Here is a 72,089-nt window from a genome sequence, read left to right on the forward strand (position 1 = left end):
ACAGGTAATTTAGGTCATAAAGTTAGGTATCCCCCTCCACTGTGTCTTTATGTATATATCCTGCTTTCTATAATATCAAGAGAAAGTGTTATTTAAATATTTTTTTGAAAATATTTGCACCTGAATATTTATACTTAATAATAAAAATATTTAATAAATATTTAAAAATAATTAATAAATAAAAATATTTAATAAATATTTAATAAATATTTAATAAATATTTAATTGAAAGCAAAATATCAGTTGCTAATGAAAATAATCGAGTCTATGAAACCTACTCAAGGTTCATTATTGTTTTCTGAAAATATATAAAGTGCATATTGATAATAAAAATACATATCTAAGTTCATTTATATATTTACATATTTTATGCTTTCTCTAATATCAAGAGAAAAAGCTATTTAAATATTTTTTGAAAATATTTGCACCTGAATATTTATACCTAATAATAAAAATATTTAAAAATAATTAATAAATACAAATATTTAATAAATATTTAATAAATATTTAATTGAAAGCAAAATATCAGTTGCATCCGTTGCTAATGAAAATAACCGAGTTTATGAAACCTACTCAAGGTTCATTATTGCTTTCTGAAAATATATAAAGTGCATATTGATATTAAAAATACATATCTAAGTTCATTTATATCCTGGATACTTAGCATAAAATAAGTGATTTTCAGATAAGATATGCCAGTTCTGACAGAAATAGACCTCAGAATTAGAAACATTTCAAGCCTGTTGAATAAGAACGTGCTCTCCCGGTGTCTGTAGCAAGGTGCCGTTACTTCAATAAACGACGAAGATGAAGAGGATGCTGAAAAAGTATTCAATTAATATACTATGGATGCATAGAAAAATAACGGTGCCGAAAAAGTGGACGTCGAGAGCAAAGCATCAGCCTAGATACATAGTATCTCCAGGCATCCCTACTCTACTCTTGCAACGTAAACAAAGGAAACTGGAGGCGCCGGGGCGACGGGGACGGACGCGTCCGTCGTCCGCGGGCCTTTACTAGCGAGTCGTGAAACGTCCGCTGGTCAGTACTGGTCAGATACAGTAGTCAGTAGCAGCGAATGATCGACTAAGGCACCAACGTTTTATCCCGAGCCGGAAGTGCCACGATAGTAACCTGGGGAACTAGTTTCGCCAACGTCGTCTAAAACAATGTTTGCAAGGTTGCGAAAAGCCGTACGAGCTTCGCAAAAGTCGGAATGCAACGCGAAAAGTGAGTGCTAACGTTGTCGATGCCCGATATAATTAGCGGCGGTTTAAAAGGCGCATCTCGTTGACGGATGCGGATGAATTGTCTGGAGCTGACGATGCTTCCTTAAAAAGTCCCAGCTAATGTCTCATCGAAGATGCCGAATACTACTTCGCTCTCGAATGTTTGAATCTGAATGTGCTTCGATAATCTAGATTTAAAGGTCCCTTATGTCGTCCTCAGACGGGATCAAACACACGTATTCTCCGTTTCGACTATTTTTGAGTTTTTTATTAAAAGGACTCCGAGGACGATTTCTGATTTTTTTCTTCATTGTTTAGTTTTTTTGTTTCTCATTTTCATCCACGATTTAATACCTTTTACAAATTGTTTAGTATTAACTACATACAAGATTGATATTAACAATATGAGCAATATTTCATTCTGTGTCAGAAAATCAAATGGGTCTAAATCAATTAAAATCAAAATTTTCTTGAAAAATTTATAAAATCAATTAAAATGTAGGATCTCCATCAAGTATATAGAAAACACGAAATAACTATATTATAATTTACATCATTTATTTATATCAAAAAATGTATTGAAAATCGTATAAATATCACGTGAAAAATTATTTTTTTTAATATAATATATGTTTTTAATACATAATTTTTTTATATATAATTTCTGACTTTTTTATTAATGGATTCAAATTTTTAAATATGCTAAATGCCAGGTAGTTTGATCATTAATAAAACTCTTTACGTAATATAATGTAACACACACAATTTTTTGCGCACTCGTGCAAAGTGCGATGTAAAAAAATAAATAATTCATTTTTTAATACAATAATTAGAGTCAATTTTTTTAAATTTATGTAATGGAAATATTTATCCGTAAATATATAATAATCGATAATATTAAATATGTTAGACACATAATATTTCACACTGAAAGAAGTTTCATTAATTTGAGTCATTTACAAGGTATATAAAAAGGCAATATTATTTTTAAAAAGAATAATCTCTCTCTCTTTCCTTCTTCCCTCTTTCTTTCTTTCTTCCTCTTTCCTCCTTCTTTTTCCTCGTTATAATTTACTTATCAATCGCCTTCCTATGAAACTTTAGTGTCTTCGTTCGTATTCACAGAATCGATTTTTACATAAAAATTTAACAAGTTTTTCATCGCACACACGCGATTTTTCTATTTCTAATATCAGATAACCCTTGACAATTCTTAAATTAATTTCCATTAAAATAAAGTCAATTAAAAATCAATTCAGCATAAGTTATCAATTTACGCTTATATTTCACTTTTCAAAAGCATTTCGTCGTCAATATTAAACATACTTCAATTCTTTACTTCGTTTTCATAAAAAAAAATAGATCTTGTAATTGCAATTGAACTATTAAATTGAACTATTAAAATAATAAAATATTTAAATATTAAAATAATAAAAGATTTATTAATTTTAATAAGAGAGAATAATGACGACGAAACGTTGCCTTAAAATTTTGACTCATACGTGACTATGCAGAGAGATTGTATTGTATTTTATATTGTGTGCATGTAAATAACTAACACAAAGTATATTAAAATATGAATAATACGAAAAGTGCTCCTGTACTCAAAGAGATCATTGACGTAAGTCGAATATAACGATATCAGTGTCATGTTATCATAAAAACTTTTTTCGAACCATCAATACTTTGAAGTAACTGTTTATTGATAAATTATATCAATAATTAATTACTTTATATTTATACTTCATATTGTTCTTTCTTTTCTAGTTTATAATTTATACATATTAAATATAACTAAATATATCATTAGAGATAGAGCCTAATTACATACAGTATTTCGCAAGATAGAGCCGAATTACATAACTGGTAACATAAATGGACGAATTAAAGAAAGTGCGCAGCAAAAGAGCGCAGTCAGAATCATTCAAGCCTTGTACGATAATTTATCAAAACGAAATCGCATCGGTCTGTTTACAAAATCGCAGTTTGCCAACTATCTTATTATCTATACGATAAATTTTCCGATATATTCAAATCATGATGCGCAAAAATTTTCATACATTATCGCGGAATTAATTGATCAAAAAATAAAATAATCGCAACTCTACTGACAATGAGTGGAATTTTTTTTTCAATACAATATATTATAATAGATACAATTAGATACAATACTAGAATTACGCACAATAATTAGTTTAAATTAGTCAATGTTATGTCATCGGTAACAAAAGTGTTCTTGTTTGTCGTTTTACTTTTTATATAAAATCTAGAAAGAGATTTATCTATAAAAAAGAAGAAAGAATGTTTTAAAATTGCCATCATTATTTCTACAATTTTTTAATATCGATTTTTAATGAAGATTTAAAATAAAGCAGTTCATAAATTTTTCATTAAACTTTTAATTTTTAAATATTCTTGGGATAAAATTTAATTTGCTAAAAATCTCTTAATTTTTTATTGCATATGTAACTTCTGATACTTTGAAGAGAGTAATATTAATTGACGAGTAAAAAAACCTCCACACTTTTGTATATCAATTTTAATTTATTATACGCAAATTATACCGAAAATATAACAGGCTCGAAATAACTTGATAATCTGGCTGATGAACAGGGCTCGAAAATTGAATCGCTTTTGCGTCGTTGTTAAACATCTGACAAGATATTAAACGGATTTTATGGCGAATATGAAGTTGCGATTGAAAATTTCCGGTTTTGCTTTACACCTGGCTGCCAAGTCGGGAATTTATCGGGCACACTGTCGATAGAATACTGATTTGTCTTGTGTAATGGAACGACCATTAAATGATCTTTTCGCAATACCGTCATTTTCAGTGCGTTACTACGAGTCTAATAAAATATTGTGATAAACGAGCGATCTGTGAGGAAGAAAATAATTTATTAAATTCGTAAGCAAATCTTTAAATTAAAAATTCCAAAAATTTATCTTTTCTGCGACATAAAAATCCAACTCGTTCGTTTAACTTAGTTTCATCCTTTTCTTTCCTTTTACATAAAATGTTTGGCAAAGATGTTGATATCATTGTGTATCATTTACGTTATACAGAATGGCCCCGAACGTTCCAGCTAGATTTTGAGATCTTATAGGAAATTTAATTCTGAACAAAGAATTTCCTATAAACATAAGTCGAAAAATGCTTCCTTAAGAAGTTATCGCTCAAAAACTTCTGATGAAGGAAGAACAAAAGATGAAAAGAAAATAAAATAAAAAGAAAATGAAACTAAATAAATTTCTTGAAAAAAACGATAAAAATAAAAAATAAAAATTTTCTTTTTCTCTTATGAAAATAAAATAATTTTTTTTTTAACTAACTTCCATTTTATTTTCATAAAAGAAAAAGATTTTTATTTTTTATTTTTATTGTTTTTTCAAGAAATTTATTTAGTTTCATTTTCTTTTTATTTCATTTTCTTTTCACCTTTTGTTCTTACTTCATCAAAGGTTTTTGAGCGATAACTTCTTAAGAAAGCATTTTTCGACCCATGTTTATAGGAAATTTTTTTGTTCAGAATTAAATTTCCTATAAGATCTCAAAGTCTGGTTGGAACGTTCGGGGCCACCCTGTATATGAGAGCAGTGATAAAAAAACGATAATAGCAAAACATATTTGCAGATAGATTACGGATAAATTTGCGTCAATTGATTTTGACATAACTTTTGTATTTTTTGTTATTTTTACATGTCTTATCGCTTTATAATAGCGTCAATGATAAAAATAATTATTTTAACTATGATTAATTCATTTTTTACAGCAACTTCCGCTATCGGCGATGCCTCGAAAAATCAAACCCCACCGACGCTTCTTTCGAGTTTGAGAAGCGTTCTCTTTGTTATCGGAACTGTAGTGGTCGGATTCGCTGCCTTTTGCAATTCTCTGACATGGTAATGTATAAATACAATTGTAAACTAGTAGAAATTGCATTGCCATCATGTTCGTTTTACTTTAGGAATTTTTTTAGGAATAAACAAAATTTGTTTCTATCAAACTTTCATTTTTTAATTTTTTAATTTTTTTAATTTAGTTAAATTTTTATATTTTTCCTTTTTTAACCCATTATTTTTTATTTTTAATTAATAAAATTCATTAAATTAGATTTCTTTCTTTTCTTGAACACTTGCTTGCTGCTCTTTCACTTCATGTGTCCATTTTTGATCGCTCATATGTAGAAAAAAAATGACAAATATGATAATGATATTGATAATGATATTGATAATGATATGGATAAATATGATATTTTATTACAATTTTGAAAATCATCGCACATTCGCGCAATCTGATTAAAGAGACTGCAAAATAATAAATTAACTTGTTGTGTTTATCGATAATCTAATAAAATATAATCCAATAAAACATATCGAAGAAAAAATAAAAAGTTTACTTTTTTTGGTTTGTCTGATAAAGTATTATTTATAATTTTATGATTCAAAAAAGAAATTCATCTAAAAAACTTATCTCTCTCACAGAATTAAATAAATTCTCGATTATACTATTTCCAATTCATAATTTATATTTAATTTCTTCAAATTTTGTTAACTGAAAAAAATTTTAGGCATTTGCAAAGATTCTGGGGTGCATCCGGCGACTTCTGGCAAGCCCAATGGGACAAAATTTTGGATAAATTTGGAGATGATCCTGTGACACTATGGGTTTACGGTAAGTTAAAAAAGCTATAAAAGGCTCTTCAGAAATTCAAAAGTAGTAATAAATCTATGTTACATTTTTTATACAATCATACAAAATATATAAATAAATAATTTACAACAGAATATATCGTTAATCTTAATAACAGGTTTCGATTAATTTTTGTCATTTTCTAAGAACTGAAAGCAATAGCGATTTTTGTCATTAATGTCACTATTAAATTTTTTAATAACATAATCCCATACATAATATATTTGCTACATCTTCTATCTTGATTGCATCATCTGTTTATCATAATTATAACATATGATTGATTAATTTATTTACAAACATTACGTGAACGTCAAATTAATTTTTTTATTACTTTTTTGTAGGATCCTTGTCTTTGATGATCGTGGTTTACTGGGTGATCGGAGGAATTTACACGATCCTAGATATCACTAATCGACCAGCAGCGCTGCGTAGATACAAAATACAGCCCGGCACGAATGAGCCAGTGGATAAGAGGGAGTTATGCAAAGTGATTGCTCAAGTACTGTTCAATCAGATCGTCGTCGGCTTTCCTATTATGTATCTCGGCTATTATTTCATGGAATGGCGCGGTTATCCCCCGGTGCGCGAGCTGCCGACTTTCCACTGGGTACTCACCGAGATCGCGATTCACATTTTATGCGAAGAGATTGGATTTTATTATTCGCACAGGTACTTTTTTTATCTAAAAATCAAAGAAATTATATAATATTGATTTCCATAAATAATATGATAATTTACTCTCGGAATGGCCGTCAATTTTGTCGACTATTGAAAGTAATGTCCGGCTGAAGCATGTAAAGAAAAATCAAAATAGGTAGTATCAAGTATAGAAATCAGAAACTTGAAAGGCAAACGTCATCCATGTCAATTAATGTCGACATTGACCTGAATTATCATATCTGAAAAAAGTTTATACATTTGCATAAAATTAAATAGAGGTGCAGACGTGCTAAGTAGATAAAAAACGTATACATTATGCCATTATCTACCAGTAAAAGATTATCTTTAGTTATAAAAAAGTGATGCGCATAATTATATAAGCACGTTAAATAAATAAATATTTCCACAAAATATACATATACATGTAGATGAAAATTAACAGGAAATTGTTATGTAATATTTTGATATAATAACATAGTTCAAAAAAACATAGTTTTTTTTAATAAAAAAATATGTAATTTGCAATTAACAATTACATATTTTTTCTTAAAAATAACTATGTGTTTTTTTTACACAAATTGGTTTCTCTCATTATTTTGTACATAAAAGTATTAAGGTAAGATAATCGAAAAATGAATATTTTACTAGATATTTTATGGTTTATGCAAAATTAAGAAATGATTTCAAGCTTCATAACTCGAAAAGCACTTCATGGAAAAATAATTTATTATAGTGTTTTGGAAAGCTCTCGAGGTAAGCTACACAAATATGTAATAAAAAATAGAGGATTTTATTTAAGAAATTGACGGTGATCTTCGGTGACTTTCAAATGACTCTCCCATGTCAAATCATTGCCACTATCTGATGGCCCCCTTCAAGCCATACAACTTTTGTCTGAAACATTTCTTTCTAAAGTGCATAGTTTATGAAATATTCGATCGGTCCGGAACTTTTGGGATACTGTATATTTTGGCTTTTGTACTTAAATTGTTCTAGACAGAAAAATGAATGATTGAAATAATATTTATCGATATAAGCAATACGTGTGGACTAAGTATGTAATAGGATCTTTTAGTATGACATAGACATTATTTATATCCTCAAGTATTTCCAGTTATTGAATTATATTTTGCAGATTTCTCCACAAGCGCTCTTTGTACAAATATATACATAAGCAGCATCACGAATGGACTGCGCCCATAGCCGTCACCGCTATGTATTGTCATCCTTTAGAAAATATTGGTTCGAATCTACTTCCGCCTTTCTTGGGAGTATTCATCATGGGCTCTCACGTGGCTACCGCCTGGATTTGGTTCTCTCTCGCGATCCTTTCGACTTTGAACGCGCACTCTGGTTATCACTTACCGTTCTTCCCCTCGCCGGAGGCGCACGATTTCCATCACTTAAAGTAATGTGGATTTCATCAAAATTCTTGTAACTTTAATTCACATTAAAACAATCTGGATTTTATTTACTATAATAGAAGTCCTTGATAAAATTGATTTATTTTGTAACATAAAAATATACACAAAATAATTTTGAACGATACTTTTATAAGATTTTACGATAAGATAATATAGAAAAATAATATTAAATAATATAGATAAATAATTTAAATAATATTAGCCTTTTTAATTTCGCAAAACCACTTCAAGATTCGATATCAACGTTTAACATACATTTGTTATATGTGTGTACGTGTATCTTTATAAGCAAACGCAGTAAGCCTAAAATTCTATCTCTCTTATAAATAAAATTACTTTTAATCTTTAATCTATTTCTATCAAAATTCTATATCGTATCGCATATCATAATGTTCTCACTTTTAAATGAAGAATCAAACTTTATAATTTCTGTGGAAATGAATGCTTTCAGGTTCAATCAATGCTATGGTGTACTCGGCGTTTTGGATCGCATTCATGGCACTGACACGCAATTTCGCAATTCACGAAATTACATGCGTCACATAATGATGCTTAGTCTCGTACCGCCTAGGGAAGCATTCCCGGATGAGGCAAAGTACAAATCAAAGTAGAAGAATTTTTCGGCGACTCTGAAAGTTATATAAATAATTTCCAAAAAGAGAAACTTTTCACGTTGGGTGAATATTTTCGCAACGGTAACTGGGTTCGGGAACGACAAATTGTGACTATAATCAATTCAGTTAATAGCACTAGTAAACGTCTACTATAAAATTAATTTCAACAAATGGACAATCTCGACTTTAATTGATATTCTTAATTTTTTATTGAAATTATTTATTATTGATATTAATTTTTTATTGATTATCCTTTTCTATGGAAAGAATTCATAATATTCGAATTTACATATTTAATCATAATTATATTTTGGTAAATTTTATTAAAAATAGAAAAGTGCCACATCTTTTAATATTAAATATCTAGAGGTCATTTCTTTTCAATTATTTCCTTTTATTATTTCTTTCTTCAATTTATTCATTTTTATGTTAAAATTCCTTTATCTTTTCAGATTTAGAATTTATTCAATGTTTTATACAGGGTGTCCCATCTAGAAGTGGCCACCCCCTTTTATCTTTTAAACTAAAAGAGATAGACCATAACAAATATATATGAAATTAAATGGCTTTAACTGAACTTTATTGTGAATATAGTGGTTGATTACAAAATTTATCTGTATTAAAGAACGGAGAGATATGTAAAATTTTTTAATGATAATGTAGATATTTTGATATAATAAAAGTTATAGCGCGGTTTGGAACGAATATAACGATGTATGATTTAATGTAAATATTTTACATATTATACGAGATTTTCCGGCTTGAAATATCGCGGGCGACATCCACCATTTCATTTTCGGCCCTGCGATATAGCCAACTTCTGACTGAGTATTATGATTAAATGACAACATGACATATGTCAACCTCTAATGCACGAGTAATACACTCTAATATACTCACAATAAAGTTCAGTTAAAGCCATTTAATTTCATATATATTTATTATGGTCTATCTCTTTTAGTTTAAAAGATAAAAGGGGGTGGCCACTTTTAGGTGGGACACCTTGTATAGTACTTCTTATTGAACTGTCGCAAGTAACTCGGCTATCCGCTGATTTGTATAGCGATAATGATTGTATATATAAATGTCAAGATTGAACTGAATAGAGAAAATAGTGACAAGATTCATAAAAATTTAAGGCAAGAAAAATGTACATCTTTAAAATATCGATAAAAAAATTGATAATTCAAAAGCGCTTCTAATTTACATTGGCAGCAACAACATGCAATTTCTATTATCTGAATATTTATTAGACTGAATTTTAATACATTACATTCTTTTTTTAGAAAATCTTTTAATTTTCGAAAAAGAGAGAATTTATATAATTTATTTATAAAAAATTTGTACCATGAATTTAATAATTATATTCTTAAAATTATATACGCGTGTGACATATATAATTCTTCAATAATTATTAGTCAAATTTTTCTTTCAGTTCAATCTAGGCGTACATTCGTACATCTTTTCTATAATATTTTTAGCATTAATGTTAAAAAAGATGTGTATTTAAGCTGTACATTCATGCACAAGTATATACATTCTTATATTATATCTAGTAGCGTGATATTTTAGTGAATGATATAATGAAGTGATAAATTAGGTGCACATATGTATACCTTTAAAACTTCTTCAATGATCCTAATCGGAGATAGAGAATTTACTTTTTTAATAATAAAAGAAATAAAAATATGAAAACAAAATATCTGTATCATTGTTTTATATGAAAGTATTACTTTTAAATTCCTATTTCAATTAATATTTGAAATCAATAATATTTCTAGTACAAAACATATTGGCATTGCAGTGCAAATTTCAGAATGAGTGATATTTCGAACATAATTGCTATTTTTATATTTAATTTCATAATGTAACCATTAGTCAGACTTTGATTTAAATTTTAAGATAAGCAATTGTACTTCTTTAGGATAAGTATAACTTATACAGTTAGAATAAAATGTGTAGCATTTTAGATTTTTCCTTATATGAAGTATAAATGAAATTACTCTAACAATTATATAGAAATATATATATACATATACATAACATATATTAACTGATAATTTTATCTAACAATGAGTGTTTGTTATAAAATATTTACAACATTCTGTATTTTTCTTGCGAAAAAGAACATTCTATTTATTAGAATTGAATGAAAAATGGAAATATAAATTTATTTTTAATAACTTTACTAGGGACAATTTTCAGTCTTATTTTACAATGTTTTATCGCATATTTCTAGTAAAATCTTAAAACTTCAAATAAGTGTAGAAAACAGAAAAAATAATAGTACTTTGAAATTATGTTAAATGGAGACTTTTTTAAGTAAGAAATCGATCAGAGATTAATGTCTGAATGTGCACATAAAAAGTGTGCACATATGTAAAGCTCTTTTTCTGCATTGTGATTCTTGTCAAGTACATATATATAAGGCTCGTAATTAATATGTATAATAATGTTACTGAATTTATGTATCTATAACAAGCTTATTAATAAAATCTTTACAAATATCATTTCCTCTCTCCTTCTCTCTATATTTTTGTATAAAGGTCTTATGATATATGATTTTGACGGGTTACAAAATAAGCAACATACAGCTTGCAAGTATGTATATTTTATAACAATATTAAATATGAATAAAATTTCTCTTACATAGTACAAAAATAATAATTATTATTGCTTTTCTTTATATATATATTCGACAAAATATATATTTCAAAGGCCTAAAATGCAATCTTACTTTTAAAAATCACAATTTCAAAAAGATTTACATACACATCGAGTAATTTCACAAGTCTTTGATCATCATATTTACATGGCAAGACGAAGAATATTTCATACTGTTTTCTTTGACATTTTATGTATGAAAATTACGGATATAAAGTGGCATCACTAGTGAGACTACACTAGTGAGCTTGAACCAATTAGAGACTTCTGAAACATCACGCAAAGAAAAATGCTTACAAATAGAATATGAAAAAAAAATACAGTAAATTTACGATAAATTACACAAATTGAATAACTCTTTGGCAAAAACTTGTGTACAGTATCCTATTTTATATATATATATATATATATATACGTCAAACAGTACATATCTTATAAATTATGACTCTTGGCATATGGAAAAAATCACGCCATTATTCATTGAGAGAGCACTTTCGAAGCATAATACAATCTTTATTTTATTTCTGTGAAATTCATGGCTCTGTAGAAATTCAGATTGTAAATATTATTGTCAGAATTGGACCCTTGATGAATTTTTTGCATTTTCAAATGCGACATGCACATATATGTATACATGTATATATAAAATTTTATATATAAAATTTTGATAACACATATAAAATTTATATTAAAATATTATATATATATGTAAAAGTATGTACTTATATCTTAAACAATTATATTAAATTTTCTTAAAAAATGCTATAAAATATTTTTAAAACCGTTGTTCCAACGTCTTCGACAAAAATGTCTTTGTTTTTCAATATATATAATCTCAAAAATAATCAACGTATCGTTGATTGTGTAATAAATTATAAAATTTTCATTATCTCACTATTAAGGCAATATGATAAAGAAACTCCATAGCAAATTTGGACCTTAGCAACAAGTTCAGACATTATTATAATATTATATAAATAGCACTTATGACATATCTTTTCATATTGATAGTGGCATAATAAAAGATGAAGCCCTTTAATATATTCGAATAATAGATAATATCGTTTGGACATTATTATATAAGGAATCAATGCCGTATAAATGTCATTAGTTGGTTGTCTCGAGAGAATATGTACAAATTTACATTTGTGGAAGAATTTGGAAATTAATGAATGGATTTCCTATTGCTTAACTACACATCCATTTAATCGTGCGAATGGGCGAATTTTCTCGCACGAGTCTTAATCATTGTACATTCCGTCAATCAGAAAATCCATTCTTCGATAGTGCCTCTTATCCCAGCAGTCTCGACCGCGTCTGTACAATACAAAAATAGCAGCACCCAGTATTGGCAAAGCAACGATCGTTATAATGACCGGAATAATATAGTCGATTTTTCTTGGCATGCCCAGTGGAGGGTTCTTCTTTCGCGAAGACAGTCTGGATTCACTCGGATCTGGCCCGTCAACTGTCGTCACAGTTGGTTTTGGTTTCGGTACATGTTTCTCAGTATGCGAAGCCTTAGACGTTGTTGTATAATTCGTAGTCTTCGTGTGAACTGTAGTTATATTTGATATGGAACTTGTGCTGGAATAACTGAAATTTGCACCGGCATCTAAGCTATTGTTGATATGCAAATTGGTAACATTTAATTTCGGAATAAATGTGGAAGCTTCAGATTGATTATTGACACGAGCAGTCTCTGCAATTTCCATCACAGGTCTTATATCCTCTAAAGTGGTCTGGTTAAGCAATATATTTGCCATCTGTGGATCCTGGTTCTGATCCACACCTTTCCTTGCCTTTATTTTCTTTGTCTCTGAAGAAAGAAGAGAAGAACTGTTGTTTTTCTCTTCTCTGGATTCAGCAGCGGTACTTTCAATGTTTGCATTTTGAATTGGAGATATCAATATAGGTCCTCCTTCGGCCAGGCCCGATGCGTGAATCTTGAAATATTGAATATTTTACTGTTTTATAAAATTGTTTATATAATTATTTATAAAGTTATTCAATAAAATATCAATGCTTAAATGTAAAAATATCATAAAGTGATAAATAACGATAATATTTAAATAATGAACAAAATAAACACACAAATGATACAAAAAGATATTATAATTTCATAATTTGAAAGAAAATTAAAAAAAAATAAAATAAAAACTGTAAAGCTATGTAAAAAATATTAATAGAAATTGAAGACATAAAAAAAATAAAATTCGTAGGATATAATACAAAGAATAAAAATAAAATAATACAAACAATACAACCGGACAAGAAAAAAAAATTAAAGTCGAAACAAGTCCGAATCATAAAAAAATATAAAAAAACTGCCATATAAAAAAAATATAACAAACTACAATACACAAAATACAAGAAAAAATTGCAATATAAAAATTACAAGAAATTATAAAATATATAAAAGCGTATAAAATAACGCGAGATAACAAAACTAGCAAAATAAAAAAAAATAATAAAAAAATAAAACTAAAAATAATAAAAAAGTAACAAAAAAAAATAAAACTAGCAAAATAAAAAAAATAAAACAAGATCGGCATGATTCTGACATATGCGAAGGAGGAATACACATTTACTTTCTTGTTGTCGATCACATCAGACGAGTGCTCGACGATCGGCGACGATAATTTTGGCGAGGGAAACGAAGTGGGAATCGGCGGCGCAGAGGCTGCACCATCTCGTCCAGCGTTGACAGATGAGGTTAATGCTGCGGCGAACAACGTAATTAGTACCGACAAGTGTCGAAAGTCGATCGTAGCCATGTCGCGTCGCGGACGCGGATCGATGCACTCGGAAATTCGATTCAAGGAGCTCGACGAGACGCTTCCGCGTGGACGAAATTAAAAATAAAAAAAAATAATAAATAAACAAGCTATCCGCAATGTGCGCCCACAGCTGCTGCGACAGCGTTGCAATTTTAACGCATGGCCGCCGTGAGCGGGGTTGCCAGATTGCGATGTTTTGACGTATCTTCTTCACGTGCTGCTCTGTCCGCATCGGACATTTGACATCTGACATTTTTTCTCGTATCATTTGTATGAGAATCTTTTCTTTTGCGGATGTATCTTCTAGATTCTCTCTCTCTCTCCCCCTCCCCTCTCACTCTCTCTTCCTATCTTCGTCTGCCAAGTTAACATAATTTTAAAAATTTAATTTATTTATATAAGAAATAACAGATAAGATAATTTAATTATAAGCAAATTAATTTAATTATAATCATAGGCAGAGAGATATCACGATCCATTTTTATTATAGGTGATTCCTTCCTGAAAGCGATGCATCCTCTATAAACGTGAAAACACGAATGTGAACTACGAAGCGAAAATCTACGAATATTTTCGGTGGGTAACATACAATTTCGGGTTTTGTTCCATGCTACGTGCACGAAATGTTGATAAGACAAGTGTTGTAACGCAAAACGTTTGCATATATTAAATAAATTTCTAATATAAATAAATTTTGTAGCCTCTCTCTATCTATTAAGTATAATTAGTCATTAAAATAAATTACTAGATATTATTTATGCTTATCAATTGTTTAATTAATTTTTAATTATTATTATTTAAGACAATTTTTTTATTTCAATTTCAATATTTATAGCATTTAATATTTAGAAATAAACGAGAATATTTTTTGTGTTATAACTTATTTTCAATGATGAATCGTTGTGATAAAAACTATATGCTATAACTATAACTATATTAAATTACGTATAGTAAATGGCGATAGTCGCGTGATGGATGATGAGCGATTAATATATGTATAATAGATAAATAGAAATACGAGAAAGAAAATTTGTACAAGTTAACTTGTACAAATTAATATAAAATAAAAAAGTAAAAAAAAATTTTAAGTAAAAAAACTTGGCACTACCAATAAAATTGGCACATATTCCAATTAAATATATATTTAAAAAATTGGATATTATATATATGGACTTATTTTAATTATTAATTTTAATTATTGTAGTTTAATATTTATTAATATTATTTATTAATATTTAATATAAATGTAATATAAATCTTTTCATACAAATAATGTTATGTGATTTTATAAGAAACAAAGTTCTTAAAATCTTTTATTCCAGATATTTTCGAACACCACTGAATATTTATCATCAAGATTGTATGGTATAGAGATTACAACAGCTTCAAACACTGTCGAATATGACTTTTTAATATATTCTAAATTGAGAATTTGATGTATTTTTGAAAAAATTGATGGATGATGAATGTATTGCCATTTTTATTATAACTCATATCTCTGGCTTTAAACCAATTTGAATTAAATTGCTCTGTACAAATCAATATAAATCTTTTATACACAAGTGTGTATTTTTTCATTAATGATTTAAAGCGAGTAACCATATTATAGAATCATAATTAAAAGTTATCTTATTATATATTCTCATATACATATAATTATGAAAACTATATTAATTTCTATTTACAGATATATAAATAAGATCACTAAGAATCCATATTTCATTGAACTCTAGTAGAAACGCTTATTTTTTGTTACTTTATCTTATATCTCATTTTTTGTTACTTTATCTTATATATCATTAATTATTAGCCAGTGGAAGTAAAATTTCACTACAAAATCAGTAATCGCTAGTTCGTTTGTTTACCACTACGATGCGCTATTTTTCTCGTATTTAAGTTTTAGTCTTGAGAATTATATAAAGCTTGCAGAAGACGACTTAAAAGACGATTTAATTTCTGATATAAACTCAATAGATGAATTTCAGATATTAAATCAAATTTATAAGTTGGACATGTCCGGCAAATAAACGAAAAATAAAATGAACATTTATGTTACATTTAAAATATAACATTTAAAATACATGTCCAGCGAATAAACGAAAAATAAACTGTACATTTATGTTACATTTAAAATACATTTTAAATATTAAATTAATGCATTTAAATATGATTAGTTAACACGTTTTAATGTATTAAACTAAAATATATCAAGTACATATAAGTTATGCAGCAGGAAACGTATAAAAAAAGCTTCAGCTAATTTACACATTTATACGTGTAAATATAACATATTAAGATTTGCAGTGTATACGCTGAATTATCTACTCGTTTGTATGAAAATTACATAATAACAACTTAATGGCGCATGTGAAATAATATTTCACGTAAAAATGAAAAACAGTTCAAATATAACATATAACAAAAATATAAATAAATAGGGAAAGAAAGAAATAATTGAAAATAAAATTTGTCGAAAAAGAAAAAAAAGAATAAATAAAATATATAAGTCCAACAATGTGTGTGAAAGAGAGAATGAGAGAGAGAGGGGGGTGAGGGGGAGAGAGGAGGAGAGGGGAAAGAGGGGGAGGGGGAGAGGGTGAAGAGGGGAGGGGGAGGGGAGAGAGGGGGGGGAATTAGAGAGAATTTAAATATTTTGTCTAAGAATATATTATGTATAATTACAATAAAATTTAATGAAGTACATATTATCATATAGCTTTAAATTAGAAGTTTCAATAAAGCACAGGAAACATTAATGGTTTAAATTTGTTTAATATGCAATGTAGTTTCAATGTAAAAATAATATTGAAGGATATATCGAATAATATTAAATTTGCGGAAAATATTAAATAAATAAGTTCATATATTCGATTTGTTTAATGTTACAAACGATGCGATTATATACGTGCAAGGAGAGATCTTATATATTTGAATGGAACAACCATATACACACATTTGGAAACAAATGAGGTAATCGTTTTAGGAACCGTCTGTCAAGTTCACTTACCTCAAATGCACCAAATTAAACTTTTGTTTGCTTGGCCTCATGGTGTCAGTGACTTCTAATAAATTTTCATGACACTATGCGTTTACAACCTCATAGACAATAACATGTTCATGAACGAACAATGCCACGCTGTCAAAAAATAAAATCTTCCCATTCTTTTAATGACAAAACTACGATTTTATGCTTACAAAGAAGTAATTTAGATTAGTAAACAAAAGAATACAAAAATATTAAGCTGTATGTACATTATGTACATTTTCAATATTACATATTCAATATTATGTATATTCAATATTACATATTTAATGTTATGTACATTTTGAAAAATAATTAACTTAGAAAATTATTATTTTGATATTTCTAAATATTTATGTATCATTTTCTGAGACAGATTTTTTATATTAATATACTATTTAATTTTTTGCAAATAACTTTTTTCACATATTTTTTTTGCTAATAACTTTTTAATAAACAATAAGCGCTGACTAATATCTTTACAGGAATACTTAGGAAAATAATTTTGATAAAAATAAATAAAGGTACATATAAGGTACAATAATATATTTTTAGTATATATAATATATATATATAATGTCATTAATAATATATATATATATATATATATATATATATACATAATGTCAAATATTAGATACTTTCTCATTTGTGCCATTAAAATTATTCATATAATATAACATTATTTAATTTCAATTATTTATAATTATGAATATAATTAACACTTTGTATTATTTCATGTTAATAAAGAAAAATACTGGTTAATTGCAGGCCACAAAGTATCGTTGTAAATGCATGTGTATTTAATTATATATTATTAACACACATAAGCATAAATAATAAATTGATAACTATAAACATTATAAAATGCTATTTGTAAGAAAGATATATAGATGTGTTTGCGTCATAATTGTTACTTTTAAACGGATATTATTGATATTTCATAAAATTCTGAAAGTAATCCTTCTGACATTTGATTTCGAAATTGCGCCTTCGTATCTTGCTTTGAATATTTAAAACATATTGGTATATATTGCTATATATTGGTAAAAACCATATTGCCATACGTTTGTAGCTTTCTGCTAATTTGTTTATCTAAAACAGATTATGTCGATATTAAGTATTAGTGTGAATAGCCAATAATCAATTATCAATAAATATTATATTAAACATGACCTCGTGTATGTGTATATATAAATATAATTATATTAATATATATATATATATATATACATATATATATATATATATAATACATACACAATAATCTTAAATATATAATAAGAATAAATAATAATTATACATTATAAAAATTACAATTTTTCTTCTCAGAGTCAAAATTTTAGTAATCCCAAAAAAAACTGGTTTATAAGTTTGTAAACATTTTTAATCAATTAATGTCGATTTTTATATAGATTTCGTATCTTCATCAAAAATTCAGCAATCGAACAAAATGACATGAATTTTAAAAAAATGACTAAAGCTCTAAATGTGAAATATAAATATAAATTTTTCGAACTAATTTTTCTCTTAAGAGAGAACCAAATGTGAATAATAGTGCCTTAGTTTCAGAAATAATTAATTTCTTTAAAATAAGTTGTATATGGAATATACTTTTTCCGCGACTAAATAACTGAATAAATCTCAATTCTAGATTTCTATTAAAATAAATCATTCCTAATCTCTATAGAAAAGCATAGGCGAAAAAATATCGTGAGAAAATTACTGAAACAAAAATCATTCTTTTATTGTATTATGTGTTCTATCATATTATGTGCATAGTATTGCACTGTATTTTACTTAACAATTCTTTTGTCTGTAAGGAATGTTTACAAATAATTTTGTAAGTAATGACAAATAAAAATCTATAGAATTTAGAATTAGTGATTTTAAAAATAAATTAGAAACCTATACGAGTTACGGCTATCACAGAGAAAATATTATTATAATAATAATTGATATATCTAGCAGACTATTGCATTAATTCGTGTTAACCTATCCATCATAATTAAATTTTTGATAAACTAATGATTTGTATAATATTAAAGTATGCAAATCACATTACGTAATATCTCTCCCAATCATACTGAAAAATATTTAAATTTATTTAACTAAGAGTTAAACATCTAGATTAACTAAGATTTAAATCTAAAGCTTATAAATTCTCTTTTTAAAATTTATATAAATCGATTTTTATTAAAATCACTAAAGTTTCCAAGTAAAGAAATTCTCTTCTTTTTTTTACTTTCTCACTTGCTCACTCATTCTTTCCAACTCTGTCATTCTATTAAAAATTATATATATTTTAGAAATAGTATTTTTGGAAATTAAAAATAAAAAATGCTTATTTCATAAAAGAAATTAAATGACATTATTAAATTAAATGACATTTAATTTTTACTTGTTACTTTGGGATACCGTAACATTAATATATATATATATATATATAAAAGCAAAAAATTAATGATTAATAAGTGAATATAAGTGGAATATTAGTACAATATTCATAAAATTTACTTTTACTTTCCTATTTCTCTCTTTCACAAAAAACCATAACTTCTTACATTTATTTAATTCAACTTCTGTTGCATTAAAAAATTTATCTGTTAGAAAGTAGTACATTTATAAAATAAATTATTTTAATATTCAACAACAATATTAAATAACAAATTTATGTTACATCATGATTATTAATTTTACACATACATATATAAACACGTAGTATTTTTACCTTTTCCAATTGATTTATAGAATACACATTATTAATAATAACAATAAATGTTGCAGGATCGCTGACTTGTCTATAACAGTAAAATAATAAATTTATTGATACATAAATTGTTGAATGATAGATATATATTTACGAAGGAAGCTGTATTACCTGGGTCTTATGCTATCAAGTTTTTCTAATATGAAGTCGAGTATTATAGGATTCCTGGCATGCTTCGCGATAGTAAAAAGAAAATAATTAATATAATTTTTATCGGAAAAATCTTTGAAAAACATAATCGATGTTGTACTATCATTTTTTATTAGGTTTAAATAGGGATTGATAAACTGTGAATACACAGGGCAAGACAGATATTTTAAAAATTTAGTTTTAAATTTTTTATTTTCCAGATATACTCTCCACCAAGGAGAATCTTCATTGGTAAGAGAATAGTACAACATTTTTAAACCTTGACAATATGTCCATTCTTTCCACCATGGCAAAAGCCTATTTAACAAAAGACAAATTCTCTCATATAAATGTTTTGCACATATTAATCTTATATTTTGATTAAATAATTTAACAAATTATAATTTCATAATATAACATAATAAATTTAAATTTTGATCAAATAATGTAATAAACATTGCACATGTATTTACAAAACAATCAAATTAAAATAACCGAGAATATATAAGAAAAATTACGTGTTATTTCTGGGATCTTCGAGATGTCGATTTAAATTAAGTCGGGCATTTGTTATGCATGTTTCACTATCAAGAGTACATGCCCATCTCGCAGCCTCCATTCTTAAAGACTTTGTAAGATCGTATTCACTAGAAACTTCATTGTATTTAAGTTTATTAAGCAAGTTGTTTAATAAGTATAGCATGTTATCCTAAATATATAAATAAATAAATAAATAAATATATATATATGTATATATGTGTATGTGTATATACATATATATATATATATATATATATATATATATATATATATACATACAGGTTGTCTTATTTGAAATTGCCCAGGCAAATATTTTGGAAAATAATGAAAAATCGAAAAAATGTTTCAGACAAAAATTGTATGGTTTGTAGGGGGACATAAGATGGTGCCATTAGTTTGATCTTGAAGAGTTACATGAAGGTTACGTGAAGGTCATTTTGAATTTCTTAAATAAAATACCCTACATATTTTCGCACATTCTTGTAGCATATCTCGAGAACTTTCCAAAACACTATAAATAAAAGTTTTTTCATCAAGTATTTTTCGAGTTATGAGGCTTAAAATCATTAATTTTACATAAACCATAAAATATCTTGTAAAGTATTCATTTTTTGATTATCTTACCTTACAACTTTTATGTACAAAATAATGAGAGAAATCAATTGGTGTAAAGAAAACATACAGTTGTTTTTATGAAAAAATATGGAATTATTAATTGCAAATTACCTTGACCTTTATCTTAACCTTCATGTGACTCTTCAAGGTCAAACTAATGTCACCATCTTATGTTCCCTTAGAAACCATACAACTTTTGTCTGAAACATTTTTTCGATTTTTCATTGTTTTCCGACATATTTGCTTGAGGATATTAAAATGAGACACCATGTATATATATATATATATATATATATATATATATATGTTCTATATATTTATATTGTTACTTGATAAATTTTATATTTTTCGATTCTTGCATTATATTATGCTATATAGAAAGACATCTTCCGCAATTGTATTTTATATATTAAGAAGATTTATATATTAAGAACATTCTGTAGAAGAACGTTCTTAAGAAGATTTATATATTAAGAATATTCTGTCTGTCTAAACAGCTCTGAATTCTTTTTATAAAGATATCTATCTTATATAGCTATACTTATATATACGTATTTATACACAAATTTAAATTTTTCTTGCGTGCATATTCACACATGCTTAACACATGTTCATATCATAAAATAAACATACAGAAGTGCATACATGCATATATTGTAGACATGTAAACATAAATGTAGACATTATATCTATAATATAATTTAATAACTTATTATATTAATGTTAACTGTTCGAGTATTAAACAGATAATTAGTATATATGTTTCCTACTAGCTTGCTAACTCAAAATTAATGATATTTAAACCGTTATTATAAATATCATGCTGTGATTAAAAATAATAATAATCTTCAAATTTTTCTCCCTTTTCCTCTCCAATTTTTTATAAGATTAGTACATACACTTGAATATTAATTTACAAATATACTTATCTTTCATCCAAAATATGTATATTTAAAATACCTAATCAAATTTTTTCTAGCTACGTATATTTTATTAGATGTATGTTTTTGGAAAACACTTAATAATTATTATTATAAATGCACACAATATTAATATGTGCAATAAGTAATATGTGTCTAATACGTTGAAGACATCACTATTGATATTCTTTATAATATGTGTTATTACCTTGATATCAACATATATGTTTTCCTGAAATAGAAAGATATTGGACAGATATTCTAAAGCTTTGAACATAGGATACCATGCCACGTAGTCTGTTTCTCGTGACAGATATTTCGTGATATTCCAGAATACAATGGAATTAAGTTGGTTTGTTATCATTAAGTGGAAAGCGTCGTCGATAATTTGGGCACGATTCAGAACATATATATACATATAACTTTCAGAATTTAGATAACTTATAATTCTTCTCCAGTTTTCGATATCGTAATTGACTCGATAATATCCTGTAAAATAAATAAATAAATAAATAAATAAATATATATATATATATATATATATATATATATAATTCTTTCAATGGGATAATAATATCCTGTAAAATAAATAAATAAATAAATATATATATATATATATATATATATATATATATATATAATTCTTTCAATGGTTTTATCAGTACAAGTATCTGTTTATACTTTTGTTGTTATACTTTTATACATTAATAGATATTAACAGAGAAAATGTATCATAAAGTGAACATAAATGGAAATGCAATTTGTTTATTATATTAGATATAAAATCATTTTGCATGATAATTGAATATTTCTAATAATTGTGCGTATGTATATATATATATATATATATATATATATATATATATAAAATTTATGCATGTATATATAATAAATGTAATACATATAAGACATAATGAATAATATTTTTAATAATGAAAATCTTTCTCTCCAATATGTATGTATGATAAACACTATAAAATGTAATAAATTTATTGCAAACTTACCAATTTGGTGTCGATTATATATTATAAAGTCATTCCACACCGTAAACGTCACAGGTATGTAATCACACGGCTTCTCTGTTTTATATTTCATCGTTACATTGAACTCTTTATAATTGTAATCTCGTTCCATTTTCGCTACAGGACAATAATTTATTTTTGATGGAGACATCAGTAGCTGCACTGCCATAAATAAATAGTCTGTCTGCATTTGAGTGGTCGAAATGTTCATTATAACTTCACTTAAGTAGTGAAAATATGGCTTGCTAAAGTTATAAAATTTATTCAAAATTTATTGATATGTTAATAAAAGGTATTATAAGCAAATATATATATATATATATATATATATATATATATATATACATATACAGGGTAGGCCCCTTTTTTTCACTGAAATATCTCAAAATCCAAGTTTAAGACAAAAATGTTTCAGACAAAAGTTATATGGTTTTAAGGAGGCCATAAGAAGGTACCATTGATTTAATCTTGAAGAGTTATCTGAAGGTAACGTGAAGATCACTTAAAACTTTTTAAATGGAACTGCCTACTTTTTATTATATATTCTTGTAACTTATCTTGAGGGTTTTCCGAAACACTATAATAAAATATTTTTCCTCTTCAAGTACTTTCGGAGTTATAAGCCTTGAAATAATTTCTTAATTTTACATAAACCGTAAAATATTCTATAAAATATTCATTTTTCAATTATCTTATCTTAATACTTTTATGTACAAAATAATGAGAGAAACCAATTTGTGTAAAAAAAACACATAGTTATTTTTAAGAAAAAATATGTAATTGTTAATTGCAAATTACATATTTTTTCTTCGAAACAACTATGTGTTTTCTTTACACCAATTGATTCCTCTCATTATTTGCATATAAAAGTATTAAGGTAAGATAATTGAAAAATAAATATTTTACAAGATATTTTATGGTTTATGTAAGATTAAGAAATTATTGCAAGCCTCATAACTCGGAACGCAATTAACGAAAATTAACTTAATTATAGTGTTTTGGGAAGCTCTCGAGATAAGCTACAAGAATATGTAATGAGAAAATGTTTCCTTTTAAGAAATTAAAGGTGACCTTCATGTAACCTTCAAATAACTCTTCAAGGTCAAACCAATGGTACCATCTTATGTCCCCCTTGAAACCATACAACTTTTGTCTGAAACATTTTGTTTGCTGGGCTTAATTTTTGAGATATTTTACTGTCCAAGTTAAAATGGGACATTATGCATATATATATATATATGTTTAATTTAATTAAATATATAATTAATTACATAATTAATCATATGATTTATAGTTTTTAGATAAATATGTGATGCAACGGTTTAAATTATAAAAGGAACGGTCAAACTTGATTACTTTCAAAAGATAAGTGTATATATAAATTGAAAATATGTCTTGTATATCTTATATATATCTAATGACATTAAAGATAAAAAATATGGAAATGATAATAGTAAAAAATGTAGAAATGATAATAATAATGAAAATAAAGTATGAAAAAAATGGTTTAAGTTTAAACAAAAATAAAATTAATTTAATTTAAATAAAAGTAGTAATTTTACTAGTATAGAGTATTACTTACTTGTCCTTTACATATGTACGGATAATCTGCCAAAATATCTCTTCAGTAAAACTCATTCGTAATAAACGAAATATACTGGATACTATAATTATACAATTTACATCAGAATATGAATAAGATAATAGTTATAGTAAATAATAATTAATAATTATAGTAAAAATACATAAAACGTTACATCACTGATTTCATCATCATTTGAAGATGTTATAGAGAAAGTTGTCTTGCGTAATTCCGCGCAAAAAAAGTAAATGAGAGGCGATATTGGTTTAAAAGATATAACAAGTTAAAGTTTGATCATTTTAATACTTTTCTTAAGCAAACTGATATTAAACACATTAATTTGGAATTGACAATTACATATTTTTTCCTAAAAACAACTACGTTCTTTCTTTACACCAATTGATTCGTCCCATTATTTTGTACATAAAAGTATTAATATAAGATAATCGAAAAATGAATATTTTACTAGATATTTTATAGCTTATGTAAAATTAAGATATTATTTTAAGCCTCATAAATCGAAAAGTATTCAATGAAAAAAAACTTTTTTACAGCGTTTTGAAAGCTCTCGAAGTAATACAAGAATGTAGTTATGTAATAAAAAAATAGAAATTTTCTTTTAAAAAAGCATTAATGATCTTATCCTGACTTTGATAAGATCAAGTCTATATTTTCATCATGTGTTTCCCTTCAAGCTATGCAACATTCGATCAAAAAATTTTTCAATAAAATTATCGGTTTGCGAGATAATCGACTGTATCACTTAAAAAGAAACATCCTGTATATATAATATATTTTATATATAATTTTATATCCTACAGCTCTATTATGTATGTATATACATGTGCATGTGTAATGAAGAGTAGTTAAAATTAAAGTTTTTATCAGTTATTCTGTTTGTTCTTTAAGCATATACATTCAACAATCTACGCATAATCAATTTTTAATTATATTATCATACCTTTAATGTAACTGTAATGTTGAAAATAAATGTCGAATGATGTATTATAAAGTGATGTATCATATATAGTATCTAAATGAAGAGAGTCGTGTTGAATTTGTACCACAAAAAGGTCCATTATCCGGGTACTTGGGAGAGTCTATAGAAAATAGTTTAAATGTATTTACTTAATTAATATTATATTTAACATACTATAGCAATATGCATTAGAGCTGTTACTTTCGTGTATGTAAAAAAAATTTGTTATACTCTTATACACTTAAAATATATAATAAATAATTTAAAAATATAATATATTCATAACAAAAATGATTACTCAACATATAACTTTAAAACTAAATATTTCTAGAATTATTAAAATATGTTATATAGCAAAATTATCTTATTACACAATTTCTATATTTATACATATATTACGTGGAATCTGAATGATTTTCGTGCGAATTTTCGAATTTTTCTGTTTTTTCATATAATAATTTAAAGTCAGATAAATGTAACATAGTGACTTTGACACACACACAAAATAAAAGAAACATAAAAATGTAAAACTATTTTAAATTGTATTATCTATGTATGTTGCAGATTTACTTGAAAATTAGCATTTTTTAAAAACTCATTTATTTTTGTAAATATAAAATCCTCAATAATCCTAATATTTTGATTTATAAAAAAAATTACCCTCTATAATGGTAAATATTTAACTTTACACAGCCAGCCCCAAATGACTTGACCTTGACATATACTGCACTGAGTAACATCCAAAAGGTTTTATGCGTCGCTCGTTGTTTGTTAAAACGTTTTTCAATATGTTTAATCCTTTATAACTTTCAATACAAAATGTCTATTATTGTACATGATGTTGAAAAATTCTGTAAAACTTATAAAGCTTCTTTTGTTTATAATTGTTTAATAAACAACGAGCGACGCTTAAAACATTTTACTCAAAGCATAAGTGATCTTGACAATATTGTCAAGGTCAAGTAATTTGGGGGTGGCTATGTAAAGGTAAATATTTAGCATATATACATATAAATTTATTTCAATATATATCAGTTTAACACAAAGCTTGCTCATTTTTAAAGAATATATACAGGGTGAGTCATTTTAATCAATACACTCGAATATCTCGAAAACAGCACTCTTCAGAAAGAAATGTTTCAAACAAAAATTGTAGGGTGTGAAGGGGGACATAAGATGGTAGCATTGGTTTGACCTTGGAAAGTCATTTGAAGGTCACATAAAAGTCACCTTCAATTTCTTAAATTGAACCCACTATTTTTCATTACATATTCTTGCAGCTTATCTCGAGAGCTTTCCAAAACACTACAGACAAATGTTTTTTCATTAAGTACTTTTTGAGTTATAAGGCTTCAAAATTTGCAGTACTTCGATATAAAATGCAAAATATCTCGTAAAATATTTAGTTTACGGTATTCTTACCCTAATACTTTTATGCACAGGATAATGAGACAAAACTATTGGTGCAAAGAAAATGTATGATTGTTTATAATAAAAAATGTGTAATTTGCAATACACTTTCTGTTATAAACAATCATGCGTTTTCTTTATATCAATAGTTTTGTCTCATTATCCTGTGCATAAAAGTATTAGGGTAAGACTACCGAAAACTAAATATTTTACGAGATATTTTGCATTTTATATCGAAGTACTGCAAATTTTGAAGCCTTATAACTCAAAAAGTACTTAATGAAAAAACATTTGTCTGTAGTGTTTTGGAAAGCTCTCGAGATAAGCTGCAAGAATATGTAATGAAAAATAGTGGGTTCAATTTAAGAAATTGAAGGTGACTTTTATGTGACCTTCAAATGACTTTCCAAGGTCAAACCAATGCTACCATCTTATGTCCCCCTTCACACCCTACAATTTTTGTTTGAAACATTTCTTTCTGAAGAGTGCTGTTTTCGAGATATTCGAGTGTATTGATTAAAATGACTCACCCTGTATATACAGGGTGTAAAAAAATTAGACCCACAAACTTTGAGGGGAAATAGAGGACATAAAAACAAACATATTTTGTTAATAATGTTTTTCTCTACGACGCTCTGTTTTAATATTACAGGGTACAAAATAAGAATTTTTTTTTATGGGGGCATATGAAAACTCTCATTTATGAGACACCGATTGAAACAGAAGAAGAATTAGTAGCCCGAACTACTGCTGCAGCATATCACGTTCAAAATATTCCTGCAGTCTCCGAACGTGTGAGAGAATCAATGTTTCGACGTTGTCATCTTTGTATTGAAGCAAATGGAGGAATTTTTGAACATGTATTATAAATTGAGTTGAAAAAGATTAAAATATGTGTAATTGAAATAAATTTAATATTTTCACTTATATGTTTGTTTTTTGTTAAAATCATAAAATTCCTATTTTGTACCCTATAATATTAAAACGGAGCGTCGTAGAGAAAAACATTATTAACAAAATATGTTTGTTTTTATGTCCTCTATTTCCCCTCAAAGTTTGTCGGTCTAATTTTTTTACACCCTGTATATATATATATATATATATATATATATATACAGGGTCTTCAAAAAGTCCCGGAACGCTAAAATATCTCGAAAACGATCAACTATAATGAAAAATATATAACGAACAAAGTTGTAGGACTAAATAAAATGTACCTAATGATGATAAGACTTTGACCATGGATGAAATACTCAAAGTCATATAAAGATCAAGTTGATTTTTCTAAATGGAAGTCCCCATTTTTTATTCTATATTCTTATAGCCCTTCTTTAGACCTTTTCAAATCACTATAATTTAGTTTCCATTAAGTGCTTTCCGAGTTGAGGCTTGAAATTATTTCTTAATTTTACATAAACCGTAAAAAATCTTGTAAAATAATAACTATGTGTTTTCTTCACACAAATTGATTTCTCTCATTATTTTGTACATAAAAGTATTAAGATAATCAAAAAATGAATATTTTACAGGATATTTTATGGTTTGTGTATAATTAAGAAATGATTTTAAGCCCCATAACTCGGAAAGTACATAATAAAAACTAAATTAATTATATTTTTTCGGAAAGCTCTTGAAATATGCTATAAGAATATGCAATAAAAAATGGAGAATTTCAGTTAAAAAAATCAATTTAACCTTCATATGAATTTTAAGTATTTCATCCAAGGTTAAATTCTTATCATCACTAAGTACATTTTATTTATTCTTACAATTTTGTTCCTTGCATATTTTTCATTATAGTTGATGGTTTTCGAGATATTTTAGCGTTCTGGGACTTTTAGAATACTCTATATATGTACTATATCCATCATATTGTTTGCTAGTGAGAAAAGTTTGCACTAAAGAATGCTTAAAATAACCTGCATGGTGACATATAATCCAAGAAATGAGACAAGAGCCTCATCGAACATATATGATGGCCAAAGTGGATTTTCATAATAAAAACATTCCTCTATTATTTTATAGGCCATGAATCGGGAAACTTTGATTTTAGTCGCAACAGAATCTACATTGTCATTGTAGATAATATCTGCTTCTCTGAAAAGTAAAAAAAATGTTTTATATAATGATTATTTCTGTTGTATAATAACACATAAAAAATATTGTATTTCCAAATTTATAATTAAATGATTCTATTAAATTAACATATTAATTATATGTTATTATCAATGTTTTATTTCTAAATGCACATTACGAAGTAATGCAACATGTTGAAAGCGAGCATCGCACTATATATATATATATATATATATATATATATATATATATATAACTTCTTTAAATTTTGATTGATAAAGGTGAAAACCTTAATATAACACTTATACCTATACTTATCTTAATATAATTATTTAATTTACGATTTTATATTTCAATTTGTAATTTTCAATTTTAAGATTATACAATAAAATATATATATATTTTAATATTATTTTTCATATAAGTTGATGTACATTGAAGACACGTTGTGCAGAAAATTATTGTGGTTTTTAACTTTCAAGTTCAAATACGCATATTTTAGCAAGTGAACTTTATCAAATGAAAAGAGAACCATTGAAATTTAAATATTTTTGCCAACGAGAAACAATATTTATTTATTCCTGTAGCATAAAATTTAGATTTCTAGAAGCGACAAACTCTTCCAAGGCGTTTCTACAGTAGCTTTATTGTTAAAGGTTTCCTCTGCAAGAAATTGTCGAAATGTTTAAAGAAGTGGTAGTAAATTGGTGAGAAGACCGGCGAATATGATAGGTGAGACAGAGTTTCATGGAGCTTCATAGCTCAATTGATTAATGCAGTGTCGGTTTGCGGCGTGTAATCGAGTATTGTAGTATTGGCCTTTTCTGTTGACCAACGCCGAACGCAAACATGTCGGTTCCTAATGCATTTTGCCAATTTCTTGACAGTACCTCTCTGCCGTAATTTCCGTCCGAATTTAAAAAGCTGTAGTGAATTATCTCGGCTAACAACTACCAAATAGTCACTATAATCTTCTTTTAATACAATTTTGGTTTCGGAGAGTGTTTTGACGCTCCATCATGGTCTAACCATTGTGAAAAACGTCGACGATTATCGTAGGATCCATTTTTTATCACACGTTACAATGCGATTGAAAAACGGATTATTTTGTTTGCGCAAATTCAATGCAGAACACACTTTAAAGACGATTCTTTTGATGCGGCATCCTTTTGTCGAGCTTTTTTGTTTTTCCAATTCGTTCCAGGTAATCAGAAACAGCTGACTTGCTTACGCCAAGTTTTTCCGCTAGTTCTTAAATCGATGTGCGTGACTCTGTTTCAACTAACACCTTCAAGTGGTCGTCGTCAATAATCGCAGTCGTCCAGAACTTCTCAACTTCAAGGTTCTCATCTCCACTGAAATTTACGGAAATCATCATTGCATTGTACGTTAGCGATTTCTGGACCAAATGCATCGTTAATATTGAGAGACTTCAGCTGCTTTTGAACGCCTCATTTTGAATTCATATAAAAAAGTCGCTGGAATTTGCTATTTTATCATTCTTAATTTCATAGTTTAAATAAAACGGAAACCAATATCAAAATACAGTCATTTTTATTAAAATGTATAGCAAAGTTTGCGCTTTTAAATTAATACAATATAAATACAAAAGAAAGACAACATGAAAAAAGCGCCAAATCTTAAACAACAAAAATCGCAATAACTTTCTGGACAATAATAAACTGAACTGACAATAAACGATTAGATATGTTTCTCCTCTCATTGCTTTATACAATATAACTTATTTTCTAAAATATATTCAAATAATATTTTAAAAATAGAGAAAACATATGTAAATAATTTTAGTTATCAAGAATTGTTGTTCTCTTTTTCATCTTTAAAATATATTAATTTTTTTTAATTATATAATTACTTGTAAAAAATAAGGCCCAGATTTGTGATGTTTTTGTTTTGAAAATCCGGAAGTGCAATATGATTTATTTCCCAAGTTTGATTTAAACGTTTCCATTTATCGAACACGTACAATGTTATATTTTCAGCAAATTGGTGTGCAAATTCGCAGTGCATTCTACACCACATATTAACTCTGACACTTTCATTCGTACCAGGCATAAGAGAAAAATTTCGGTTAGTCAGAAATAGTAGATACATAGGCTTTACAAGCGTATTAAAATGTGTCTTCGTCATGTTTTTATCATTCGTTTCTATTTTTTCTATCATTTTTGGTTCATTTGATAAAACTGTATAGTTTTGATAATGTTCGACAATAATATCATAATAGGGCATGATGGTTCCTGAAGATTCGGGCAAAGTCGGAATCATATGTTGGATTCCAATACGATCAACATACGTTGCCAACCTATTACATTTAGAAATATGAATTAACAATAATAAAAGACACCTCAAAATCTGATGCAAAAGTGGTTTCAATGAAATTCTATAAAAGTTGCATACATTTTAGCTGTGCGGGATTCGTAAAATGTCTATTTTAGAATATACAGGTACAAAATAAATATTTAATAATTAATATTTTAGTATCAAAATTTTAATGCGTTTAATAAAATTAAAATAAATATCAATATAAAATAGTATTGGAATAATAACTTTTTTAAATTGATTTTAATTGATATATTATCAACGATTTTGTACATAATTTTATACAAGTGAAAGAAACTGCCTATTTTAGCGATGGTTTATTAAATGAAACACATATGTATATACAGGGTGTCAATTAAGTCCCGGGACGGCTGAATATTTTCTCATGTAAGGTATTTTTGAAAAAGGTCAAGGTCATTTCTGAAGTAATTTTCAATGAGGAATTCAACGGTGACCTTCAATTTGACCTTGAGCTTGACCTTCAAGGTTATTTGAAGGTCAAAGTGTTTTTTTTAAATAGGAACCCCTATTTTTGATTGTATATTCTTATAGCTGACCTCGAGAGCTTTCCAAAACACTATAATAAAATATTTTTCCTTCAAGCATTTATCGAGTTATGATGCTTCAAATCATTTCTTAATTTTACATAAACCGTAAAATATCTTGTAAAATATTCACTTTTCGATTATTTTACCTTAATATTTTTATGTACAAAATAATGAGAGGAATCAATTGGCGTAAAGAAAACATATAGTTGTTTTTAAGAAAAAATATGGAATTGTTAATTGCAAATTACATATTTTTTCTTAAAAACAACTATATGTTTTCTTTACGCCAATTGATTCCTCTCATTATTTTGTACATAAAAGTATTAAGGTAAAATAATCGAAAAGTGAATATTTTACAAGATATTTTACGGTTTATGTAAAATTAAGAAATGATTTGAAGCATCATAACTCGATAAATGCTTGAGGGAAAAATATTTTATTATAGTGTTTTGGAAAGCTCTCGAGGTCAGCTATAAGAATATACAATCAAAAATAGGGATTCCTATTTAAAAAAAACACTTTGACCTTCAAATAACCTTGAAGGTCAAGCTCAAGGTCAAATTGAAGGTCACCGTTGAATTCCTCGTTGAAAATTACTTCAGAAATGACCTTGACCTTTTTCAAAAATACTTTACATGAGAAAATATTCAGCCGTCCCGGGACTTAATTGACACCCTGTATATCTTAGTTATTAGCGAAAATAGTATTATTTCTAAATAATATGGGTGTGTGTAAATGCACGTTTAAATACATGAAACAGCATAAGTATAGCTTATATATTTAATTGTATGTATTATATCCAGAGTGTTCATGAAAGTTGTAAGTATTCATGAATTAATCAAATTTTGATAATGATTTTTATGGACAATAAGGATAAAAAGAATTCATATAAACATGTGTCTGGGAATGTTTTCCTTCTAAATTATAAGCTTTTTTAAATATTAGAAATGAATTTCCTAAAGTTTAGTATTGTCAAAATAAACAGTGTAAAACTTAAGTGTTTGTTCAAAATTTCAAATTACATATAAACAAGTTTTAAAAAATATAAATCCTTCCAAATCATACTTATATTTTGAAAACAATTCGGAACTCTACCGGAATATTTGATTTCGTACGAGTGTTGACAATAAAATGCTGTATAAGACGTGTATTATTGCTGACTACTTTAATTAAATTAATTTTTATTTGCATCTTACATTTTAATAATAATGATAATATTAAATTGCAAAATTTTTTACCAAAAGAATATTAAGAAACATATAATTAAGAATGGACATTTCAGATACGTACATGTCTATGTATAAATTAGTTTTTCTTAGAAAATACTTTTTAAATAGAAACAAAATGCTTTACCAGAGCTTGTTCATAAACATCATGAAATTACTATGTATTTAACATTTTAACAGTTACTTACCACTGTCGCCCATCTCTTTTATAAAAGTTTTTTAAGCCTGTATCTTCAGTTATATTATAAACTAATTTTATGATGTAATACCCTGGGAATAGATCTTCAGCGAATGTATATTCGACAATGTTGTTCTCAACATCATACATAGTTCTTACCGGTGTATAAATGTTCGTAGTTTTAATATCATTCATAGAATAATAATTTGGATAATAAACCACAGTTAGATTAATATTTTTTAGGTGTAAATATAATATAATGCTTGGTGTTGAATGTTTAATCTGTGTACGTATACTGCAGTCGATGAAAAGAATATTTTTTTCGATATATGTAACGATGATATCATAATGTTGCGGTAATATATAAATCGAGATCTTGCTTAACTCTTCTTGAGATATTGTAATTATCTGATCGTCGGTTAAAAAAGCCGCCGCGACGATGATTGTTAAACTGCTACTTAACAATAGTTTAAGAAACATGATACTACTTTTTATCTTAGATATCTGTAAAAATATTTTTGTTAGAAAGTACAAACGGACATATTAGACACAGCACTGTCTTTATCACGATATTTAGCGGAAAAAAGAAGGAATTAAGACAAATATATAAAAATAAACTTAATTTTGAATAACTTACTCTGTATAATGAGATGTACTACAAATTCTAAGCAAGTGTATGTTTCGTTACAATAAATAGCTGCAATAAATTGATGTTTTATCCACTATCGTTGTAACATGAAATAAATATGCGCACTTATAATTTCTTATTATTTCGAGAAACTTCTAAAGACTAATAACACTTGGCGATATTACAATAAATGTGTATGTCTTATGTAAACACACAACTTCTGAGGTCGTTAACAGACAGTTCGATCGAGAAACGGTATGTAATAGCAAAACACGGTGCCGTTTTTCCCACTCCAAATTCGTGCTAGCGATCGAGCGCCGTAAGATGGCAAAACTGTCTATTTCGCGGTGGTTGAAAGCAAAAGAGACCGTTATGTAGAATGCAAAAATATTAATGAAAAAACGTAACTTATTAACACTAGAATATAATATTACAGTATTGTATGTAAGAAAATATAATGAATAACTATTATTTTTTAGGTTTTTGTTCACTCTTTCAAATTTATATGGTGGACATTTAAATAAAACAATGGGAAATTTCTGAAATTGATCAAATCAATAATCGTTTTTTTTCATAACAAAGCAGATTTTTAAATTAAAATTAAGAAAGATTTTTATATAATGTGTAATAAAAATATTATGTACGCATATATATATACGCATTCCAATTCTCGAACTTTGCGATATATTAACGATACCGATCTATCGCATTATATGTAAACAATACCGAGCTACCGATTATCCGCCACATTGTACATCGGATGCAGTTTTCTACATCCGGTGCAGGAACTGCTCATACCGATTAAACGTTTCGCCAGCGATCATACCGTACCTATCGATTAATCGATTCACGCCGATTATCCGCGCACAGTTTATACACTCACACCAAAATCACGCTGCACTCGATTTATTCTCACGCGCATATACAAAACTCATACCGAAATTCACTGCATTCATTTATTCTCGCACACGCATACAAAATTTACACCGTTACACATACACGCACACCCCCCCCCCCCACACACGCATCGAAACTCTGTACCTATTTTCTTTTGAATAAATATTCTTTCGTTTTTTTTAAAACTAAACTGCCAGTGTAATTAGCTTGCCTACACAGAAAACCGAATCCCGCATCCGACTGCGACTATCCGATCATCTCGCGGAAGTCATTCGTGACAAATTTAAGATATTAATAACATATGTTAATATAACTGTTTGTTAATTTGTTAATATTTATATACAAATATATTTAAATATTAATTATATGTATAGTATTTTATAATATTAATTAAACATATAATATTTTATTATGTACAACATTCGTAATTATTTTACATTATATTAAAATTATAATCTATACTGTAATATTATCCACTATTAAATCACATATATATTACACATTAATATACATATATTAATTTATGTGTATTAGCAAGTAATAATTAATGCAGTACTAATATACATATATTGATATACATTATTAACATAATAAAAAACTTAAGAGATGATAAAATAAATAAATATTAGGATGTAATTTTATAGTTATTGTGTTACTATATTAATAATTCAGAATTCAGCTTTTATTTTTGTAATATTAACAAAATATATTAATCTATGTATTAAAAAATAACTTGCTCTCATTTGCATAATTAATAGTACAATTTAAATATCTCAGATTTGCAGAACAATAAGAAAATCTGTAATCATGCGTAAAGTATTCTTATAATACAAACGCATCGGGTATCATTGCAGGATAATTAAAGTCCTACCCAGTATAATTAAAATCCTAAGAAATTAAAACGCATTTTATCTTGTATATTACTCAGCGACATAATGTTGATCAAAATCAGTAGTAGGAAAGTAAATATGAATATTTATTAAAATTATTAATAAAATTATACCAGCAAAAATTCTAATTAGAAATGATAAATATCATTAACTTCAAGTAAATTTAAATGTTAAACGGAAATATTACATACTTTTTCAGCACGATTGTAACCGTGATGAAATAAGACTTCCGTCTATTATATTATCTCCGAAACAAACTTGACTTAGTTAAGAAATATGTAACGTTATTTGTGCTGAATGCAGGTAACTCTTATGTCCGCTGCGTAGGTGGACATCGATAAAGGAAGAGGTGAAATGATGCAAATGTATCCGAAGTTATAGGTGCCAGATCATGGGACAAAGACTGGATCAAGTTTAGTGGAACATGGATAGAATTATACTGGATTCTTACTTTCATGTCTTCGCAGCTTATAGATCGCACATACATTTGCGCGAGCAAACATGTGACGCGTTTACGCTTACAAGGTACAGGCTCTTTATACGAGGAAACGCTTTTTAGTTGATTTATATAAAATATCAAAAGTATTTTAAGCACAATTACTCCTGCTTAATTAATGACACTTATTATATCTAATTACAGTTCTAATATGCTCCGCATTTGTGCTCTTGACTTCAATATTCGAACAGAGATAATTCGAAAACAGGAAGAAATTACTGTAATATTTAATTTTACTTAGAAAATATCTTTCATTCATCAATATAAGATCTCTTGGAAGGAATTAAATGTGTTTTATATACGATCATCAAATTCTTCAGAGCTTATTTCTCGAATTTAATAATATAGATTGTGTTCTTATAAAAGAGTACTTTCCTCTGTTCTCTATTTTTATATATTTTACGCGCGTTTGGAGCATCTTTATTCCATCGTTATATTTAGCGGCCGGATAAATTATTTTTCCTTTCGTGAAAGGAGGAAGTTGAGGTTTACAAATATTATAGTAAAGCAAAAAAAGACATGTATTAATTGCGCCATTAATTATTCAAGTACGTAACATTCTACATTCTTCTAATTGATCTCTGCCATACAATCTTTTTTTTCATTGACATTTATTAGGTGTCGCCGATATCGCGGGAAGATAAGGGTCGGAAATAATTTTGCCTGGAGACGTACCAGCCCTCGCAAGATCATGGATTCATCTTTGGAAGACTAGTAAGTGAACCGAAGCAAAAAGCCAAAGGTTTCTGCTAACGCGGAGATAGGCACGAGATAAATTTTAACATATCGATGAGTTTTGTTGTATATGTATCAATTATGCCTGATTCCATCGGACACACTATTCTATTATATTTGCGTTTCTTGGATTTCTAAATAATATAATTCGAAATTTAATACAAAATAACTTATTACATGGAATAATCAAGAGACACGGTAGTGTCTTGAAGTCGAGTCATCATCACTCAGGCGCAAGACACACCGTGTATCTTTACGCGAAAGGCTAAGTTGCGAGTAATGCATATTATCGGTTCTCAATAACTGCTGAATCGATCAAATTCTTATTACATTTAATCAATTGCTTGGGTTCGTTTATATAAGGAAAGTGTCTTTATTTTTGCTCTATGTGCTCTATAAGCAGAAATATAACGATGCAAAGTTTCAATGTGTTAATTAAGAAACGTCACCGTCGTGGTCGTGGCTACATTTTTCACATATTTTTCTTGTACGGTTCGCACGTTTGATGAAAGAGGCGCTGTGTTCTCGTGACGATGAGAGATGTATAATTTTTTTATCATGCGAGAAATTACCGACTATAATTGGAATGAATTGATCGGTACATAATATACTTTCCGATTCACGCATGATGCGCATGAAGTGACAGAAAATGTATAGTTCATGTTACGCATATTATTATACATTTTCTGTCACTTTATGCGCATCATGTGTGAATCGTAAAGTACCTATAGATGTCAATTATTTGAATCGACCATGCATATCGAATGTAATACTTATCCAAATAATTGTACCTATGTATCGATTAATTTATTGCAATTGCAATCACCCAGGTAGCAAGCACACGTCATTTTGATGTTTCAAATTGGTCATTTACTGATTTTTCTTGACGTCACGAATTGACGTTTTTATGACGTAAAAGTGACGATCTAATGTCACAGATTCCTGACGTCATGACATGTACCACATTTTGACGTCTTTCTCTTAGCATAATAATATATTTAATAATGTTGTCGAATAAAGCACTCTCTAAAAGTGAATCAGTGTATTATCACTGAAAAACAGTAAATAATCACTGATTACAGTAATTATTATATAAGTACAACGCTGTAAATCAGTAATATTTTATAGAAAGAATCAGTTAATAATTTTGACTATTTCAGTAATATCTCAGTAATATTCCTTTCGTTATTGTCAGTAATATTAAACTTTTCAATTCATCTCTCTATTTCATAAATATAATATAATATAAATAAATAAATATAAAAATATAATATATAATAAATATAAATATAAATAAATAAATATATAAATATAAATATATATAAATATATATGTATATATATATATATATATATATATATATATATATATAATGTTAGATATCACTATAGTTTTGTTTTCGTTTTTTCAGTTACATTTGAATTTTATTTATAATCAGTAAAGTAGATGGCAGTCGAACAAAGAAGCTACGCCATCTAGAAGTTCATTTTTATAGTTCTAAAAATTTTACCGCGGAAGCAGTAATTTCTCTCCTCTATCCCTCTCTCTCTCTCTCTCAAGTCTTCCTCTTGACCTATACGTTTTGTAAAAATAAAGTATAACGTGAACAAAAGATGTTACATTATCTTGTGGATTCAATATTCAGTTTCGTTAAAGCTAACAGGTTATGGGCCCAGGCGAAGTATAAGCTGATTATTTTGTCTGGTTAAAATTAGATTTGGAGCCCATAAAGTGACTTTCATTGTGCGCATAACCAAGGATTTTTCAATATGGCTGCGGAAACGAAATATCAAATTGAGAAGCTGAATAACGATAATTATTTCACCTGGAAATTTCGTATCGAAATGATAATAGAGAAGGAAGGGCAGTCATCGAAGATGCTGAGCCGAGCGAGGAGAATAAATCATATACATGGAAAAGAGCTAATAAACAGGCCATGGCTCCTATTGCATTGTCCGTTGAAAATGATCAATTGGTTTACATCAAGAAGCATCGTACAGCTAAAGGTATGTGAGAAGCATTACGAGAATATCACGAGAAAGGTACTGGCAACAACAGCGTTCAATTGATCAAGGAAATATGCACACGGCGACTAGAAGAGGGCGGCAATATGGAACAGTATATCAATTGGATGACAACAATGTTCCAAAAAATTGACGACCTTGGCGAAGAAAAACTTTCAGAAAAATGGATGGTCGGAATTTTGTTTGGGCAGTTACCGCGATGTTACGATACACTCGTAACAGCATTGTCCATGACTAAGGAAGATGACTTATCGTTGAAATTAGTTCAGGCAAAGTTAATAGAAGAATATAAAAGACAAATAGAGCGAGACGGTGCAAAAGGTGCTTCGGGAACAGTGATGAAAATAAAGTCTGGCGCGAATAAATGTTTTTTCTGCAAGAAAAAGGGACACTTCAAGAAAGACTGTGAAAAATACAGAAAGTGGAAAAGTAGTGGCAGAAATAAAGAAAACAGTGGACAGAATAAAGAAAGCAGCAAACCAAAGCATAAAGCGAACGTTGTCGATTCGAGCTGTGACAGTGAACTCTTATTTTCGGTTGAAAGTAAACAAAGAAAAGTAACGAATCGATGGATTATTGACTCTGGTGCGTCGTGTCATATTGCGGTAGATAGGTTATTATTTAACACGTTTGAAGAAAAACATAAAGAAAAGGTGCAAGTGGCAGACGGAAGTAAATATATCTCAAAAGGAATAGGAACAGTTAAAATTAAATTTCTTGACGGCAACGGAAACGTTATATCGGCGACTCTTGAAAAGGTACTTTTTGTGCCGGAAATCACGTCTAACATTTTATCGGTGGACAGGTTAACAAAAAGGGGTTTTGCATTGGAATTCAATGATAATAAGTGTTTTATAAAGACAAATCGAAGAACAATCGGTATCGGGCAACGTCATTGTGGTCAATATGAATTGATGCAATCGCAAAAAGTATATACATGTGACCTTAAGAAAGCATGTGTGCATTATTGGCATAGAATTCTCGGACATCGCGATATTGAAGTAGTGAAACGTCTCAACGATGAATTAGTTCGTGGTGTCAAGATTGATCCTTGTGAATGCAGCAATGACTGTGACGTATGCTTGGAAGGAAAAGTGACAAGGCTGCCATTTCCAAAGCAATCGTTTACGTCAACAAAATCTACAGGTGATTTAATTCACACAGACATTTGCGGGCCCATGCAGACACCATCGCACGGAGGTAAGCGATACGTGCTGACATTCATCGACGATTTTTCTAGATATACAGTTATCTATCTATTGAAAAATAAGTCAGAATGTTTTGAGAAACTACAGGAATATGTCAGCATGGTACAAACACTTTTCGACAAGAAACCTCAGATGTTTCGTTCTGATCGAGGTACAGATTACACCGACAAAAAGGTTGTGCAGTTTTTAAAGAGCAACGGAATTGGAATACAGTACACAGCAGCCTACTCACCTCAACAAAATGGCGTTGCGGAGCGTAAAAATAGAACACTTATAGAAATGTCGCGGTGTATGCTAATTGATGCAAGACTGAGTCTTCTTTTTTTGGGCAGAAGCAATAACAACGGCAAACTTCATTCAGAATCGACTACCAACTAAAGCAGTTTCGAAAACGCCATATGAGTTATGGACAGGTACATTGCCATTGTTGAAGAATTTTAAGATATTTGGTTCTAAGTGCTATGTACACATTCCGGATGAGAAACGACAGAAATTAGATGCGAAGGCGTTTCCATCAATTTTCATTGGATACGATGAGAATTCAAAGGCATTTCGATGCTATGATCAGAGTTCGCGCAAAGTAAGAATAAGCCGCGATGTATGGTTTGTTGATCATAGTAATCTAGACATGACAATAGAAGAGGCAGATAAGCAGAAAGAAAATAATCCATTAGAAATGGATCCAGTGGACGATCAACAGTTCGAGACAACAGTGATTGAAGATTCGACATCTACAATAATAAGTGACGATTCAATAGACAGAAGTGATGAATTATTCGTCAGTGCCAACAGCAGTGAATCAGAAGGCAACAATGAAAATAGTGCAAGAAACGGAACTGAAATTATACGGCGGTCAAACCGAATGACTAAAGGAATTCCTCCGAAGCGCCTAATTACGAAAGTTAATGTAGTTCGCAAAATAATATTAGAGCCAAAAACACTTAAAGAGGCATTTGAGAGCGACTACAAGACTGAATGGCAACAAGCCATGCAAGAAGAGATTAATTCGCATCATGAAAACGGAACTTGGGAAATAACAAAGCTACCATTCGGAAGAAGACCACTTGGCTGTAAATTGGTTTTCAAGATAAAATCAAATGCAGACGGCAGTATAAAAAGGTTCAAGGCTAGATTGGTGGCACAAGGATTTTCGCAAAAGTATGGATGTGACTATGATGAAGTATTTGCACCGGTTGCAAGGCAAACAACTTTTCGGCTGCTACTTACTATTGCAGGCAAGGAGAATATGGACATTATTCATTTAGATGCAAAAATAGCTTTCATCAATGGTGATTTAGAGGAAGAAATATATATGGTTCAACCCCCAGGCTTCGAACAAGACAGCGATTTAGTATGCAGATTAAGGAGGAGTCTATACGGATTGAAGCAATCAGCAAGAACTTGGAACAAGTCACTCAACAATGTAATCATTAGTGCAGGTTTCGAACAGAGTGATGCAGATCAATGTTTATATCGAAAGAAATTTGACGAGAATTGGTGTTACATTCTTATTTATGTAGATGACATTTTGATAGCCTGTAAAAGCACTGAGGCTATTAAAACAGTAGAAAAGACTCTAAAATCCAAATTCAAGATTGAAAACTTAGGCCAAATCAAAACATATATTGGCATTGAGGTAGAAAGAGCTAAAAATGGGTTCTTTTACATCAGTCAACAAGCTTATATCAATCATATTATTAATCATTTTGGATTAAAAGATGTAAAGGAATCTAAAATTTCATTGAAGACTGAATATAGAAAAGGTGAACCAACGGAGGCTTTAGATAGTAATGCAGAGTATCAGCGGCTAATCGGAAAGTTACTTTACGTTTCAATGAATACTCGACCAGACATCGCTGCGAGTATTTCAATTCTCGCACAAAGGACAACTAATCCTACACAAGAAGACTGGGACGAATTAAAGCGAGTGGTGAAGTATCTAAAAGGTACTATTCATTTAAAACTTTATTTGGGAGATAGCAGTAACAAATCCCTCATAGGTTACGCTGATGCAAACTGGGCAGAGGATCGAACAGATCGAAAATCAAACAGCGGCTACATATTTAAAGCATATGGAGCAATTATAAGTTGGTGCTGTCGAAAGCAGTCATGTGTTGCTTTATCATCTACTGAAGCTGAGTTTATGGCACTGTCAGATGCTTGCAAGGAGGCTATTTGGTTGCGATCAGTTTTAGGTCATTTCCAAGTGGACATGAGTCAGCCAACAATTATATTTGAGGACAACCAAAGCTGCCTGGCATTGATCAATCCAGAAGGCTTTTCAAATAGGACAAAGCACATCGATACACGTCGATTTTTCGTTAAGGATCATATCAACAATGGGACGATCAAATGCGAGTACTGCAAGACTGAAGAAATGTTGGCAGACATGTGTACCAAACCACTAAATGTAAACAAATTAGCGGACTTAAGAAATTTATGTGAATTATATTAATTAATTCAAATGAGGAGGAGTGTTAGATATCACTATAGTTTTGTTTTCGTTTTTTCAGTTACATTTGAATTTTATTTATAATCAGTAAAGTAGATGGCAGTCGAACAAAGAAGCTACGCCATCTAGAAGTTCATTTTTATAGTTCTAAAAATTTTACCGCGAAAGCAGTAATCTCTCTCCTCTATCCCTCTCTCTCTCTCTCAAGTCTTCCTCTTGATCTATACGTTTTGTAAAAATAAAGTATAACGTGAACAAAAGGTGTTACATTATCTTGTGGATTCAATATTCAGTTTCGTTAAAGCTAACATATAAATATATAAAAAGTCTGATCGCGAAATAAGTCATGTCATATAAAAAATTTTAAAAGATTTTTTTTATGGGATCGATGTACTAACTAATGACATTCATAATAAAATAATAGTCACTTCATGACTGAAAAATGATGTCAAAATAATGTTATAGCAAGACGTCAATATAAAGTCATGTAACAATAATCAGTCATTTTGACCACATATGACCAAAAATGACTAGTTTGGAACGTCAAAATGACGTTGTGCTTGCTACCTGGGCAGTAATCCCTCGCATAAAAAAAATTGGTACACGAAATCAAACTCATCCTATATGCAGTCTCCTGTACTATCACACTATCTAGTAACATTAATAACAGATTTCTAAAGTAATTTAGAAACGATTTTTCTTCATTGAAAATGTCGAAGGTTTGTAACTAAATCTAAAATTAAAATTTTATTAAAGTGAACTTCACTTAGAATTAATTGAAGAATGTAGCTTTGTTAATATTTTAACTTTACGAAGTTTGCAAAAAGTATATTAAGTAGAGAAGATCGTCATATTTTAATGAAATGATGGGACTGGTGGCGGATTCTTTGCTTATTTAATTGGATATTTAACATATCCTCAAAAATTACTTTTTTAAAAAGTATAAAAAAGTTTTTTTAAAAAGTATAAAAAAGTTAACCATGTGTCAGAATTAAATTGTAAAAAATTTTATGTTATTGTATAATATAAAACTGTTTTATGCACAAGACATAGTATTATTTAAACAACAAAAATGTTACATTAAACAAAGTTAATGTGCAAAATAGTTATTTCTTAATTGACTACAAAAATTAGTGATATCCTAAAAAAATTACCTTTTCAAAAAAAGGTAAAAAAAAAGAAGTCGAGTAATCTCAGTAGTAAAACATTATTGTATAAAACTATTTCACAAAAAATTATTTTAATAAAAAATTGTATTTAAAAAAATTGTGTAAAATAGTTGTTATAGTTATCTACAAAAATTAATGATATATTTAAATAGAAAATTACGTCGAGAATAAAAGAGTGCGATTTTATTTTATGTTTATCAACAGTGTGTGTGTGTGTGTGTGCGTGTGCGTGTGCGTGTGCGCGCGCGTGCGCGTGTGCGTGTGTGTGCGCGCGCGCGCGCGCGCGCGTGTGTGTGTGTGTGAGTGAGAGTGAGGCGGGGAAGGGAGAGAGAGAGAATTAGAGAGAATTTAAATATTTTGTCTAAGAATATATTATGTATAATTACAATAAAATTTAATGAAGTACATATTATCATATAGCTTTAAATTAGAAGTTTCAATAAAGCACAGGAAACATTAATGGTTTAAATTTGTTTAATATGCAATGTAGTTTCAATGTAAAAATAATATTGAAGGATATATAATATAAAAGAATATTAAATTTGCGAAAAAAATTAAATAAATAAGTTCACATATTCGATCTGTTTAATGTTACAAACGATGCGATTATATACGTGCAAGAGATCTTATATATTTCAATGGAACAACCATATACACACATTTGGAAACAAACGAGGTAATCGTTTTAGGAACCGTCTGTCAAGTTCACCTACCTCAAATGCAACAAATTAAACTTTTGTTTGATTGGCCTCATGGTGTCAGTGACTTCTAATAAATTTTCATGACACTGTACGTTTACAACCTCATAGACAATAACATGTTCATGAACGAACAATGCCACGCTGTCAAAAAATAAAATCTTCCAATTCTTTTAATGACAAAACTACGATTTTATGCTTTCAAAGAAGTAATTTAGATTAACAAAGTAATTTAGTAAACAAAAGAATACAAAAATATTAAGCTGTATGTACATTATGTACATTTTCAATATTACATATTCAATATTATGTACATTTTGAAAAATAATTAACTTAGAAAATTATTATTTTGATATTTCTAAATATTTATGTATCATTTTCTGAGACAGATTTCTTATATTAATATTCTATTTAATTTCTTTGCAAATAACTTTTTTCACATATTTTTTTTGCTAATAACATTTTAATAAACAATAAGCGCTGACTAATATTTTTACAGGAATACTTAGGATAATAATTTTGATGAAAATAAATAAAGGTACATATAAGGTACAATAATATATTTTTAGTATATATAATATATATAATGTCATTAATAATATATATACATATATATATATATATATATATATATACATAATGTCAAATATTAGATACTTTCTCATTTGTGCGATTAAAATTATTCATGTAATATAACATTATTTAATTTCAATTATTTATAATTATGAATATAATTAACACTTTGTATTATTTCATGTTAATAAAGAAAAATACTGGTTAATTGCAGACCACAAAGTATCGTTGTAAATGCATGTGTATTTAATTATATATTATTAACACATATAAGCATAAATAATAAATCGATAACTATAAACATTATAAAATGCTATTTGTAAGAAAGATATATAGATGTGTTTGCGTCATAATTGTTACTTTTAAACGGATATTATTGATATTTCATAAAATTCTTAAAGTAATTTTTTTGACATCTGATTTCGAAATTGCGCCTTCGTATCTTGCTTTGAATATTTAAAACATATTGGTTTATAGTGCTATTTATTGGTAAATACATTGCCATATGTTTGTAGCTTTCTGTTAATTTGTTTATCTAAAACAGATTATGTCGATATTAAGTATTAGTGTGAATAGCCAATAATCAATTATCAATAAATATTACATTAAATATGATCTCGTGTATGTGTATATATATATATAATTATATTAATATATATATATATATATATATATATATATATATAATATATAATATAATTAATATATATATATATATATATATATATATATATAATATATACACAATAATCTTAAATATATAATAAGAATAAATAATAATTATACATTATAAAAATTACAATTTTTCTTCTCAGAGTCAAAATTTTAGTTATCCCAAAAAAAACTGGTTTATAAGTTTGTAAACATTTTTAATCAATTAATGTCGATTTTTATATAGATTTCGTATCTTCATCAAAAATTCAGCAATCGAACAAAATGACATGAATTTTTAAAAAATGAGTAAAACTCTAAATGCGAAATATAAATATAAATTTTTCGAACTAATTTTTCTCTTAAGAGAGAACCAAATGTGAATAATAGTGCCTCAGTTTCAGAAATAATTAATTTTTTAAAAATAAGTTGTTGTATATGAAATATATTTTTTCCGCGACTAAATAACTGAATAAATCTCAATTCTAGATTTCTATTAAAATAAATCATTTCTAATCTCTATAGAAAAGCATAGGCGAAAAAATATCGTGAAAATTACTGATACAAAAATCATTCTTTTATTGTATTATGTGTTCTATCATATTATGTGCATAGTATTGCACTGTATTTTACTTAACAATTTTTTTGTCTGTAAGGAATGTTTACAAATAATTTTGTAAGTAATGACAAATAGAAATCTATAGAATTTGGAATTAGTGATTTTAAAAATAAAATTAGAATCCTATACGAGTTACGGCTATCACAGAGGAAATATTATTATAATAATTGATATATCTAGCAGACTATTGCATTAATTCGTGTTAACCTATCAATCATAATTAAATTTTTGATAAACTAATGACTTGTATAATATTAAAGTATGCGAATCACATTACGTAATATCTCTCCCAATCATACTGAAAAATATTTAAATTTATTTAACTAAGAGTTAAACATCTAGATTAACTAAGATTTAAATCTAAAGCTTATAAATTCTCTTTTCAAAATTTATAAAAATCGATTTTTATTAAAATTACTAAAGTTTCCAAGTAAAGAAATTCTCTTCTTTTTTTTACTTTGTCACTTGCTCACTCATTCTTTCCAACTCTGTCATTCTATTAAAAATTATATATATTTTAGAAATAGTATTTTTGGAAATTAAAAATAAAAAATGCTTATTTCATAAAAGAAATTAAATGACATTTAATTTTTACTTGTTACTTTGGGATACCGTAACATTAATATATACTGTATAAAAGCAAAAAATTACTGATTAATAAATGAATATAAGTGGAATATTAGTATAATATTCATAAAATTTATTTTTACTTTCCTATTTCTCTCTTTCATAAAAAACCATAACTTCTTACATTTATTTAATTCAACTTCTGTTGCATTAATTAATTTATCTGTTAGAAAGTAGTACATTTATAAAATAAATTATTTTAATATTCAACAACAATGTTAAATAACAAATTTATGTTACATCATAATTATTAATTTTACATATACATATATAGACACGTGCAATTTTTACCTCTTTCAAATGATCTATAGAATACACATGATTAATAATAACAATAAATGTTGCATGCTCGCTGACTTGTCTATAACAGTAAAATAATAAATTTATTGATACATAAATTGTTGAATGATAGATATATATTTACGAAGGAAGCTGTATTACCTGGGTCTTATGTTATCAAATGTTAATATGTTTTCTAATATGAAGTCGAGTATTACAGGATTCCTGGCATGCTTCGCGATAGTAAAAAGAAAATAATTAATATAATCTTTATCGGAAAAATCTTTGAAAAACATAATCGATGTTGTACTATCATTTTTTATTAGGTTTAAATAGGGATTGATAAATTGTGAATACGCAGGGCAAGACAGATATTTTAAAAATTTAGTTTTAAATTTTTCTTTTCCCAGACGATATACTCCCCACCAAGGAGAATTTTCATTGTTAAAAGAATAGTACAATATTTTTAAACCTTGACAATATGTCCATTCTTTCCACCATAGCAAAAGCCTATTTAACAAAAAACAAATTCTCATATAAATGTTTTGCACATATTAATCTTATATTTTGATTAAATAATATAACAAATTATAATTTCATAATATAACATAATAAATTTAAATTTTGATCAAATAATGTAATAAACATTGCACATGTATTTACAAAACAATCAAATTAAAATAACCGAGAATATATAAGAAAAATTACGTGTTATTTCCGGGATCTTCGAGATGTCGATTTAAATTAAGTCGGGCATTTGTTATGCATGTTTCACTATCAAGAGTACATGCCCATCTCGCAGCCTCCATTCTTAAAGACTTTGTAAGATCGTATTCATTAGAAACTTCATCGTATTTAAGTTTATTAAGCAAGTTGTTTAATAAGTATAGCATGTTATCCTAAATATATAAATAAATAAATAAATAAATAAATATATGTGTGTGTGTGTGTGTGTGTGTGTGTGTGTGTGTGTGTGTGTGTGTGTGTGTGTGCGCGCGCGCGCGCGCGCGCGTGCGTGCGTGCGCGTGCGTGCGCGTGCGTGCGCGTGCGTGCGTGCGTGTGCGTGCGTGTGCGTGCGTGTGTGTGTGTGTGTGTGTGTGTGTATTTATATATATATATACAGGGTGTCTTATTTTAAATTGCCCAGGCAAATATTTTGGAAAATAATGAAAAATCGAAAAAATGTTACAGACAAAAATTGTATGGTTTGTAGGGGGACATAAGATGGACATAAGATGGTGCCATTAGTTTGATCTTGCAGAATTACATGAAGATTACGTTCATTTTGAATTTCTTAAATGGAATACCCTACATATTTTTGCACATTCTTGTAGCATCTCGAGAGCTTTTCAAAGCACTATAAATAAACATTTTTTCATGAAATACTTTTCGAGTTATGCTTGAAATCATTTCTTAATTTTACATAATATATAATAAATCATAAAATATCTTGTAAAATATTCATTTTTTGATTATCTTACCTTACAACTTTTATGTACAAAATAATGAGAGAAATCAATTGGTGTAAAGAAAACATACAGTTGTTTTTAAGAAAAAATATGGAATTATTAATTGCAAATTACCTTGACCTTTATCTTAACCTTCATGTGACTCTTCAAGGTCAAACTAATGTCACCATCTTATGTTCCCTTAGAAACCATACAACTTTTGTCTAAAACATTTTTTCGATTTTTCATTGTTTTCCGACATATTTGCCTGAGAAAATTAAAATGAGACATATATATTCTATATATTTATATTGTTACTTGATATAAATTTTATATTTTTCGATTCTTGCATTATATTATGCTATATAGAAAGACATCTTCCGCAATTGTATTTTATATATTAAGAAGATTTATATATTAAGAACATTCTGTCTTTGTAAACAGCTCTGAATTCTTTTTATAAAGATATCTATCTTATATAGCTATACTTATATATACGTATTTATACACAAATTTAAATTTTTCTTGCGTGCACATTCACAAATGCTTAACACATGTTCATATCATAAAATAAACATACAGAAGTGCATACATGCATATATTGTAGCCATGTAAACATAAATGTAGACATTATATCTATAATATAATTTAATAACTTATTATATTAATGTTAACTGTTCGAGTATTAAACAGATAATTAATATATATGTTTCCTACTAGCTTGCTATCTCAAAATTAATGATATTTAAATCGTTATTATAAATATCATGCTGTGATTAAAAATAATAACAATCTTCAAATTTTTCTCCCTTTTCCTCTCCAATTTTTTATAAGATTAGTACATACACTTGAATATTAATTTACAAATATACTTATCTTTCATCCAAAATATGTATATTTAAAATACCTAATCAAATTTTTTCTAGCTACGTATATTTTATTAGATGTATGTTTTTGGAAAACACTTAATAATTATTATTATAAATGCACACAATATTAATATGTGCAATAAGTAATATGTTTCTAATATGTTGAAGACATCACTATTGATATTGTTTATAATATGTGTTATTACCTTGATATCAACATATATCTTTTCCTGAAATAGAAAGATATTGGACAGATATTCTAAAGCTTTGAACATAGGATACCATGCCACGTAGTCTGTTTCTCGTGACAGATATTTCGTGATATTCCAGAATACAATGGAATTAAGTTGATTTGTTATCATTAAGTGGAAAGCGTCGTCGATAATTTGGGCACGATTCAGAACATATATTTTCATATAATTTTCAGAATTTAGATAACTTATAATTCTTCTCCAGTTTTCGATATCGTAATTGACTCGATAATATCCTGTAAAATAAATAAATAAATATATATATATATATATATATATATATATATATATATATATATCTTTCAATGGGTTTATCAGTACAAGTATCTGTTTATACTTTTGTACTTATACTTTTATACATTAATAGAGATCAAAAATGTATCATAAAGTGAACATAAATGGAAATGCAATTTGTATATTATATTAGATATAAAATCATTTTGCATGAAAATTTAATATTTCTAATAATTGTGCATATGTATGTATATATATATATATATATATATATATATAATTTATGCATGTATATATAATGTATAATAAATGTAATACATATAAGACATAATGAATAATATTTTTAATAATGAAAATCTTTCTCTCCAATATGTATGTATGATAAACACTATAAAATGTAATAAATTTATTGCAAACTTACCAAGTTGGTGTCGATTAAATACTACAAAGTCACCCCACACCATATCATGCGTCATCGGTATGTAATCATACGCCTTCTCTATTTTATATTTCATCGTTATATTTAACTGTTTAGAATTGTAATCTCGATATATTTTCAGTACAGGACAATAATTTATTTTTGATGGAGACATTAGTAGCTCCGTTATAATATATAAATAGTACGTAGACATTTGAATGGACGAAAGGTTCTTTATAACTTCACGTAAGTAGTGATAATATGGCTTGCTAAAGTTATAAAATTTATTGATATGTTAATAAAAGGTATTATAAGCAAATATATACATATATATATACATATACAGGGTAGGCCCTTTTAATCTACGCACTGAAATATCTCAAAATCCAAATTTAAGACAAAAATGTTTCATACAAAAGTTATATGGTTATAAGGAGGCCATAAGGAGGTACCATTGATTTAATCTTGAAGAGTCTTCTGAAGGTAACGTGAAGATCACTTCCAACTTTTTAAATGGAACTGCCTACTTTTTATTATATATTCTTGCAGCTTATCTTGAGGGTTTTCCGAAACACTATAATAAAATGTTTTTTCTTTTCAAGTACTTTCGGAGTTATAAGGCTTGAAATAATTTCTTAATTTTACATAAACCGTAAAATATTCTTTAAAATATTCATTTTTTAATTATCTTACCTAAATACTTTTATGTACAAAATAATGAGAGAAACCAATTTGTATAAAAAAAACACATAGTTATTTTTAAGAAAAAATATGTAATTGTTAATTGCAAATTACATATTTTTTCTTCGAAACAACTATGTGTTTTCTTTACACCAATTGATTCCTTTCATTATTTGCAAATATAAAAGTATTAAGGTAAGATAATTGAAAAATAAATATTTTACAAGATATTTTATGGTTTATGTAAAATTAAGAAATTATTGCAAGCCTTATAAGTTTCGGAAGGCAATTAACGAAAACTAACTTAATTATAGTGTTTCGGAAAGCTCTCGAGATAAGCTACAAGAATATGTAATGAGAAAATGTAGGTTCCTTTTAAGAAATTGAAGATGACCTTCAAATAACTCTTCAAGGTCAAATCAATGGTACCATCTTATGTCCCCCTCGAAACAATACAACTTTCGTCTGAAACATTTTGTTTGCTGGGCTTAGTTTTTGAGATATTTTACTGTCCAAGTTAAAATGGGATATTATGCATATATATATATATATATATATATATATATATATATATACATATATATATATATATTTAATTAAATTAAATATATAATTAATTACATAATTAATCATATGATTTATAGTTTTTATATAAATATTTGATGCAACGGTTTAAATTATAAAAGGAATGGTCAAACTTGATTACTTTCAAAAGATAAATGTATATATAAATTGAAAATATGTCTTGTATATCTTATATATATCTAATAACATTAAAGGTAAAAAATATGGAAATGATAATAGTAAAAAATATAGAAATAATAATAATAATGAAAATAAAGTATGAAAGAAATGGTTTAAGTTTAAACAAAAATAAAATTAATTTAATTTAAATAAAAATAGTAATTTTATTAGTATAGAGTATTACTTACTTGTCCTTTACATATGTACGGATAATCTGCCAAAATAACTCTTCAGTAATATTCATTTGTAATATACGCAATGTACTGAATACTATAATTATACAATTTACATCAGAATATGAATAAGATAATAGTAATAGTAAATAATAATTAATAATTATAGTAAAAGTACATAAAATGTTACATCACTGATTTCATTATCATTTGAAGATGTTATAGAGAAAGTTGTCTTGCGTAATTCCGCGCAAAAAAAGTAAATGAAAGGCGACATTGGTTTAAAAGATATAACAAGTTAAAGTTTGATCATTTTAATACTTTTCTTAAGCAAACTGATATTAAACACATTAATTTGGAATTGACAATTACATATTTTTTCTTAAAAACAACTACGTTCTTTCTTTACACCAATTGATTCGTCTCATTATTTTGTACATAAAAGTATTAAGATAAGATAATCGAAAAATGAATATTTTACTAGATATTTTATAGCTTATGTAAAATTAAGATATTATTTTAAGCCTCATAAATCGAAAAGTACTCAATGAAAAAATACTTTTTTACAGCGTTTTGAAAGTTCTTGAAGTAATACAAGAATGTAGTTATGTAATAAAAAAATAGAAATTTTCATTTAAAAAAGCATTAATGATCTTATCCTGACCTTGATAAGATCAAGTCTATTTTCATCATGTGTTTCCCTTCAAGCTATGCAACTTTCGATCAAAAAATTTGTCAATAAAATTATCGGTTTGTGAGATAATCGACTGTATCACTTAAAAAGAAACATCCTATATATGTAATATATTTTATATATAATTTTATATACTACAGTTCTATTATGTATATATATACAGGGTCTACCAAAAGTGTGGAAACCCCTAAATATCTCGGAAAATATACGTTTTACAGAAAAGTGTTTCCAACAAAAGTTGTAGGGTTTAAGAAGATCTATATACTGATTCTATCAGTTTGACCTTGGATGGCGTCGTCAAGGTCAGGTCAAGGTCACATTGACTTTTTTAAATGACACCCCCTACATTTTATTGCATATTCTTATAGCTTAATTCAAGAGCTTTCCAAAACACTATAATAATGTTCATTTTTATTAAGTACTTTGCGAGTTATGAGGGTTGAAATAATTTCTTAATTTTACATAAACCATAAAATATCTAGTAAACCATTCATTTTTCGATTATCTTACCTTCATACTTTTATGTACAAATTAATGAGAGGAATCAATTGGTGTAAAGAAAACACATAGTTGTTTCTAAGAAAAAATATGTAATTTGCAATTAACAATTCCATATTTTTTCTTAAAAACAACTGTATGTTTTCTTTACACCAATTGATTCCTTTCATTATTTTGTACATAAAAATATGAAGGTAAGATAATCGAAAAATGAATGGTTTACTAGATATTTTATGGTTTATGTAAAATTAAGAAATTATTTCAACCCTCATAACTCGCAAAGTACTTAATAAAAATGAACATTATTATAGTGTTTTGGAAAGCTCTTGAATTAAGCTATAAGAATATGCAATCAAATGTAGGGGGTGTCATTTAAAAAAGTCAATGTGACCTTGACCTGACCTTGACGACGCCATCCAAGGTCAAACTGATAGAATCAGTATATAGATCTTCTTAAACCCTACAACTTTTGTTGGAAACACTTTTCTGTAAAACGTATATTTTCCGAGATATTTAGGGGTTTCCACACTTTTGGTAGACCCTGTATACATGTGCATGTATAATGAAGAGTATATAAAATTAAAGTTTTTATCAGTTATTCTGTTTATTCTTTAAGCTTTTATATTCAACAATCTACGCATAATCAATTTTTAATTATATTATCATACCTTTAATGTAACTGTAATGTTGAAAATAAATGTCGAATGATGTATTATAAAGTGATGTATTATATTCAGTATCTAAATGAAGAGAGTCGTGTTGAATTTGTACCACAAAAAGATCCATCATCCGGGTACTTGGGAAAGTCTATAGAAAATAGTTTAAATGTATTTACTTAATTAATATTATATTTAACATACTATAGCAATATGCATTAGAGCTGTTACTTTCGTGTATGTAAAAAAAATTTGTTATACTCTTATACACTTAAAATATAGAATAAATAATTTAAAAATATAATATATTCATAACAAAAATGATTACTCGACATAACTTTAAAACTAAATATTTCTAGAATTATTAAAATATATTATATAAAAAATTATCTTATTACACAATTTCTATATTTATACATATATTACGTGGAATCTGAATGATTTTCGCGCAAATTTTCGAATTTTTCTTTTTTTTCATATAATAATTTAAAGTCAGATAAATGTAACATAGTGACTTTGACACACACACAAAATAAAAGAAACATAAAAATGTAAAACTATTTTAAATTGTATTATCTATGTATGTTGCAGATTTACTTGAAAATTAGCATTTTTTAAAAACTCATTTATTTTTGTAAATATAAAATCCTCACCTAATATTTTGATTTATAAAAAGAATTACCCTCTATAATGGTAAATATTTAACTTTACACAGCCAGCCCCAAATGACTTGACCTTGACATATACTGCACTGAGTAACATCCAAAAGGTTTTATGCGTCGCTCGTTGTTTGTTGAAAAGTTTTTCAATATGTTTAATCCTTTATAACTTTCAATACAAAATGTCTATTATTGTACATGATGTTGAAAAATTCTGTAAAACTTATAAAGCTTCTTTTGTTTATAACTGTTTAATAAACAACGAGCGACGCCTAAAACATTTTACTCAAGGCATAAGTGATCTTGACAATATTGTCAAGGTCAAGTAATTTGGGGGTGGCTATGTAAAGGTAAATATTTACCATATATACATATAAATTTATTTCAATATATATCAGTTTAACACAAAGCTTGCTCATTTTTAAAGAAAAAAAAAAAAAAAAAAAAAAAAAAATAATATATATATATATATATATATATATATATATATAGTTATATACAGGGTCTTCAAAAAGTTCCGGAACGCTAAAATATCTCGAAAACGATCAACTATAATGAAAAATATATAACGAACAAAGTTGTAGGACTAAATAAAATGTACCTAATGATGATAAGACTTTGACTATGGATGAAGTACTCAAAGTCATATGAAGATCAAGTTGATTTTTCTAAATGGAACTCCCCATTTTTTATCGTATATTCTTATAGCCCTTCTTTAGACCTTTTCAAATCACTATAATTTAGTTTCCATTAAGTGCTTTCCGAGTTATAAGGCTTGAAATTATTTCTTAATTTTACATAAACCGTAAAAAATCATGTAAAATAATCATTTTCCGATTATCTTACCTTAATACTTTTATGCAACAAAATAATAAGAGGTACAAAATAATAAGAGGAATCAATTGGTCTAAAGAAAACACATAGTTATTTTTAAGAAAAAATATGTAATTTGCAATTAACAATTACATACTTTTTCTTAAAAATAACTATGTGTTTTCTTCACACAAATTAATTTCTCTCATTATTTTGTACATAAAAGTATTAAGATAATCGAAAAATGAATATTTTACAGGATATTTTATGGTTTATGTATAATTAAGAAATGATGTTAAACCCCATAACTCGGAAAGTACTTAATAAAAACTAACTTAATTATATTTTTTCGGAAAGCTCTTGAAATATGCTATAAGAATATGCAATAAAAAATGGAGAGTTTCAGTTAAAAAAATCAACTTGACCTTCATATGACTTCAAGTATTTCATCCAAGGTTAAATTCTTATCATCACTAAGTACATTTTATTTATTCTTACAATTTTGTATCTTCCTATATTTTTCATTATAGTTGATGGTTTTCGAGATATTTTAGCGTTCTGAGACTTTTAGAATACTCTATATATGTACTATATCCATTATATTGTTTGCTAGTGAGAAAAGTTTGCACTAAAGAATGCTTAAAATAACCTGCGTGGTGACATATAATCCAAGAAATGAGACAACAGCCTCATCGAACATATATGATGGCCAAAGTGGATTTCCATAATAAAAACATTCCTCTATTATTTTATAGGCCATGAATCGACGAACTTTGATTTTAGTCGCAACAGAATCTACATTGTCATTGTAGATAATATCTGCTTCTCTGAAAAGTAAAAAAAATGTTTTATATAATGATTATTTCTGTTGTATAATAACACATAAAAAATATTGTATTTCCAAATTTATAATTAAATGATTCTATTAAATTAACGTATTAATTATATATTATTATCAATGTTTTATTTCTAAATGCACATTACGAAGTAATGCAACATGTCGGAAGCGAGCATCGCATTATATATATATATATATATATATATATATATATATGTATATATAACTTCTTTAAATTTTGATTGATAAAGGTGAAAACCTTAATATAACATTTATACCTATACTTATATCTTAATATAATTATTTAATTTACGATTTTATATTTCAATTTGTAATTTTCAATTTTAAGATTATACAATAAAATATATATATATTTTAATATTATTTTTCATATAAGTTGATGTACATTGAAGACACGTTGTCCAGAAAATTATTGTGGTTTTTAACTTTCAAGTTCAAATACGCATATTTTAGCAAGTGAACTTTATCAAATGAAAAGAGAACCATTGAAATTTAAATATTTTTGCCAACGAGATACAATATATATTTATTCCTGTAGCATAAAATTTAGATTTCTAGAAGCGACAAACTCTTCGAAGGCGTTTCTACAGTAGCTTTATTGTTAAAGGTTTCCCCTGCAAGAAATTGTCGAAATGTTTAAAGAAGTGGTAGTAAATTGGTGAGAAGACCGGCGAATATGATGGGTGAGACAGAGTTTCATGGAGCTTCATAGCTCAATTGATTAATGCAGCGTCGGTTTGCGGCGTGTAATCGAGTATTGTCGTATTGGCCTTTTCTGTTGACCAACGCCGAACGCAAACATGTCAGTTCCTAATGCATTTTGCCAATTTCTTGACAGTACCTCTCTGCCGTAATTTCCGTCCGAATTTAAAAAGCTGTAGTGAATTATCTCGGCTAACAACTACCAAATAGTCACTATAATCTTCTTTTAATACAATTTTGGTTTCGGAGAGTGTTTTGACGCTCCATCATGGTCTAACCATTGTGAAAAATGTCGACGATTATCGTAGCATCCATTTTTTATCACACATTACAATGCGATTGAAAAACGGATTATTTTGTTTGCGCAAATTCAATGCAGAACACACTTTAAAGTGACGATTTTTTTGATACGGCATCCTTTTGTCGAGCTTTTTTGTTTTTCCAATTCGTTCCAGGTAATCAGAAACAGCTGACTTGCTTACGCCAAGTCTTTCCGCTAGTTCTTAAATCGATGTGCGTGACTCTGTTTCAACTAACACCTTCAAGTGGTCGTCGTCAATAATCGCAGTCGTATAGAACTTTTCAACTTCAAGGCTCTCATCTCCACTGAAATTTACGGAAATCATTGCATTAACGGAAATCATTGCATTGTACGTTAGCGGTTTCTGGACCAAATGCATCTTTAATATTGAGAGACTTCAGCTGCTCTTAAACGCCTCATTTTGAATTCATATAAAAAAATCGCTGGAATTTGCTATTTTATCATTCTTAATTTCATAATTTAAATAAAACGGAAACCAATCAAATCAAAATACAGTCATTTTTATTAAAATGTAGAGCAAAGTTTGCGCTTTTAAATTAATACAATATAAATACAAAATACAATATAAATACTAAAGAAAGACAACATGAAAAAAGCGCCAAATCTTAAACAACAAAAATCGCAATAACTTTCTGGACAATAATAAACTGAACTGACAATAAACGATTAGATGTGTTTCTCCTCTCATTACTTCATACAATATAACTTATTTTCTAAAATATATTCAAATAATATTTTAAAAATAGAGAAAACATATGTAAATAATTTTAGTTATCAAGAATTGTTGTTCTCTTTTTCATCTTTAAAATATATTAATTTTTTTAAATTATATAATTACTTGTAAAAAATAAGGCCCAGATTTGTGATGCTTTCGTTTTGAAAATCCGGAAGTGCAATATGATTTATTTCCCAAGTTTGATTTAAACGTTTCCATTTATCGAACACGTACAATGTTATATTTTCAGCAAATTGGTGTGCAAATTCGCAGTGCATTCTACACCACATATTAACTCTGACACTTTCATTTGTACCAGGCATAAGAGAAAAATTTCGGTTAGTCAGAAATAGTAGATACATAGGCTTTACAAGCGTATTAAAATGTGTCTTCGTCATGTTTTTATCATTCGTTTCTATTTTTTCTATCATTTTTGGTTCATTTGATAAAACTGTATAGTTTTGATAATGTTCGACAATAATATCATAATAGGGCATGATGGTTCCTGAAGATTCAGGCAAAGTCGGAATCATATGTTGGATTCCAATACGATCAACATACGTTGCCAACCTATTACATTTAGAAATATGAATTAACAATAATAAAAGACACCACAAAATCTGATGCAAAAGTGGTTTCAATGAAATTGTATAAAAGTTGCATACATTTTAGTTGTGCGGGATTCGTAAAATGTCTATTTTAGAATATACAGGTACAAAATAAATATTTAATAATTAATATTTTAGTATCAAAATTTTAATGCGTTTAATAAAATTAAAATAAATATCAATATAAAATAGTATTGGAATAATAACTTTTTTAAATTGATTTTAATTGATATATTATCAACGATTTTGTACATAATTTTATACAAGTGAAAAAAACTGCCTATTTTAGTGATGATTTATTAAATGAAACACATATGTATATATATCTTAGTTATTAGCGAAAATAGTATTATTTCTAAATAATATGGGTGTGTGTAAATGCACGTTTAAATACATGAAACAGCATAAGTATAACTTATATATTTAATTGTATGTATTATATGCAGAGTGTTTATGAAAGTTGTAAGTATTCATGAATTAATCAAATTTTGATAATGATTTTTATGGACAATAAGGATAAAAAGAATTCATATAAACATGTGTCTGGGAATGTTTTCCTTCTAAATTATAAGCTTTTTTAAATATTAGAAATGAATTTCCTAAAGTTTAGTATTGTCAAAATAAACAGCGTAAAACTTAAATGTTTGTTCAAAATTTCAAATTACATATAAACAAGTTTAAAAAAATATAAATCCTTCCAAATCATACTTATATTTTGAAAACAATTCGGAAATCTACCAGAATATTTGATTTCGAGTGTTGACAATAAAATGCTGTATAAAACGTGTATTATTGCTGACTACTATAATTAAATTAATTTTTATTTGCACCTTACATTTTAATAATAATGATAATATTAAATTGCAAAATTTTTTACCAAAAGAATATTAAGAAACATATAATTAAGAATGGAAACATTTCAGATACGTACATGTCTATGAATAAATTAGTTTTTCTTAGAAAATTCTTTTTAAATAGAAACAAAATGCTTTACCAGAGCTTGTTCATAAACATCATAAAATTACTATGTATTTAACATTTTAACAGTTACTTACCACTGTCGCCCATCTCTTTTATAAAAGTTTTTTAAACCTGTATCTTCAGTTATATTATAAACTAATTTTATGATGTAATACCCTGGGAATAGATCTTCAGCGAATGTATATTCGACAATGTTGTTCTCAACATCATACATAGTTCTTACCGGTGTATAAATGTTCGTAGTTTTAATATCATTCATAGAATAATAGTTTGGATAATAAACCACAGTTGGATTAATATTTTTTAGGTGTAAATATAATATAATGCTTGGTGTTGAATATTTAATATGTGTACGTATACTGTAGTCGATGACAAGAATATTTTTTTCGATATATGTAACGATGATATCATAATGTTGCGGTAATATATATATCGAGATCCTGTTCAACTCTTCTTGAGATATTGTAATTATCTGATCGTCGGTTAAAGAAGCCGCCGCGACGATGATTGTTAAACTGCTACTTAACAATAGTTTAGGAAACATGATACTAGTTTTTATCTTAGATATCTGTAAAAATATTTTTGTAAGTACAAACGGACAAATTAGACATAGCACTATCTTTATCACGATATTTAGCGGAAAAAAAGGAATTAAGACAAATATATAAAAATAAACTTAATTTGGAATAACTTACTCTGTATAATGAGATGTACAAATTCTAAGCAAGTGTATGTCTTGTTACAATAATTAGCTGCAATAAATTAATGTTTTATCCACTATCATTGTAACATGAAATATATATGCGCACTTATGATTTCTTATTATTTCGAGAAACTTCTAAAGACTAATAACACTTGGCGATATTACAATAAATGTGTATGTCATATGTAAACACACAACTTCTGAGGTCGTTAACAGACAGTTCGATCGAGAAACGGTATGTAATAGCAAAGCACGGTGCCGTTTTTCCCACTCCAAATTCGTGCTAGCGATCGAGCGCCGTAAGATGGCAAAACTGTTTATTTCGCGTTGGTCGAAAGCAAAAGAGACCGTTATGTAGAATGCAAAAATATCTTTAAATATATATACTTGAATTCTTTTATATTATTTAAAAATAGTATATTCCTTTAAAATCCCCAAAAATTTGATAATTTATATAATTTACAATATACATCAAATAAAATTTTATTAACTATATTATTATGTGTTTGTATCGTTAAATTGTCTTTAAGCAATTTAATAAAAAAACGTAACTTATTAATACTAGAATATAATATCACAGTATTGTTTGTAAGAAAATATAATGAATAACTATTATTTTTTAGGTTTTTGTTCACTTTTTCAAATTTATATGATGGATATTAGAATAAAACAATGAGAAATTTCTGAAATTGATCGAATCAATAATCGTTTTTCTCATAACGAAGCAGATTTTTAAATTAAAATTAAGAAAGATTTTTATATAATGTGGAATAAAAATATTATATACGCATATATATATATATACGCATTCCAATTCCCGAACTTTGCGATATATTAACGATACCGATCTACCGCATTATATGTAAACGATACCGAGCTACCGATTATCCGCCACATTGTACATCGGATGCAGTTTTCTACATCTGATGCAGGAACTGCTCACACCGATTAAACGTTTCGCCAGCGATCATACCATACCTATCGATTAATCGATTCACGCCGAATATCCGCGCACAGTTTATACACTCACACCGAAATCACGCTGCACTCGATTTATTCTCGCACACGCATACAAAATTTACATCGTACACATACACGCACACACACACGCATTGAAACTCTGTACCTATTTTCTTTTGAATAAATATTCTTTCGTTTTTTTTTTAAACTAAACTGCCAGTGTAATTAGCTTGCCTACACAGAAAACCGAATCCCGCATCCGACTGCGACTATCCGATCATCTCGCGGAAGTCCGTGACAAATTTAAGATATTAATAACATATTGTAGAGGGCCTGAGTAGTGAAATTGGTCGCGTTTTTAAAAATGTAGGTCTTAATGTCGTCTACAATGTGCCTAAAAAACTCAACGCATTAATTAAACGTAGTAAAGATAGGCTGCTTACTAATAACATGACGGAAGTCGTTTACAAATTAGACTGCAAAAATTGTAACAAGTCATATATTGGCCAAACAAAAAGACATGTAAGCACTCGTGTAAAAGAAAATTGCAATAACATAAAAGTGCATGAAAGTAATTTTTCTGTTATCAGTAAACATAAAGTTGAATTTAATCATAACTTCGATTGGTCATTACCAGTTATTTTACATAATGAGAAACACGTGAGAAAAAGAGAAATCGCCAAAATGTTTTTTATAAACAAGTCTGACAACACGATCAACTTACAAAAGGGCACTGAAAATTTAAACAATATTTATGATAGACTAATAAAGGTTGTCTAGTCTTTCTCTGTGTGTTGATAGAGATGGTTGACATGACAATCTTGACGAAGTGATTTCCTTATTTCTCACGATAGAATAGTTAACTAAATTATTGTATGTATTTAACTTGCCGCTCATTTTTTATTTCAAAATCAATGTAATTTATTTTTTTGTGTAATATTGGAAATAATTTTTTGTAGTTCACTCGAAAAGGACCAAAATCATGGTCGAAACGTCGTGATTCACTTTAATAAAATTTGCCAGTGTGGTCGTTTTTAATTACTTCTTGTATTTTATTTACTGGCGACCTTGAAGAGTTTAATGTTATTAATAACATATGTTAATATAACTGTTTGTTAATTTGTTAATATTTATATACAAATATATTTAAATATTAATTATATGTATAGTATTTTATAATATAAATTTTTTAACATATAATATTTTATTATGTACAACATTCGTAATTATTTTATTTAATTATATTAAAATTATAATCTATACTGTAATATTATCCACTATTAAATCACATATATATTACACATTAATATACATATATTAATTTATGTGTATTAGCAAGTAATAATTAATGCAGTACTAATATACATATATTGATATACATTATTAACATAATAAAAAACTTAAGAGATGATAAAATAAATAAATATTAAGATGTAATTTTATAGTTATTGTGTTACTATATTAATAATTCAGAATTCAGCTTTTATTTTTGTAATATTAACAAAATATATTAATCTACGTATTAAAAAATAACTCTCTCATTTGCATAATTAATAGTACAATTTAAATATCTCAGATTTGCAGAACAATAAGAAAATCTGTAATCATGCGTAAAGTATTCTTATAATACAAACGCATCGGGTATCATTGCAGGATAATTAAAGTCCTACCCAATATAATTAAAATCCTAAGAAATTAAAACGCATTTTATCTTGTATATTACTCAACGACATAATGTTGATCAAAATCAGTAGTAGGGAAGTAAATATGAATATTTATTAAAATTATTAATAAAATTATACCAGCAAATATTCTAATTAGAAACAATAAATATCATTAAGTACTCCAAGTAAATTCGTGTTCCATTTAAAAATAAAAAATTTAAAAACTATTTGAAAATAACGCTTGTATCTGCATGTAACAAGTAACTTACAGGGTCTTCATCTCTCAACGGTCCCATATAAAAGATTCGAGAGTTGATTAACGCACCAACAGTTATTAGATTTCTTGTTAATTCATGACATCTTAACCATCTGTAAAAATCTAGTGCTCTAGAAAACCTTTCCGGATAATTTTCTGGTGTAATAAGTTGCATCACTCGCCCTCCATTTATCACGCCACCTAGAGCTAAAATATGAAAAAATTATTTATTTATAGATGAAATATATTTATCAAACAATTTCATTATAATTCTTTAATCTGTTTATTTAATTATTCAAACTGTACTCTCATATAGATAATTTTTTACCAATTGTTTTATCGTCAGAATAATAATAATTGAGACAATATTGTATTAATGATATGATATCATATAATAGGTCCTGCGGCCTTTAGCGCGTATTTCAATCACGTTTCCTGGTCTGCCTTTGTTGAGATAAAAGTTGCCCAACATAGAACATTTCATTTCATTGGGATCGTTGAGGGTTTTCAATATTCTTTCCCCAATATTAGTTTCCTCATAAACGATACAACTATTATAACAACATTTCCAGATGGCGAGATTGTTGCGTTAATAGTAAGCTATAATTGAAATGGATTTTTATAAGAGAGAAAGAAATATAATAAGATCATTTAGCGCTATTAAAATTAGTGATAAATATAATTGCATTAATGTTTATAGCAGGATATATCATAAAAATAAAGCAATAAACTTTTCGTACATTCTGTTTCTTTTATAGTAGCCGTTATGTTTTTTTTTTTTGTAAAAATGATCGATAATACATACATGACCGTTGGCAGGCATAGATTCCTTCGCGGCATAATCTGCTCCAATGACAAAGAAATTGTAGCCATACTCTAATAATAGACGTCGAATATTATATGTAGAATTTATTAATGGGACGGGCAGTAAGTTAAGTATTTCACCCACTTTGAAAACAGTTGGGTTACCAGATAGTTCTATTAAAGTGTAAATGTATTATATTTAGAACCAGGGTTGAGAAATAACTCGTTACTTGTAACGAAGTTACACTTATAGTTACTTTTTTTCGGTAACTCTAACTTAACTCGTTCCTTTTTTTCAATTTAACTGTAACTGTAACTTAACTCAGTTATATATTTTTGATAACTAGTAACTAATTTAATAATTACTTTAATAGTTACTTTATATATATATATATATATATATATATATAGATTTTTTTTTAATCTTTGCACATTGTATTGGACCGCCTTGTACTTGCGCATAAATGCTTTTATCGATACTTTATGATGCAATGCGTATGCCCCCATTTTTTATTAATAAAAATTTTTAACATTTTGAATCATTTAACATATCTTAGTATTACATGATATGTTAATCATCATGATATGCAGAGTATTTCATATATCTTATAAATATTAAAAAACTAACTAAAAGAAAATATAGTAATAAATATTTGTAATTTGGATTATTCGTGATGTATATATATATATATATATATATATATATATATATATATACAAATATATAATAAAAAATATAGTAAAGAAAATAAAAATTTAATTATATACATATACTATCTATCTTAAAATAATGAAATTATATAAGGGCGATACAATAAATTTATATTTTTTTATAAAAATTTTCTTTTACATTAAATAAAAATTTTTGTTTTTATTAAGCTATTTTTAAATTAAAATAAAATGTATATTTCTCTCTTTAAAGTGCATGCTATTTCTAAGATTTCCTATAATTTGCAAGAATTAAATTAATAACTTACAAGATTGTCATTAAATTATTATTACTGCTTACAGATTTAATATTTTTATTTCTATTGCAAAGAAGTAACTACAAAGTAACGAATCGTTAGTTTTTGAGTAACTGTAACTGTAACGCGTTACTTTTCAGAATCGGTAAATTGTAACTGTAACTAGTTACATTTCTTAGTAAAAAAACTGTAATTGTAACTGTAACTAAATACTTCTATAAAGTAACATTCCCGACTCCGTTTAGAACACAGAAAGACAAAAATGTTTATTATTATTCTTAGCAACTGCGGCAAAATTGTATTGCGGTCGGGTTAAACAAAAGCAGCTAGCTATCTTAATTTCAAATTCGTCGAAAAATTGATGCAGTCCAACGTATAGAATTATATTACGTATAAAGAGAAATAATAACGTATATATAAAATAATATAAAAAATAACGTATAGAATTATATTACGTATAGAATTATATTACGTATAAAGAGAAATATAAAAAATATCACATATCTAAATTGAATAATAAATTTTATATACGTACCATTTTTTATGTATTCGAGAGAAAATGATTCTACTAGAAAGCACGTTGATGACATCTTGACCTTCACCTTCAGGATCTCTAATGGCATAACCATTTGGTATATTTTCACCTGGATTTTCATCTTTATTAATATGATTTGGTCTCATATCATTTACAAATCTCTGTTATCTTCTTCAATGACATTGTTTGGTTCAATATCATCTTCAAATCCCATATTATCTTCTCCAATGACATTGTTTGGTTCAATATCATCTTCATTTTCGAGATGATTATTTTCTCTTAAAGCATCACCGTTTGGTATAACATCATTTTCAATTTCTATGATTATCTCTTCCAATGGCATTATCGTTCGGTCGAATATCATTTCCATCTTCGTGATGGTTATTGGGGACAGGATGCGGAATGGGCTCCATGATGCTCGATTTATTACAGACGCGACATTATGAGATAACTATGAAATTATTAAAAATTGTTGAATATGTTATCAAATTACAGACAAAGAGAGTAAAACGTATAATGGAATATTATTTCGTATTTTTAAAGGTAAAGGAATGTTATAATATTTTTGTATTATAATATACATTCAGAAAAGCACACGAAATTATACGATTTAAATGGGCAAATCCGATAATAACAAAGAAAGTTCGCTTATTATGTAGATTAAATACATAATTTTTTTAATCGAATATTATTTTTGTTTTAAAGAAATATATATATTTCAATTCTAATTGATTCCTTGCATTTTTATATTGCATATATGTTAAAATAATATCGTTAAATGATTAAAAATTTACGAGATATTGTAGAGGGTGTCCCATATCACTCGTCCCATACACCCCTTTTAAAATGAAAATAAATGGCTTTTATCAAAAATCGCGAAGAATTTTTAAGTAAATTGGATACGCTCTATCAAATGGATTATTTCATTACAGTTATTTTCAAGATCAATTTTAAGATTGACAGAAGCACTTTTAGAAAAAACGTTTGATACAAATTTTCTTATTTTTTCATGTATAATTTGAATCTGTAATAAAAAGTACCATGTTCCCCTAAAAGAATTCAACTTCCGATTCGGCGTATTTTCGGTCGGAATCAAAAGTTGAAAATATTATCATTAAATATTACCATTAAATGTGTTTTTGCGAAATTTAAAGAATTTCTTGTGAAATCAATTGTCACACAAGCGCAAACACACACACACACACATATGTATAATATACATATGTATAATATTTATATAATATGTACATAATAATTTTAATTATTTTTACCACATATGCACATATAATTTTTTTATGTAGATTATTATGCAATAGTCATGCAATAGCCATTATCCTTTTTTTATGTAAATTATAAAAAATACCGGAACGGTGAAATATCTCGAAAACTAAGAATTTCAGAAAAAAATGTTTCAGATAAAAGTTGTAGGATTTCAAAAGATTTATTTACTAGCGCTATGAGTTTAACCTCGGGTAACGTCGCCAAGGTCAGAGCAAGGTCACCAAGAATTTTTTAAACGAATTTTTTCAATCTTCAAAACGTTCTCGTCTTTTCCGACTTCTATTTATACATACATGATATGTAAATTGTGCAGTAAAATTTGTCCGAATGCTTAGTTTTGCTTCTTCCGAATTACGCAGAATACTTTACTTCTAAACTTTACATTTCCTATAAAAATTGTAGAAACATTATAACGATAAATTCTTTGTGTTGCTTTTAATATAAAGAAGTACAAACAAAAGAGCGTAAAAGATAGAAATTGTAAAATAAACATTATTAATTAAGTTGTGTACAGAAGTAAAAGAATAATCTATTATGCTACAGAGAAATAAAGTTTCGTATTGCCTATAGTTTGATTTAGGATTATCATGTTACAAATTAGATCTTTACAAATAAAAGTCATTTTTCATTGCTCACACATATTAATTTTTTATTCTAAATTTTTTACAATAATCTTCTATTAATATAAAATATGCGTACTGTAACGATTAATATATTAATTAATTCAGATGATATCCTATTAATTTTTTACAATATTTTTACTTAATTATTTTAATACTATATATTATAACGTTATAAATATAACGTGATGAGTGTAAAAAATATGAGTCTAAATGTGACATATGTATCGTTATATAAACATGATATGGTTTTTCGTAAAACTATATTTTTTACAAAGAAGCGTAGTCTTTTTTATAAATGCTAATCTTTATAGATTATCATTTTATAAAAAATTTACTTTCTACATAAATACTAAATTTATGAAAAGCTTGCAAAATATATATAATTATATATGTATATTATATTAACAAATTATATTACATATAAATTATATATATATAAACATGTAAAATATGAACATATATATTTATAAATTTATTATATATATATATATATATATATATATATATAATATATAAATATAAATATGTGTGTGTGTGTGTGTGTGTGTGTGCATGTGTGTGTGTGTGTGTGTATGTGTGTATGTGTGTGTTGCGTGTGAGTGTATTTCACAAACTTTTTGTAAATTACTTGTAGTATAATTTTATTCGAAAAATTTTGAGAGTTATGATATATTATCATATAATAATATATTCTTATTATTTTTTTTTTATTAAAAATATTATTTTACTTTTCTAATCCATATATGTATATATATATTACTAATCCCACGAAATATGTCGGAACAAATTATTGATTCTTGCCGAATATAACATATTCATCACAATATAATAAAAAAATGACAGTATAAACAAATATAAGACCGTATTGATAAATGATAACAGATTAATATAATTTTAGATTATGGATATATTTATATTTAAGATATATTTATATCAAAGATTTAGAAATTTAAAAATCACGAGCGAACTCGTAAATTGTCTTTAATGTAATAACAACGCGATGAAGGTAATTTAAAAAAAAGTAAGTTATGTGTAAATCTATGTAAAAAATTTGAAGCTTCTAAATTGAGAAAATATAAATATATTTAAAATATATTTTAAAAAAGTACTATAAAATATATTATAAAAATATAATATAAAATATATACCATCACGAATTACAATAATTTTAGGTATTGAAATCTACGTCCTGCAATAGATACAGTTTTATATTTGCTTTATATTTGTCCATTGTTGTCATTTAATTTTTTTTAGAGAGTCATATTTATCAAAATATGTACTTTTTGTACATACACAAATCGATATTAATTGTTGATAAAAGAAGTCTAACAAATTTTTTTTATTTAGGCAAGGACTAAGACGGAAAGTTTATGGAAAGATATCATCGAATTTTTTAACGTTTTGTTGATACTATTTTTCATCGTTAATTAAAATAAATTCATAAATCATTTGATCTAAATGATTCAGTCACATTATAATTAAAATATTAATAAGTATTGTGTTCTTAATTTCTTGTATTCCAAAATAAAACACATAATCATTGTGCGAACCTAGAACTTTAACCTTTCTAAGCGGAGTAGCATTTTTGTGCTACATTTAAGTAACGCACGTACTCCGTTTCATTCGGCGTGACATCGTTCATAAACTGGCCGACTGCATCATGATTGGAGAAACTATGAAATTTGAAACCATCTGTCACTTCTAAAATCTGCAAAACATAAAGCTTATGACATATAAATATTTCGTGATGTATCATAAAAAATGAAGTATTAACATTGTCAATAATGTTACAATAGTCGAGATAACAAGCAGGAAATTTTACAATATGATATATTAATTTACCTAACATGGATAGCGGAGATTTTAAAAATACATGTAAATAATAATTAATTTGGAAATATAAAAGCAGAAAAAATAAAACTAGAATTCGTAATTTAATCATGTTCCATTTAAAAATGAAAAATTTAAAAACAATGATTTAAAAATAACGCTTGTTTATATGTAACAAGTAACTTACAGGCCCTTCGTTTCTCAAATGTCCGAAATAATTGAATGGAATGTTGATTAATGCACCAACAGTTATTAGATTTCTTTTTAATTCATGACATCTTAACCATCTGTAAAAATCTAGTATTGTACGAAATCTTTCCGGATAATTTTCTGGTGTAATAAGTTGCATCACTCGTCCTCCATTTGTCATAAGTACGCCACCTAGACCTAAAATATGAAAAATTTAATTATTTATAGATGAAATATTTTTATCAAACAATTTCATTATAGTTGATTAATCTCTTTATTCAATTAATCAAACTATACTCTCATATAGATAATTTTTTACCAATTGCTTGATCGTTTTGATAATGATAGAGACAATTTTGTATTAATGTTATGATATCATAACTGATTCTGCGACCTTTAGCGCGCACTTCAATTACGTTTCCTGGTTTGCCTTCACTGAGAAAGAAGGTACCCAACATAGAACATTTCATTTTATTGGGATCATCGATGGTTTTCAATATTTTTTCCCCAGTATTAGCTTCCTCATAACCGATACAACTATTATTAATAACATTTTCAGGTGGCGAGATTGTTGCGTTAATAGTAAACTATAACAGAAATGGGTTTTTATAATGAGAGAGAGAGAAAGAGAGAGAGAGAGAGAGAGAGAGAGAAATATAATAAGTTAAGTTAGGAGTATTAAAATTAGTGATAAATATAATTACATTAATGTATATAGCAAGATATATTGTAAAAATGAAGCAATAAACTGTTTCTGCATTCTATTTCTTTTATAGTAGCCGATACGTTCTTTTTTGTGTGAAAATTATCGATAATACATACATGACCGTTGGCAGGCATAGATTCCTTCGCGGCATAACCTGCTCCAATGACAAAGAAATTGTAGCAACGTTGTAGTAATAGACGTCGAATATTATATGTAGACTTTATTTGGACGGACTTTAAGTTCTGTACATTACCCGTTATTAAAATAGATGGATTACCAGATAGTCCTATTAAAATATAAATGTGTTATATTTATAACACAGAAAGTCAAGAATGTTTATTATTATTCTTACCAACTGCGGCAAGATTGTATGGCGGTCGGGTTAAACAAGGGCAGCTAGCTATCTTAATTTCAAATTCGTCGAAAAATTGATGCAGTCCAACGTATAGAACTATATTATGTATAAAGAGAAATATAAAAAATATCACATATCTAAATTTAATAATAAATTTTATATACGTACCATTTTTTATGTGTTCGAGAGATAATGAACTGAATGGGTAGCTCTTTAACATGACATCTTGATCTTCATCTTCAGGATCGTTACTGGCATAACCATTGGGTATATTTCCACCTAGATTTTCACCTTCATTAATATGATTTGGTCTCATATCATTTTCAAATCTCATGTTATCTTCTCCAATGACATTGTTTGGTTCAATATCATCTTCAAATCTCATGTTATCTTCTCCAATGACATTGATTGGTTCAATATCATCTTCAAATTCCGCGTTATCTTCTCCAATGACATTGTTTGGTTCAATATCATCTTCATTTTCGAGATGATTATTTTCTCTTAAATTGTCACCGTTTGGTATAATATAATTTTCAATTTCTATATGATTATCTTTTCCAATGGCATTATCGTTCGGTCGAATATCATTTCCAACTTTGTGATGATTATTGGGGACAGGATGCGGAATGGGCTCCATGATGCTCGATTTATTACGGATATTATGAGATAACTATGAAATTATTAAAAATTGTTAAAAAGATTATTAAATTACGAAGAGAGTAAAACGTATTGGAGTATTATCTCCTATTTTTAAAGATAATAGTATATTATATTAATTTTGTATTATAATATACAATCAGAAATGCACACAAAATTATATGATTTGTATAAATCCGGTAAAAACAAAGAAAGTTCGCTTATTACGTAGATTAAATAGATCATTTCTTTAATTGAATATTATTTTTGTTTTAAAAAAGGTATATATTTTTATAGACTAATCGTTCCTTGCATTTTTTATAATGTATATATGTTAAAATAATATCGTTAAATGATTAAAAATTTACAAGATATTATATAATCATGTACTGTGTACATCTTCTAATACGTACGACTACAAAACATATAGTATACTTCTCTCTAAATATGATATAGATATTATATATTTAGACTTACGTAAAATTTATGATTTAGATCTAGATATTAATTAATATTATCGTTGAAACCACGTTTCTCCTTTCATAGATCGCAGATGAGAATAACTACGCGGAGCGTTTCGAGGAGAACTGTCGTTTTAAATGTAACAGAAAACGAAAGAAGTATACAAATTATAAAATTAACGGTCACAATAACAAGTCAGTATGAGGTTAAAGAAGTTTTGAATTCACCAGCAAATTTGAGAATGTAAATTCTTATATTATATTATTCTTATCATATTCTTCAAATAAAAAGATGATTTGAACTTGTAATTAAATTCATAAAATTTCTTTAATTTTATGGATTTAATATTTAATTTTGAGTAAAATATATTTTTGCGAATTTAAAGAATTTTTTGTGAAATCAATTGTACACACAAGCGCAAACACACA

The 72,089-nt window shown here is 27.2% G+C and overlaps 4 protein-coding genes across 6 annotated transcripts; 1 reads left to right on the forward strand and 3 right to left on the reverse strand.

Annotated features, from left to right (window-relative positions):
- Positions 1-1,024: 1,024 nt before the first annotated feature.
- LOC105254986 (fatty acid hydroxylase domain-containing protein 2) lies at positions 1,025-8,818 on the forward strand. The gene is made up of 6 exons (XM_011264006.3): positions 1,025-1,230; positions 5,003-5,132; positions 5,801-5,904; positions 6,267-6,594; positions 7,721-7,993; positions 8,461-8,818. The coding sequence occupies exons 1-6, from the start codon at positions 1,170-1,172 to the stop codon at positions 8,618-8,620; spliced, it is 1,056 nt and encodes a 351-aa protein (XP_011262308.1). The 5' UTR covers positions 1,025-1,169; the 3' UTR covers positions 8,621-8,818.
- Positions 8,819-12,045: 3,227 nt separating this feature from the next.
- LOC105254987 lies at positions 12,046-14,343 on the reverse strand. The gene is made up of 2 exons (XM_011264009.3): positions 13,879-14,343; positions 12,046-13,233 (listed from the first exon to the last, which is right to left on the reverse strand). The coding sequence occupies exons 1-2, from the start codon at positions 14,062-14,064 to the stop codon at positions 12,529-12,531; spliced, it is 891 nt and encodes a 296-aa protein (XP_011262311.1). The 5' UTR covers positions 14,065-14,343; the 3' UTR covers positions 12,046-12,528.
- A 3,618-nt stretch (positions 14,344-17,961) lies between these two features.
- Positions 17,962-34,238, reverse strand: LOC112637488 (aminopeptidase N-like). The gene is made up of 12 exons (XM_025407316.1): positions 34,059-34,238; positions 33,432-33,925; positions 31,006-31,452; positions 28,976-29,153; positions 25,629-25,767; positions 24,668-24,749; positions 23,068-23,330; positions 22,272-22,552; positions 20,507-20,697; positions 19,971-20,306; positions 19,821-19,890; positions 17,962-18,184 (listed from the first exon to the last, which is right to left on the reverse strand). The coding sequence occupies exons 2-12, from the start codon at positions 33,899-33,901 to the stop codon at positions 18,020-18,022; spliced, it is 2,622 nt and encodes an 873-aa protein (XP_025263101.1). The 5' UTR covers positions 33,902-33,925; positions 34,059-34,238; the 3' UTR covers positions 17,962-18,019.
- Positions 34,239-45,512: 11,274 nt separating this feature from the next.
- LOC105249377 (aminopeptidase N) lies at positions 45,513-60,507 on the reverse strand. Of its 3 annotated transcripts, XM_025407313.1 has the most exons (12): positions 60,388-60,507; positions 59,767-60,260; positions 58,227-58,673; positions 56,155-56,332; positions 54,046-54,184; positions 52,201-52,282; positions 50,591-50,856; positions 49,891-50,171; positions 48,076-48,266; positions 47,530-47,877; positions 47,380-47,449; positions 45,513-45,726 (listed from the first exon to the last, which is right to left on the reverse strand). In XM_025407313.1, the coding sequence occupies exons 2-12, from the start codon at positions 60,234-60,236 to the stop codon at positions 45,565-45,567; spliced, it is 2,634 nt and encodes an 877-aa protein (XP_025263098.1). In that variant the 5' UTR covers positions 60,237-60,260; positions 60,388-60,507; the 3' UTR covers positions 45,513-45,564. The 3 variants fall into 3 exon arrangements, with proteins under 3 accessions (XP_025263098.1, XP_025263099.1, XP_025263100.1); XM_025407314.1 differs by lacking the exon at positions 47,380-47,449 and having other exon boundaries at positions 47,840-47,877; XM_025407315.1 differs by lacking the exons at positions 47,380-47,449; positions 47,530-47,877 and having other exon boundaries at positions 45,538-45,726.
- Positions 60,508-72,089: the final 11,582 nt, after the last annotated feature.

This window comes from Camponotus floridanus, unplaced genomic scaffold (assembly GCF_003227725.1).
Source record: "Camponotus floridanus strain SB8 unplaced genomic scaffold, Cflo_v7.5 scaffold17, whole genome shotgun sequence".
Taxonomy (NCBI): domain Eukaryota; kingdom Metazoa; phylum Arthropoda; class Insecta; order Hymenoptera; family Formicidae; genus Camponotus; species Camponotus floridanus.

Coding starts and splice junctions, on each gene's coding strand:
- LOC105254986 (XM_011264006.3), top strand. CDS start 1,170: ATGTTTGCAAGGTTGCGAAAAGCCGTACGAGCTTCGCAAAAGTCGGAA. Junction 1,231..5,002: donor GTCGGAATGCAACGCGAAAA/GTGAGTGCTAAC, acceptor CATTTTTTACAG/CAACTTCCGCTATCGGCGAT. Junction 6,595..7,720: donor GGATTTTATTATTCGCACAG/GTACTTTTTTTA, acceptor TATATTTTGCAG/ATTTCTCCACAAGCGCTCTT.
- LOC105254987 (XM_011264009.3), bottom strand. CDS start 14,064: ATGGCTACGATCGACTTTCGACACTTGTCGGTACTAATTACGTTGTTC. Junction 13,234..13,878: donor ATGTGATCGACAACAAGAAA/GTAAATGTGTAT, acceptor CAATATTTCAAG/ATTCACGCATCGGGCCTGGC.
- LOC112637488 (XM_025407316.1), bottom strand. CDS start 33,901: ATGTTTCTTAAACTATTGTTAAGTAGCAGTTTAACAATCATCGTCGCG. Junction 20,698..22,271: donor ACATATATGTTGATATCAAG/GTAATAACACAT, acceptor TTATATATTTAG/GATAACATGCTATACTTATT. Junction 19,891..19,970: donor CTTGATAGCATAAGACCCAG/GTAATACAGCTT, acceptor TTACTGTTATAG/ACAAGTCAGCGATCCTGCAA.
- LOC105249377 (XM_025407313.1), bottom strand. CDS start 60,236: ATGTTTCCTAAACTATTGTTAAGTAGCAGTTTAACAATCATCGTCGCG. Junction 56,333..58,226: donor CTGGGCCTTATTTTTTACAA/GTAATTATATAA, acceptor TTTACTTTTCAG/AGAAGCAGATATTATCTACA. Junction 50,857..52,200: donor CGTACATATGTAAAGGACAA/GTAAGTAATACT, acceptor TTATAACTTTAG/CAAGCCATATTATCACTACT.